Genomic DNA, 72,089 nt, shown 5'->3' with positions numbered 1-72,089 from the left:
TACGAAATAGCTAACACTGCATTATCTGTGAATGTTTTTCAAACTCATAGATACAACAAACTAGATACGCGCTAGTCATAATTTCTCTATCATGAGGACTCAAACTCTTCCAATGAATTTGAATGATCAGCTCTCCAATAACTAAGCATGTGACTGGCCTTTACATGAAACCCGGCACGGTACAAACAAACTTACCTGCAATCAGAACATGCATGTCAACCCGCTGAGTGTAGCATTGATTTGAACTTCGCTTTCCACCCGCGACGGATATGTAAATTGGCAATCTACAAAATGCATTATTACAAGGCGAGTCACTGTTGGCATATGAGTTGAATCCAAGCCCACAGACCCTTAGATGTTTATCATTTCGATTTTAACCAATGTTATACAACAAGAGAATTATTATTTATAACTTAATCATCGATTTGGTCATTTGTAATTTGTGTCGGTTCAATACCGTGGTTCTCACAGGACAAATTCACGACAAATTGATTGTAAGAGATTGCTCACACACAATTGATAGTTGACAGGAAGTAAAGGCGTAAGGGCAGGTTTATTGGGCCACAGTGACAGAAAGAACATGATCTTTGTCGGTGCTGAAAGGCACAAGTTTAGTCCCGAAAGAATTAGTCCAATTGAATACTTGCACGGCACATGTACTTTCAGACATCCTGCATGTCCAGCTAACAGTTCTCGTGAATCTTGGAAGCAAATATTTTATTCCAATATACATATAACAGTCAGGGTTTTTACATCCAAAATCTCTATTTCATATTTGTTGAAATGTACAGCGTAAATGACAGACAATAACAGCTGACTATTACCTTATTGCGTTAAGAGTTCCACCCTTACTTGGTCCGATGCTTTTTGTTCCCACAACACAAAAGCACAAAGCAAAACATATCCTTAATTTTTGGAGCGTGTTGACAAGAAACGCCCACCATATCATTTCTCATGCCGTAGGAGCTTGACAATTTTCATTTTGGCTTCTAAGCTTTCGCGATGACTGAGTGGAATTTTTTGATTCATTGTGTGCTGGCGATTAGGTGCCTTGACCTCGGTGATTGTGGTCTGAATCCCAGATGAGGGCTCGAGAAACTAACAAAAGTACTAAAGATCTGAGATTTTAATACCATCTTATAACTATATGTTACTGGATAAAAGTAGTTTTATTCCAGCATTATCTTAGTGATCGAAATTGTCATTGTTCTGATATAGAAAAGACAACAAACCTCTGAAATGTACTTTCTAGGTAAGTATGGAACCTTTAACAGCTAGATCGTCGTGAAGCATTGACATATCAGTGAGTGTAATTGATTCTGAGTCCGTTTTTCCGTCTTCGCTTCTTTGAATAATGAAGGAAATGGAGTTCTGTCACCATTGAGCTAGCGATATTGATGTCATCCAATGTTGATATGTCTCCCCACAACATATCTAGACGAAGAATGACGCTCCTGCAGCTGATGAAGGAACTAAAAATGGAAAATGGATGGCCGATTATATAATGATGATAAAGATTTATTGCTGACGACTTCCCGAAGTCTTAAGAATAGAAGATGAAAACAACTCCAGTTCTGTTAGCAGACCTCAGATATCACCAAACGTCATGGGCGTGTGTCAGTTGCTGATCAATACACTATTTAATCTGATATGGAAACGATATAAAGAGGGAGACACGGTCTTGTGACATATCACGCTTTTTCACGTCACTCCTGACAAAAATAAAAGTAGCATACTACTTCATGGATTGAAGGGCATCTTCTTTGTTTATTGCACAGAGAGACGTTTCCATGTAGATGCTCTCTTTAGCTTGATAACGGTGTAAAATCTTCATCGAAAAACATCAACATAATAAATGAGAAGTTGTTCACCCATAAAGTTTGCTTTCCATTTTGGACTCTCCACCAACTTCTAGAATGCCGATCAAACACCTCCTGACAAAGAAAAAATCGGAAGTAAATCATAAATAATATATTTCACGTGTCTATGAATGTGACATGACGACACGCCCCACTTTTTCAGTACAAGGTGCGCTGAATGACTCGACAATGAGCTTTCTTCGGCTGGAGGCTGGATAGATTTCGATTAGCCCATGTCTGCTGACCAAATGCATTTATTTATTTATTGTTTTACGTCCCCAGACATAGGACAGAAAACGGCAAAGTGATATTTTCAAGACGCAGACATCTCACTTTTCGAACTTAAGTGTATAATATAAACCGAAACTTGCTGTGGTGTTGTTGCAGTTATTGTCCATGACGTATTCCAGCCGTCTGATCAGCCAAATGAGCTCGAGTGTCGCCACGTCTTAGACCATGAAGTAATGTTACGTGAGTGAGTGAATTTAGCTTTTACGCCGCCCTGCTAACATTCCAGCTATGGCTGCCGTACCATAAATGATAATCGAGTCTGGACCAGACAATCCATTGATCAAGCAGCATGTATACCGATCTACTCAATTGGGAACCGATGACACATGTCAACCAAGCTGAATACGAAGACAACCCGATCCCAAGTAGTCGCCTCTTACGACCAAGGCGTAGATGGGCTACAATATCAATATTCTAAACCGGACCTTCACGGGTAAAGTAATGTTAAGGGAGGGACTATTTCATATTCGGGACGGGTTGATTATGCAAAAGCTGTAAGATGTTTTTTTTTTCAGAAAATAATAACCAGACTCATACTTTTAATTACATACGCTCTTGTAACTGTAGCTGCAGAAATGAGCTTACAAATTCCCATTTTCCCATTACCTCTGGCAAAACCTGCTTTTGTGAATTATGGAACCTCTCATGTTGATGGCTGTAAGTATTGATCAGCTCAAATTACAGCCATGGTGATTTATAAAATGTGCATATTTTGACAAACAAAGGGCAAATAAATTGGTTGATTCGCTCTTAGATATAATTAATAGAATGTTTTCAAAATAAGTTCGTCACATGACACTGTTGTGTTGATCATAGCAACTGCTCTCCCTAACTAGACTACAGTTACATTGGCCGCTCTACACAAGTCACATTAGGGATCTTGTAGACAATGCATCTTTTAGTCGACTCTGTCTTGATGGTGACCATGAACCTTCGATTGAGTTTAACCATCAATCGACAGATTCACCAACAGCTAAGGAGCAAACTACTCACCAACTTCATTCGCCTGAGAGATATTACTCACGGTTACTGATCCAGAGCTTCTCAACATATCTATGAGATTTCTACCATTTGTCGTTCTAGGACTAAACTTTGCTGACTCTGTTATAACATTTTCTGCAGTTTTTGAATCGAGCTGGATTGATTCTGATTTGGCATGGGATATCAACAGCTATGACAGCATTGAAATGATCATTCTCCCTCCCACCGATATCTGGACGCCACAACCTCTAATATTGAACAGTGTGGACTCAAAGTCGCTTCTTAAAGGTGATAATTCATTGGCAGTGTATCATGACGGCACGGTGTTTCAGGTAATTGTAAGTACCTATCAAACCACGTGTAAGGTTGACAGCACATTGTTTCCATTTGACAGTCAGACATGCCAGTTGATACTTTTATCTCCATTTATGTGCCATGTTATACCATCTGTAAAGGTGTCAATGCCTATTACAATAGATAACTCATCTGAGTGGAACATTGTTAACACATCATCAGAAACAATCTCTGGTGCAATATACTTCACGCTGCACATGAGACGTCAGTCAACGTTCTACGTGACCACCATTTTGTTTCCTCTATGTGTGCTGTTGTCTCTCCTGAACGCCTGTTCATTCCTACTGCCAATCGACGCAGGAGAAAGGATGTCGTACCTCATTTCCATATGCCTGTTTTATTCTGTGTTTCTTGTCTTCATCATCGATGTGATGCCCAAGTCAGGATCCCTGTCAAGAATGGCTGTATATCTGATCCTAGTTCTCACTCAGAGTTGTGCAACCATCATTATAACACTCGTCGTCAGCAACTTTGGCCGCTGTATGAAAAGAGGGACCTTGTTTTCGCCACATAGCACCCTCCTGTCCTGAGGACATCTCAGGACCAGAAATGACGTTACGATGACACATTCCTTTTAATAAGATCTTCTTCGTATTGTCTCTCGTATGGTGGGGTCTCAGCATTCTGGTTTTCTTTGTATAAGTTGAAAAATGCAAATTCATCATCTTTTGCATCCAATACTTCAGTTTCCAAGATAGTCTCACCTCATAGCAAAGCAAAACAACAGACTAGATTATGTGTTATATCCTGTCACCATATATATTATTGCAAGACTGAGATATTTCAGTTTGGAAAAGTAGTAGATAAATGGCTTCTTCGTAGTTTACCATACAAAGGCATTTTCTCAAAACACACACACACACGTCGGAACTCTTCACTTATTCCACATACTAATCATCAGTGTCTTTGATTCAACAACAGGTTCGATTTATTGTGATTATTTATAGGAATTTTATATCTCAAGCATTTATACATTACTCAACAATTTCAGTAGAATTGCTGGGATTTTAAAATCTTTTACAAAACTAGTGGACATGAATTCAAGGTCACCTTTCTGCAATATCAGAATACGGTGACCATCCCTTCCAAACAATTGGCCTCTTTCAGTCTTAGGCTGAAACCTAAAATATCTTCATCTAAAGTCAACTAATATAATATTCAGCATCACTGCCAAAGATATATAGGATTACATATTCTTTAGAAACCTGTAGTAACCATCGCAAACAGTGTAAACAACTGCTTCAAATTATGATCCAGTTTATATCAGTCGAATCGTCTTATATGCTCTACCCTATTTCATTAAAACAGCTTGTCACTTTGCCAATTAAGCCATGGAACAATATCTTGTTTTTTCTGATACATTAATAGTTGCAGGTCTGTGGTACTAAACCTTACGAAGGACGCATAGTTCTACATGTGTCCCGTGTTATACTGCTAAAATCAATGTATCTTTCCGACAAGTTTCAACCCGCTGTTCTAATACAATTAAACACATTTGAAATTTCGATTGGGCTATTGTTAATTTTCATTGACTCGTAAACAACAGCAGGTTTATTGCCCCCAAGTGGGATTTGTTCTTGAAATCCACGTTCGGTCTGTGTTCTTCTTGACAGGGTATCAGGAATATATTGTCCAAGTCAGAAATACTATTTCTCATCCAGGCGGGACACAAAGTGTTTCATGAAGATCAGAACATTCTGACATTTAATGAACAACTGAAATATTCGAAATTTTAAAAACTCACAAGTCTGTATGACAAAGCTACTATTGACAGGCGTAAGCTTTAGGCGTGTGCTTAGAGCTACTATTGTCAGATGTAAGCTGTAGGCGTGTGCTTAGAGCTACAATTGACAGGTGTAAGCTGTAGGCGTGTGCTTAGAGCTACTTTTGACAGGTGTAAGCTGGCAAGGCGTGTGCTGAGAACTACTAATGACAGGTGTAAGCTAAAGGCGCGTGCGCTTAGAGCAACTATAGAGAGATGTAAGCTTCATAGGCGTGTGTTGAGAGCTACTATTGAGAGATGTAAGCTACAGGCGTGTGTTGAGAGCTACTATTGAGAGATGTAAGCTATAGGCGTGTTGAGAGCTACTATTGATGGATGTAAGCTGTGGGCGTGTGTTGAGAGCTACTATGGAGAGCTGACCTACAGGAATGTGAGTTACAGTTGAGATGTGTAAGCTATGGGCGTGTGCTGAGAGCTACTACTCACAGGTGTAAGCTATAGCCCACTGTGCTTAGAGCTTCTATTGAGAGATGTAAGCTATAGGCGTGTGTTGAGAGCTACTATTGAGAGATGTAAGCTATAAGCGTGAGTTGAAAGAAGCTACTATTGAGAGATGTAAGCTATAGGCGTGTTGAAAGCTACTATTGAGAGTTGACCTTACTGGAATGTGAGTTACAGTTGAGATGTATAAGCTATGGGCGTGTGCTGAGAGCTACTACTGACAGGGTGTAAGCTATAGGCGTGTGCTTAGAGCTACTATTGAGAGATGTAAATCTATAGGCGTGTGTTGAGCTACTATTGAGAGATGTAAGCTATAAGCGTGTGTTGAGAGCTACTATTGAAGATGTAAGCTATAGGCGTGTGTTGAGAGCTACTATTGAGAGATGTAAGTTATAGGCGTGTTGAGCTGCTATTGAGAGATGTAAGCTCATAGGCGTGTGTTGAGAGCTATTATTGAAGATGAAAGCTATAGGCGTGTGTTGAGAGCTACTATTGAGATGTAAGCTATAGGCGTGTGTTGAGAGCTACTATTGAGATAGATGTGCTTTAGGCGTGTGTGGAAACAGTTTTATATTACACAGCTCTACCCACAATCACATCGCTGTCATAGTTGAAGCATACAAACAGCATTAACTTTTCTTTACAGTTAATATGAAGTGTGTTTGTGCATTCTGAAGAATTCTAAGCCTTTCCGTCCATGCAGGAAGCAAATTATTATTGTAAGTCCCCATGGTCTCTAGTCTGATGATTTCACCACCTTCAGCTGTTGGCGATCCATGGACCATTTTATATTGTGTCTTTATATTGTGGCTACTTACTAGTATTAAATCTAAATCTGTGATATTCTGGTTAATTCACTGTCCTTTATTGACAGGTTTTCATAGCGTTCAAGACTGTGTTTTATACGTACATAGCCATAGTCATATTCATGTTCATAGTCCATAGTCATGGCTTAAATACAGCCGAAATGAGTTTACATTTAAACTCACTAACTCATTCCAACCCTTACCAAATACGTATTTAAAAAATAGCATAATTCAAGAGCAATTACTGTACAACCAACTATGGCCAGAAGGAAGTGCAAGTGGTGATGCACTCTCAGAACATTCATAATTATCATATCAACATTGATTCACTCTGTTATATTTCCCATTTTTTCCATCGTAAATTTAAATATGAAGTTTCCCTATTTTGTTCAAGAGTATATTATATATCGTTGCGACGTATTCGGCAAGACAGCGCTCAGTGTTGTTCTCCATATTCAAAAGTTATCTTTGCGTTCTTATTACTTTTAAGAAATGTTCTGAATGGAGGAGTTTTAAAATGACCGTATATCACTTTAGCCGTATTTGCTGTTGTAATAAAAGTTAAATGATACTTGTTATGTTTGTTGTTGGTTTCTATGCATACATATTGCTCTCAATGTGGCCCGATTTTCTGTATTTTATATTCAACTGACGGTTAGGAATTTAGCATCAAGCATTCACGTAAGAGGACGACGAGCCTCGTTCAATTGACTCATAGGTATATGCCAGTGACTGAGGGCATGATATAAGCTAGGGCTGTGCAATATTACCGGATTATCGCGATATGGTTCAGATTCTGCAATATCATCCAGGGTTAACTCCCTTTAAATTATCTGCCCTTGATTTCCATACCACCAAAATGTGCCCTAAAAGTGCTAATAGATACCTTTGTCTGTTGCTTTCATGCGACATTTTACAAGTGGAAGCGTCTTTATAAGTGGCTCAAAAAAAAAGTGCCAGATATTCCAAATGCTTTAGGTTTTGTGGGTTTTGAATAGTTTCATATGTGACTTTTTGGAGAAATTAGTGGTCTCAAATGGACCAATGTTTTAAGAAAAGCAAGATTCATAGGTGTCAACTTCTTGTTATGAATAACACGTTTCGGAGTGTATGTTTCCTAATTCATCAGGTCATGAAGGGGCAAGCATACACTCCGATACGTCGTGCTATTCACAATAAAGAAGTTGACATCCATAACGCTTGCGTTTCTTATGCATTCCACTTATGAATGCCCTACAAAGATATAACCAATCTTTTCTTTGGACTCTGACTCTGAGTGACCATTTTGTTTGTTTTATAATGGGACATATGTTATCAATTTATCATAAAGGCCAAAGTCTTATAAATTTTGTAGGACTGTATAATGACATTCTAGTCAAGGATCTTAGTTATTGAAGGTCACTTGGGATTTTAAGCTCAAGTAGTTCACCTAAATCATGTTTTGGTTTCATTTTGCAATAGTTCATGTTAACACATGTTGATGTTGGAGTTGAATCTGAAAGAATCACTGACACACAGTAACACTATTTCCATACTGCATTTAAGTACATTCTGTTGAAGCAAACAACGCTGATTATGAAAATCATGTTATACTATTAACTTTATCATTATGTTCGCGAAACTTTGTCGGAATACAGTGCTTCAATTAAACATTCTACATTAAGACTCTATATCATTTCGTTTATCTGCAAACCATTTGCATACAGCCATACCCAATGGGGATGGTGAGCCTGAAAAGTATGGTGTAACAGGAACTAAAACGATGATGTCGCACACAGAGAGCTATTATAAATTTATGATGTACGCACTTGGACAGAAACCTTCCAGTCAATATATCCCAATATGTATTGCAATATCTCTTAAATTATTGCAGTATATCGCACTATGAGAATTAGGCAATATCCTGCCCTGATATAAACCCAGCCTCTGTCCATGCAGGTAGCAAAGCGTCCCCATGGTGATCGACCTTCAGTCCCTATATATACGAGTCAGGTGGCAGATACTTCACTCTGCCACGAATAAGGTCTCGAGGGGTCTCTCTGTTTTAAGGTGATAGTCAGTAATCATCTCTGCCAAGTTAATTACCCCCACTATCTTTTCGTCGTTGTGACATCATAAGCGGGACAAACGCCCAAACGAGCCAACGCTTAGTCTCTGAATATATATATATTTTGGTTGAAACAAATAATTCCTTTTCAGCTGAAAAGGAGACCCGTTGTGATGGGAGATTCGAATTCCTGAACCTGAGGAATCTAGATTTGTTGTACTTTAAGGTTTTAGTACAACAGAAAGGGCTGGTTAGAAAGGAACAAAATGAGGCTTCAGGGGACTGTAAGACAGCCTAGAAGTGATTCTAAAAGTAATTGTTATTAAAGACTCTTCCTGTACATTATTCTTCCAAGTCAATGCATAAATCGATGTTGATAAAATAAAATAAGCAGGGTATGGAAAACCACAGAACTGACTGTTTATATGTTGCAATTAAAAGCATGCTTGTTCGATATTCTCATTGTCAAGCAAACATAGCTTGTTCAAGTAAACAATTACAGAATGTCAGAAATGTTGTTTTATGACTGAACGGTATTGAATCAGCGTATCAATCTGGCTATGAAAATATACCTTGTTTTGTGTCGTAATAGTTATTAAATGTTTATGTTGTCGTTCCTGAATGTAGGGTAGCCTATTGGTTAAAGCATAGGAAAACAGTGGAAAAACCATTTCTGCTTGTACCCCGCCGTAGTATACCTGGAATACTGCTAAATGCGGCGTATGACTATACTACTGCCACTTTACTGAGTGCCTTTACTTTCCTTTGCCATGAGTGGGATAGAGCAGAACACTTCAATAAGTCGGGGTAAAGGGATCATTTACATGTGACTCATCACTAGTTGTATTACATTTTTGCACGAGAGAGTGCATATTTAAGTCCAAACGCTATATATGCTTGTTCAATCATGTGAAATCACATTTAGTCATTGAATTTTATACATCGATGTGATGAACAGCTTTTACACAGGTTAGACAGGTTCACTGACTTCGTGTGCGACTCACAACTGCTAACCAAGTTTCCGACCTGTCTCTTGGCAACGATGTAAACATTAACAACCAGTTGTTATGAATCGCAGGGGAGGTAACTCAAAATAACTCTGAAGGTGTTGACACAGTAAAGGATCACATGGATGAAGTGGATGATGGACCTCCCATCACACGTCACCAGAGACAAAACAGGAAACATATCCAGTCCAAATATGGCGATATATCAAGGTTGACATGGGAATCAATGAAGACATAATCAAAGAGGATATTTTGGGCTGGCAAAATAGCAAGGCGACCTTGAAATTAGATGGGTGTCAAAAGAAGGAACGCGTCACATCACTTAAGATCTTGATTATCTGGAGGGCGGTGGGGTAGCCTCGTGGTTAAAGCGTTGGCTCGTCACGCCGAACACCCGGGTTTGATTCCCCACATGGGTACAATGTGTGCAGCCCATTTCTGGTGTCCCCCGCCGTTATATTGCTGGAATATTGCTAAAAGCGGCGTAAAACTAAACTGTCTCACTCTCTTGATTACCTGGAAGTATACATATAGTCCATGGCATCCCCTCACAGAAATGGATCACATCCCAGAACTGGGGGATCTTGATAACCTCGAAGCACATAGTAGACGAGATAACCTTATATTACATTCTTTGTTACCCCATCACAAAACGGATCGCTTCACACAACTCGAGGAGGATCCTAATAAACTCGTTATTATCATTAAATCATTGATATTTTAAAACAGATACATTTGTTAAATGAATTTTGATATATGTTTTGTAAAAGATAAAGTTTTATAATTGGTAGTTCAGATTATCAACTAAGAGTGTTAGTGGTTGTATCAAAATCAATTCAAACTTACCAGGATTTTTAAACGTAGTATTCTTGTTATTTTAATTTTGGCTAACATTTCTTACAATCGCCAACAGCTGAAGGGATGGTGTAAATCCAACTAGGGTCCATGCAGGTAGCAAAGGTACTGTAAGTCCCCATGGTCCCTAGTATGGTGATCTACCTTCAGTTGTTGGCGATCTCTCGCCTGTTTTTATATTGTATTGTCCAAATAGTGCTATCAGTTTTAACTTTCCACACTAGTTTTAGTTGTAATCGTAATATTCTAGTTTTTACTGTCCTTTGATGACAGGTTTTATAATAATATACATATATTCCATTTCAATGTCACATATGTTCTCGTCACGATATGGCTGAAATATTGCCGATGACACGTTAAACAATAACTCACTCACTCACCCTAATAAACTCGAAGCACAAGATGACGACCCAGTGAGTGCGAAAGAGGAATGTTTGTTTGTTGTTTAACGTGCACTCAAAATTCGAGCTATATGGGGCGGTGGGTTAGCCTAGTGGTTAAAGCGTTCGCTTGTCAAGACCTGGGTTCGATTCCCCACATGGGTACAATGTGTGTAGCCCATTTCGGGTGTCCCCCGCGTGATATTGCTTGAATATTGCTGAAAGCGGCGTAGAACTAGACTCACTCACTCGAGTTGTATCGAGGCGGTCTGTAAATAATCGACTCTGGACCAGACAATCCAGTGATCAACATCATGAACATCGGTCTGCGGAATACGATGGCATGTGTCATTCAAGACTTACTATTTCGCACCCATGAAAGATCCGGATTCGAATTCATCTTCAGCAACCCATGCTGCTTGTCGTAAGAGGTGACTGACGGATCGGGCGGTCAGGCTCGCTGACTTTGGATTGACGGCGTCATCGTTTCATCGGATTAATGCTCATGCTGTTGAGCACTGGATTGTCTGGTTCCAGATGTGATTATTTATATACTGTTGTCATACAGCTGGACTATTGCTGAGTGTAGCGTTGAACAGCAAAACAAAAATAGACACGAGACTATATTGAAGTCCAGAAATTCGTATGATGCGAAGCCATGTGAACAGGGACGCTATCGTTCCTAAGTAAAGTTAGAAAAATCATCCAGATTACTTTCGTGGATTTTGGAACGTTGCAGGTCTTCGTTAGAGGAGGAGTTCGGGTCATTAAAACTATTTCTTGTTTTTTCATAAGATTTGTTTTGTTTGTTTGTTTGTTGTTTAACGCCACACTAAGCAATATTACAGCTATATGGCGGCGGTCCGTCAATAATCGTGTCTGACCAGACAATCCAGTAATCAACAGTATGAGCATCGATCTACGCTGACTGGGAACCGATGACATGTGTCAACCAAGTCGGCGAGTCTGACCACCCGATCCCGTTAGTCGCCTCTTACAAACAACAAGACTTACAAAGACAAATTCTAACCCGAATCTGACGGGTCCATTAGGAGCATTTTGTTTAACGGGTACATGATTATGATATAGATAAATATTTTACTTAAAGCACTAACTCCACAAAATGTTTTATAACGGTTTCATCAGATGGTATAACAAAGCCATAGTCCGTTTGGCTCAAAATCTGACCGATGAATTTGTAATCTAACTCGAAAACAACTAAACATAGAATACTCAATAAAACACTAATCATAATCATAACATCAGACCAACTCTGTGATTTTTTGCAGAATTTTTTACTTAAAAATAAAAAAGTTGTTCATCTATTTTTATTGTTCTCTAAAACAATAGTTTATAGTCACGATATGGCTGAAATATTGCCGATGTGACGATAAATATTAACTCACTTCACCACTTTAACCACCAGGCTACCCACCGTCCCAGTTTAATCAGATAATGTTTGACTATATGAGTAATTTATTGACTCTGTTTTGACAAGGTATTATCTTTCACGGTTATAGCTTTTGGAATTGCTTTACTTTTGTATCTTCTTTCGATAAAGTTGTTCTTCCGGTCTTACTTTACGGCTGTGAAATCTAGGGTTTTGAGAACACTAATTTAATTGAACGTGTACACGTGAAATTCCTAAAGCTTGCAGCAGATCTGGGAATGTCAACACCCAACTATATGGTTTACGGTGAATTTGGGAGGAACCGTTACGCATACAAGTGAATAAACGTGCTATAGCATGCTAGTGGTGCAGTTATCACGTCCTAATCATACCAGTAAAATTGCCTCATTTTATGCTAAATTACATGCTTAGTACACATGGCTATTCTTATCCTTGGTTAAATTACATCAAAGATGTTTTAAGAACTTGTGGTATCCTGCATTGTTTTGAATATCCACATCTTATTTCAAAAGAATGGTTAACTGCAAAAGTAGTTCTAACTTTAAAGGACTGGATTGCCCGAAAGGTTTCTACTATTCCATTATTAAAGATTCACCATGTTTTGAAAATCATTTTTTACTCACAGATACCATTTATAAACCGTTACTATATTTTAGAACAAGTAATCACAAATTGCCAATAGAAAAGGGTCGCTGCTCGAACATTCCTCGTGAAACTAGATTTTGTACATTGTGTAATTCTCAACAAAAAATAACTCTGGAGTTTACATGATTTATTAAATGAGACATTTGGCGAAAGCAGCTATACAACATGTAACATTAATACGGAACATGTGGTTTTATTTATTCTCAACTTAATATGATGAACAGAAAATGGACTTTCCTCCACCTTGACAATACTGAAACTTAAATAGAGACATTGGGGAAGAAGAAATAGATAAAGCCACAAAATAGCTGAACCTTGGAAAAACAGCCGAGAATGATCATGTAATAAATGATTTTAAAGGATGGAAATCAACTTGTATAGTAGAAACCTGTATGTTGGCCTTTAACTATACACGTAAGAGTGATAATTGTCTCACACTGAGGTCGCATTGAATCACACTAACTATAAATAAAAGAATTGACAAGACAAATTACATACATCAACCCCAAACCAACGGACTCGTCACGGAAAAAAGAATTCGTGAATTTAACATAAGCAGGTTTATGGGAAGGCTATTCTACAATAGAAAATATGTTTGTTCTATATACATCAAAAGAAACAGTTACCAAGGTGGTAGATTACATCTTACATTTACAGCGTTTTGGAAAGCATTTGTTTCGGTCGATATAAAACGAATATTATTAATAATATTCATTTTTCTGATCATACTTTCGACGCACTTCGACCAATATATTAACATGCACAAAAAGCAAACTTAAATATGCTTATGACGACTACTGCAGGGCTCTGTTCTTTGCTCGCTGCTTTTTTTGCTGTACATAAACTATATCAGTCACTGTGATATAGAACTTCTGGTTGTGTTAGATGTATGTTATTGTAATATAACGTGTACTAGATATGTCTTGACACTTGAATATATATCATAAAGAATGGAAGTTGGATGTTAACATAAACAAACTTCGACCTGTTCTTTGATATATTTGACAGTGATATTAGTCCTATTTTTTTGTACGGATCAGAACTATGGGGAACACATAATTTCGAAATTTAAGAATGAATGTCAACCTGTGAATCACTGATGTATATTCCAGAGCATCTGTATCTGCTGTTTAAGGATGGGGCCTGAATCTTAATTGTATTCAAAGTTTGCTAAGGATCACCACTTTAAAAGGTAATACACCAAACTCGCATTTGTTGAGATAGCAAACCAACAGTGTTCAATGGACAAAACTATGTCAGCATTTGAAGCAAAATAAAAAAAGAATCAGCAGGTTTTGCGTCTAATTCGGTATTCCTTAACCTCATTTGCATGCCGCTGTTTGCAATCATTCTTTTTTTTCTTCCATTTTTGACATTTGACTGAGTATAGGTCACCTGTATGAACTCTATAATTACATTATATAATTACAAATAACTGGCTCCCACAAAATGCCTACACTGTTATCAAATGAAGTAGGCATGCCACACACTCACGTTGTCGGTCACCTGTGCGAGTAGAATATGCGATTTCTGGCCTTACAAAGCGCCACAATCTTTGGTTCAAAATTCAGTTTTGCGTCATTAAATCTAGAGGAAACCTCCAGTGTACTTCATATCACAGTTTACAAGGAACAGTTAACGCTTTAAGGTCCGAAGACCAGAAATGAAATAATTTTAGCTCTCAGGCATATTAATTACCAGTTGCTTATTCCTAGCATTCTCTTGTATCATTGTTTCCACGACCCGGGGCCTCGTTCTGAGCAAGAGCTATGCCACTATCTGTATTTTGCAACCGTATGTCTGTGGCTGAACTTTGAGATGCAGTTATTTTTTTCTTCATTTCCCCTTCATGTTCCCCTTCAGCCTCAGCCTCTGCCTCCGCTTCGGCCTCAGGTTCTGCTTCTACATCTACCTCTGCCTCTGGTTCTGCCTCAGCATCAGCCTCAGCCTCAGCCTCAGGTTCTGTCTCAATGTCAGCATCCTTTTGAGTAGAGTCATTGCCACTATCGCTATTTCCCAAATGAGTTTCGACGGCGGGACTGTCAGATCGCTCGTTCGAATGTATGAATGTCTTTTGGAAGAGGGACAAATCCTCTGATTGAAAGATAATGCCTTCTTTAATGTCTAATATTTCAAGTAGTTTATCATGGCACTCTTTATTGGGACCTGAAACGAATTCAAATGTTTTACTTCTGTGAGATTACAGACCGTCACGAAAAGAAATAAAAACAAATACACATAAAAGGTTTGTCATTCACTGACGACATAGTGTCAACATTTATAGTCCAATTTTTGGACAGGTGGTTCAGATTCTTACCATTTTATAATCCAACTAAAATAGAGTGGTTATGTGTTCAACTAATTTTTCATGTTCGAAACTTAAATCATTGTTTGAAGTGTTTATCCTCATATTGTCCATATAACTACAGAAATGGTTCAAAATTGGTCTTCAGCAACCCATGCTCGAGGCGACTAACGGGATTGGGTTGATGGATTGTCAGGCTCGCAGACTTAATTAATGCATGTCATCTTATCTCAACTGCGTTAATCCAGTTTGTATCACGGCCTCGACTAACGGGATCGAGTGGTCAGACTCGCTGACTTGGTTGACACATGTCATCGTTCCCAATTGCGTAGATCGATGCTGTTGCTGTTAATCGCTGAATTGTCTGGTCCAGACTCGATTATTTACAGACCGCCGCCATATAGCTGTAATATTGCTGAGGGTGGTGTTAAACATCAAACAGACAAAAATCATATACCAGTAAAAATGCTGGCTGCCATTCTGGTATTCAACAAATAGGAATTCTTTGTATCCCAAAGCCAAACACTGTACCGGATGGTGGAGTCCAATAAATCACAGATTGCTAAAGGTATTTCAGGAATGGATTGGTTTGTAATATTTACCCCCTCACTCACTCACTGAATATGGTGTCAGCAGCTGTTAATATCAATGTGTATATGTGGTTATGTATGCCGGTATAATTGTAAGTGCCAGTCCACCAAAACACGTGTTTTGTATGGTAACACCATTCTATAATTCCCAGCTTCCTATGTTACTATCATCACGTATCAGGATACCCGAGTATTAATCACGATATGTATTTACCAACTTTTCCTTCGCTTTTAAACTGGTACAATAGGTCCATGGTCTCCCACTGTGACAGGCCGATGCTGTACTTGTCTTCCACCCATTTGCCTCGTAGTGTTGTGAACTTGTAGGTAGCTGCAAGATTCACCCCTGTCTTCCATATCCTATAACTGTAAATTTGTAGCGAAAAAAACCAAAAAACAATACTTCCGAAATATGAGCTGTAAGTATGTGGCGTATTAGTTAGTTAGTTAACGGCGCTCTAATCAAAATGGCAGCGGTCTGTAAATTATCGAGACTTGACCAGACAATCTAGTGATCAACAGCATGAGCATCGATCTACGCAATTGGGATACGATGACATGTGTCAACCAAGTCAGCGACTGTGACCACCTGATCCCGTTAGTCGAGGCCGTGATAGAAATGGTTTTACGCTAGGTCATTGCTGCAAATACAATAACAGGACCAGTTAACCCATCAATCATTTGACCACCCCACCGCTGCCGTAGACAGACCACCAGGAAACATGAAGTCACTTTACATTATATTGAATTATGTTTCAACATAAAAACAAAATATATGAGGATTTATGCATAGAAGAAAACTTTTCAAATATCTTTATAGTTTTTTACTTGGTGACAGCAATATCCTTCATTTCAGAAAACAATTCCACTTTTCACAATATCTTAATAGTGTAATGTTAATGGAACATTTTCTTTGTGGCAAGAAGAAAATTGAAAACAAACAGGAAAATAACAATAGATAACAGTTAGTAAATTAAAATGATGGACATTTCTACATGATGGACGTGTCGTCAGTTAAAACATGACGTATAAGAGAACACACCTGAGTTTTCGTATCGTTGTCTTATACAGATTGAAAACCTTGGCCAACTCAGCCTTTGAAGGTGAAGTCTTCATACACGACGAGGACAACGAAAATATGCGGTTCGCTGAAATAGGAATCACATGGGTGTTTAATTTAAATGTCAAAATGTCTTTCCCCAAACTTAAAGGAAACTTTAGTTATATATTTGTTAAATAAACTTGAACGTTGATACTAGGTATGATGGCTACATTACATGTCTAAACAGGCTGATCGTTGTTCTGTGAACACAAAAACACTTGCCAGATTTGAGATAATGTCACGTGGCACAACTTTTAACTGTTATTGATCTAAAATAGTAATGAAAGTAACCAAAGCTTGGATATGATATAAGTAAATGAGACCGACATACCAATACACAGGCGTTATTTGGAGGATCAAAACCGACTCCGAGGTTTTATTTGAAAAAGTAAGCCCGCAGTAAAGGGAAGTTGAGAAGGGCCGAAAGGTCAGACCCAATTTCCCGAAGCCAAATGCTTACTTTTTCAAACAAAACCGATGAGGTGGTTTTGATCCAGCTTATGAACCGAACGAAGATATACCTTAGATATAATTTTAATATTTGGTATTTACTGTTAAATCAACTGGGATGCGACTGGCAGCCGATACGTTGCCTTGCACGCGCAATACGCTACCCGTTTTGTGAGGAACACATGGTTCATACTGAAAAACAATCTCATTCTTCACAGCCTTCGTAGCCGAGCGGGGAAAAGCTAGTAAGCGAAGGGTTGCAGGCTCCAAACCAGGCATCGGCACAATAGATTGGAAGTTTTCTATTGTGTGATATTTTACGATCGTATTCAAAGCTTGTAGAAGTAAATAATTCAAAGTCAAAGTCAAATACAATATAATGACGTCACTGGAAGTTTCTAATTTAGATACAAACCTTAATTAGTAAGGAATAAGGAAGCGCGCTTACCAAGGATGTCAAATAGGGCACTTTTACTGGATAGATTGTGCATTCTTTGGTGTCTAAACAGGAGGGCTCTGAGGTAGCCTAGTAGTGAAACTGTGTGAAGCTGTCACGTGCCTTGATATTGCTGGAATGTTGCTAAATGCGGCATAAATCCATATTCATTTATCTTAATATACTCTTCAAAAATGTAGGGGATCTGAATTTTCAATTTGGATAGGAGGCATAAGCGTTAATAAACCTTTTTTTTAAAAAAGACATCTTATGAATGCGTCACCATTCCTCTTTAATACCCTCCCTGAACACAGCGCATGGGATGCACGTGCACAACGCAGTAGCCCCATATACGTGCATGGGGTGTCATTCTTATGTTGACGGGTTTCACGAAGGGCGATAAATCACTGCAGACCATTAATTTTCACCATCATCTTGCATCACACAATTGTTAGTGTTTGATTCTAGCCGGTGTTTTTTTTTTTTTTTTTTTTGTTATTGTTTTTGTTTGTTTGCTGTTGTCGTTTGTGGGGGGGGGTGGGGTGGGGGAATGGGGTCTTTATTTTGTTTACGTCACACCAATCATCGTTATAGAATGATAACTGTACAAAGATCTATGGTCATAAATACTAAGGAAGTGCAGATGGTCATACACTCTCAAAACAATCATTATTATCATATCAACATTGATTGACTCCGATATATCTCCCAATTTTTTCAACCGCAAATTAGAAATGAAGTTCTCCTACTTTTTTAAGAGTATAGTTTGTGATACCTTTATTGATATGTTATACCATGTCATGCTTTTCAAGTATCTACACTTCAGCGAAGAAAGAACGTTCCAGCAAGATAACCAGAACTATGTTTTAAAATCGATATCAGTCTGTCTCCAGGCAAACTGGGGTTTATGGGTTGCCCATTATCTTCATTAATATTTTTGTTTAGTTTGGATGTATACAATTTGAAATCACAAGTCAGTTTTCTATTCAGTGATGTTAGCTGACCGCTAACATTACAAACATGTATTTAGATCTGTTGAATATATTATTGGTTTCAGTGCTCACATCTTCCTCGAGGTATATATTCGTTCATTGTTCTGTTAACTAGCATGCTATTGCTGCTATTTCATCTGGAGAATGATATCCTAAAGTCACACCTTCTCTGAACTTTTCGGACATCACTGCCACAACGGCGTCACATGTTTTCATCAACTTTAGATCAGCGACCCCTGGTGTCTTGTTGAACCAATCAGTTGCCACCTCGACAGATGGGAACTTCAAAATGGCAACTGACGTTCGTGCTGGCCACATGTCAGGGTCGTGTATGGCCTATAAGCAGAAAATGGGTACCCGGTGGGATAAGTCATGTGACTATTAACCTTCTAGCGCCTCCCTGGCAGCTTGAGTTATCGCGGGTAATAACAATAATCAGATTACGATTTCAGCGTCCAGCGAGCAACTAGACACATGTATGCTAGGCGATATATAAATCAAGTATGTTTTACAGATTAAAAATGATATGCAGCAGAGAGTGTTCGGGGGATCCTGGCAGTCAGGCATTAGCTCAGGGTCCTTGCCCCCTCTACACGCAGCCCAGACAGCGAAAAGGACTTCTCTCAGGAAGTGTTGCCTTGTCAACCCACCAAGAACTTTCCGGAGCAGCCTTCTACATCACCTAGAGTGTCAGAAGGGCTGTGCTCCCGTTGGAGAACCCGGGTACCCTCCTGATCTGTGCCAAGAGATAAGGAGGTGCCAAACCAAGGGCACCGAGAACAATGGGGAGTCTGAGTGTACTTGGGATGCAAGCGAGACATTTCAAAGGCGAGGTCCGCATATTTAGCATGCTTTTCCTGAATCTTGCCAATCACGTTGCTGTCAGAAGGACAGAAAATTCAATAATATAAATAAATGCATCGGCTTTACCAACATTCTTCTGAGCGCTGTATATGGGCCTGTTCAGCGTCGTATCATGGATGGATGGTAGTAGAAGCAACGAGCCATGCCATCATGTCGTTTAATATATTCCGTTTGTGACAAACATGTATTTTGCCGTTATTAGTCTTTTAGATAATAGTCACACAATTACCCAATGTGTTTCTTTGTTTTTTGTTGTGTAACGCCGCACTCTGCAATATTCCAGCTATATTGCGGCGAGCTGTTAAAAAACGAGTCTTGGCCAGACAATCCAGTGATCACCAACATTGATCTACGCAATTGGGATACGATGTCAACAAAGTCAGCGAGCCTGATAAGATGATCCCGTTAGTCGCCCCTTACGACAACTGGGCTGCTGAAAACCAGTTCTAACCCGCACCAGGTGATTAATCAATTTGACAATTTCACCTTAAATCATTAAATAGTATGTTTCATTTTGAAACACCAAGCTTTTTTACCCATCGGATCCAGGATATGTATACCGGATAATAATTTTCATTTGAGATCTGCCCCTTACTTGTCGTGCAACATTAATTGTGTTTCATTTGAAAACATATACGAACCTTATATACTGTAAGGCATAACAACAGACTTACGGACCACTGACAATTTGGTTAAAATTATGTCCTACTTTTTTACCTTCACTATTTTGACTTTGCCATATGTTCCCGACATTTTCAGGCGAACACCTGCATGTGTCTGTGACGGTTCCACCGATGGGGTAGATAAAATCACGTTTTCGCGAACAACAGTCGACTTACTTTTGACTGAGATTTCATTTGGACATGATAAGGGGTTTTGTTGCTTTTACTTAAAATTATAAAGAAAGACGGCTTTTAAGTCACCTGTTGTGCAAATGCAATGATTTCTCCCTCACTCGCTGCTAGGCTCTTCTGTTGTCTCCAAATAAGATCTCTGAACTCTGTGACGTGGCCGTCTGGGAAGCGAATCAGTAGTAAGCCATACGGCTTGTCGACCTTCTCTGCCTGGAAATTGAAGGACATATACAATGTGAGTGACAATGGCTGTAAAGATTGTAAAATTCTACACAAAGTACTTGATATTCGATTCAGTTTAAGTCCAGTCAACCTCCATTCAAGCAGTGCATCTTCGTAAGCACCATCCATAAGACGTTGATGAAGTTGGAATGTATCTATACCTTCCTTGTCCTTGTCATTTGGTTATACAACGAAAGACACAAATGAATACCTTGTTTTCATCGTTATATGACAGTAATATTGCCGACGCTATGTAAACTTTTACCTCACTCACGATAGAAACCAATACAAGGACAGTTATGTGTAGGATATAACATGACCCGCAAGCATTATTGAAAAGAGGGCTTACTTTTCAATAATGCCCACGGGTCATGTTATATCCAACTTATAAACCGACCGAAGATATACTTTAGATATAATTTCAGTATTTGGTATTTACTGTTGAAATCAACTGGGATGAGACTGGCAGCCGACGCCTCGCAATGCACGTGCTCCGCACGTGATACCCGTGCCCTGCACGTGCGCTGCCCGCACTACCCGTCTTGCGAGGAACACACGGTTCATACCGACAAACAATCTAATTCTTCACAGCGATCCTTCGTAGCCTAGTGGATAAAACCGCCAAGTTAGTGAGCGAAGTGTTGGGGGTTCGAAACCGGGTGTCGGCTGTACATGTTGAAAATTGTCAATAATGTCATATTTTAGATCGCATTCAGTGATGGCAAAACAAGGTCGTATCAATCTAAAAAAACAAGTAATAATTCGAAGTCAAGGGTTATTCCTCAGTAAATCCCCGGGCAGAAGGACTTTATTAAGATAATTGTCCGGGGCACATAGACGTTATTAAGATTATTGACCGGGACAGAGGGACATTATTTAGATAATTGACCGAGGAAGCCCGATTGTATCAGATTTGAGGGATATTACGAGAAAAAGTGTCCCCTAAAAGCAATAGAGTGACGTCACTGTCGGTTTATAAGCAAAGGTTGAAACTGATGACCAGGGCCTTCATTTCCGAAGCTCTCTTAGCGCTAAGATAGTCGTAAGTTAATGTTAATGTATGGCACTTACGACAGTCTTAGCGCTAGGAGAGCTTCGAAAATCTAGGCCCAGTGTACCGTTGAACAAAGCAATCTTAGCGATCGTAACTTCCACAGCACAACATAGACTTACCACTGGCGTAGCGCTAAGGTTGTTTTTGTACAATGGCACCCTGATATATGCTGGTACAGAATAATACTGATTTCTAGATTTGTTGACATGTTGATCCAGTCAATGCAAAACATGTGTTTTAATGACTAAACAATTCATGGCGAGTGCACTGTTTGAAAATACATTTTCTATAACACTATTATTTCATGAGTCTTACTTACGGTGGGAGCTGGATTGTCCATCCTCAGCACATCGTCATAGGACGGAGGCATCAGAGGAGCAGAAGGATTGAGTGGGGCCTTAGCTGCAGTCTTTGCCTGTGCCTTTGCGGCGGTATTAGCAGCAGCGCGTGGTTGTGCAGCCGCAGTTGCGGCCGGTCGAGGAGGTGAGAAGGTGTAATTGACGACAAAGGGACACATTGGTGTGTAGAGAAAGCTGACAAAATTCCCATCTGATTCTTCAAAAATGTCGACTCCGCGGTCGCATTTGGTGTAGCGTAAAGCCGTGGAAGCAGCAGCCTCTGAAATGAATCCACAATATGAAATATGTAATCTGGGTTGATGGAACGTCATATAATCTACAATTTTATACAGAATGCCTGATACCTCCAGATGCCTTGATAAAATAAACCCGTGGAAGCATCAGCCACTGAAATGAATCCACAATAAGAAACGTCCGGGTGTAATCTGAGTCAATGACACGTCATATAAACTACAATTTTAAACAGAAAACCTGATACCTCCAGATGCCTTGACAAGCAAAATAGCATGAATTCTAAATCACATCACCTGAGCTGGTCTTCAGTAAATCTATGCTTGCCTTAGGGAGGAGACTAACGGGATCGGGCGCTCAGATTCGATAATTTGGTTCATACATGTCATCGTTTTCCATTCGTGTAAATCCGTGAAGGTCCGGGTTAGAATATTGATCTTTAGTAACTCATGCTTGTCGTAAGATGCGACTAACGGGATCGAGTGGTCAGGCTCGCTGACTTGGTTGACACAATGCCATGTCATCGGTTCCCAATTGCGCAGGTCGATGCTCATGCTGTTGATCACTGGATTGTCTGGTCCAGACGCGATTATTCACAGACATATTGCTATAATATTGCTGAGTGCGGCGTAAAATTAAACTCACTCACTCCCATTCGTGTACAGGAACGTTCACAGTGACAATCACTCGATTGTCTTGTCGAGACTCATTTTACAAGCCACTGTCATGAAGTTGTAATGTTGATATATGTGGTGGTAAACTATGAACAAACAAACCGCATTTGAGCTATTTCATTATCTTATTTGGCAAATATTTACAAGAATGCGTTTTTGTAACCCTGACTAGATCCTTCTTTCAAAATAACATCTCTTGTGGTCATGGTCTTGGCCAGAAATCCGTTATTTCCTCTTTATCAAGCTCTAGAAATGATGTAATTTTGATTCAAATTGATTAATTCTCTAGTTACAATGGTATCACGGGTCGGCGATGCCAGGAATGACCTTGACCGTCAGATTTAATCAAACTGATGACAATGCATTAATTTTGTTCCAGATTAAACAGACTATTCTGAAGTTAACGTTGCGATTAGTATTGTGACCTCCAAAGACACTGACCTGAGGTCATCCAAATGTTTATGAGCTTCCAATCCAGCCTACAGAACATGGGTGCTAACAAAAGTGGCAAATTTCTGATATATGTAGAAATAATTGTGCCGTTCCAACTATGTATATATTAGCATCAAACAATGATGATACCAGGTGTTGCCAACATTGTGGCCCTCAGAGCAAATAACTGCTCTTATTCTGCTGACAAAGCAGTTCATTTGAAAAGAGTCCATTATTAAACATGCTTGCATACACGTTAAATAATCTTCACAGTCAGTCAGACTTACGAGTGGCACCGCCAGCTGCAGCCCACTCGCTGGGGTGTGGCCGTATGGTATGGTGCCGATAGTGACGGGCATGGTGGTCTCAAGGTTTAATCCGAAAGGCACCTCAACCAGTACCTGGTGAAGGGAGAAGCAATCTGTTTTCTTGGCTTCGCAACCTCTCCGGAGTGAGTGAGTAAATATTGCTTTACAGCAATTCGCAAAAATGATTGAGTGAATACTATTTATGCTAGGAAGCGCAGCAAGTGCTGACAGTGTATTTTATTAACATATTCCAGCTAACACACAACGTTTTCGCAACGTTGTGGGAAGGTTGTAGATTGGTAACGTCATGATACAACGTTGTTACAACGTTAGTGTTACGTCATTATATAACGTTATGCCACAACGTAATAACAATGTTGCAAATTGACGAATAAACATTGAAGTGAATTTCTGTGTTGTAGGTGTGTGTGTGTGTGTGTGTGTGTGTGTTGAAGCCCAAGTCCGCCATTTTCTTTCTTGACGTTACATAGGTGTGACCTTTGTGTGACCTAATCGATTGTTGAACCCCACCCTCCTTTTCCAGCCCAGGTGTGTGTGTGTGACCTTCCGGTTCACCTTAGTGGTATTATTTTATGAGTTTGCCGACTCGAGTGCTCACACAGCAAACATTAGACTAATGCTTAGTCTCTGAATATATATAATTTTGATAGTAACAAACAAGCCCGTTTAAATTGAAAAGTAGCCCTAAGGACACCAGAGATTCAGAACCTGAGGAAATCTAGACTTGCTTTATTTGTGAATCGCATTTGCCGGAATTTGCCTTATGTTAAACCTATGGGAGCTCAGCCGGCGGTGTCAACTTTGATCTTTCTTTCCTTTCTTTGATGTAGCTTATCTCGTTGACTTAAGATAGCGCTCGCCGGCGCTCGCCGGAAAAGGCAAACAAACCCCTCCTTCGGGAGTCCCATACTGGTGTGACTGTGACCGTCAGGTTGACTTTATTTCACAATGAGCTGACAGTGGTACTTTCCCAGAGGTATATTGAGATATAAGGCAATATAAGGCCCCTTGAGGACTGATGGTCACTGAATATCTCAAGTAGTTTGATTGTACAGTGATGAAATGATTACTGAATAAGAAAACAAACCTACATGTGTTCTCCTGTAAAACTTTCCAATACTGTTACTCAAAATTTTAAAACTTTACTCTCAAATTGCAAACAAAAAAACCCATCTTATGTCCATGTTTATGACACTTATTTGACATCATGTGACATAGGTTACTCACATGCCGTTAGCCGCTCTTATTCCACAGACAGTACAATGAAATACTGGTGTAAGCTTCTTGTGACTGTATTGTGTGGGGTATGAAGAGGTTATGACCTCCTGGTATTAAGAATTGTATTGTAGCTTAAATGTATTCAGTGACATAGGGAGGATTATTTATCAGTTGTAAAACAAAGATTTGTACAACGAACAGTTGTCTAATCCTCCAGCAATGCATTAAGTGAGTGAGTGAGTTTAGTTTTATCTTGCACTCAGTAATATTCCAGCCATATGGTCTATAAATAATCGAGTCTGGACCAGACAATCCAGTGATCAACAGCATGAGCATCGATCTACCCAATTGGGATATGATGATGAGATGTGTCAATCATGCCAGCGAGCCTCACCACCCGATCCCATTAGTCGCCTCTTACGACAAGTAGGGGTTACTGAAGGTTGATTATAACCCGCACCTTCACGGGTACAATTCTTTAAGAAACAAGAAAGATATACAGATTTCATTGTTTATTAGCTCCGTTTCAAATGAGTAGGCTTTAGGATAGGAGCTCTCCCAAATGTCAACTTTTACATGTTGTGCTAATTGTATTATTGCCCTCCCTCATCGTCCTGTCTTCACTCTCTACATCAGATGTCATGTCTTCATAACCATCATCAATTTAGTCTTCTACCCAAGATTTATATTGGTACAGTTTGGAAAACACGTCATGATACAGATTATTCGTGTCTTGTACTCGTTTCAGTATTCCTTGTGTCTTTGGACCAAACTGCATATGATACAGATAAGTAATAAATCGGGCATACGTCTCTTTAAACGTGCTCCAGATGAATTTCTTCAGTTTGGCTTGTATCATGTCTTCGTGTAACCCTCTTTTCATGTACAGCTGTCGTTTCTCATCCAACAAGTCTTTATTCAGCTCACGCGTACGTGAGTACATTTGTCTTATACCTTGCTCCTCGAGATCAGCTATGTTATTTGTCCTGTTGCCGTGTGTGACAGCACTTAACGATACAGCATCATCATCATCAGTTTCCATTTCAGGACATTGTTTATCGCGTAAATGTCTTTGTAAATTGTGGTTATTGGGAAACACTTGACCACAATAGTCACAATCTGACAGAGGACGTGGTCTCTTCACAGCAGAGAAGTTCCTCCCACTTCCTTTTAACTTGGGGTATTCCAGGTGGACCCACTGAAGTCTTTTCAGGACACCAGTTTCTTCTGTGTTTTTGCAAATCATGCACGTCTTGAAACACGAGTCCACAGTCATCACAAGATGGCATTGTTGGGAGGTTTTCTTCACACCTGTCTCACTCTGAACGTCTAACTCGGACTGAATTGTCCTAGCTTGGAGGCCTCCTTTTAAACTGAATGCGTTGGGACAAAGTCGCAAATGGGGAGGTGTTTGGGGTTTTAGATCAACCAACAAGTATCCATAAGGTTTCTTGGTAGCCCTCTGAAATGGCTCCATGAAATGGTCTGTGTTACCTGGAAACATTTGCCTCGCCAAAGTCATGATGGGTTGTTGGTCAATAGGGTTGTTGAACAGAAGCAGATAATGACAGTTTCTTCGCTGTGTGGGATCCTTACTGTAATACAAATTCTGGTTCAAGGCTATCACTGAGAGATTATGATGATGACTTCCTTCGGTATAAAGATCTGTAATGCGTGGATCTTTGCTGGCAGTAGACATTAAGTCAATTGAGGATAACCACGTTCACAACACTGGGGTCCAGAAACGCATCCTTTTCGAGGTGAGAAGGAATGCCTTGATGAAATTCAATGTAAGGATAAACACAAGCTTGAATGGTGTTATACATTGGCTGCCATCGTTTGTAGAGCCATATAATATGTTCAGGATGGTTTAATGTTCATCCTTTCCAGAAGTTGCTTTAATAAGTAGGTTTTCCGACAGAAGGTGGGCCCTGAGACGATCATGGTAAATGGATGTAGGAGCCTAAATTCTTCCCATGACTGGGTAGTACTTTTGGATGAATGTGGTTGCACTGGTTGCATCATAGGTGATGGTACTTGTGGTGGTGGTGCTTGTGGTGGTGGTGGTGGTGGTGGTGGTGCTTGTGGTGCTTGTGGTGGTGGTGGTGGTGGTAGTGGTGCTTGTGGTCACTGCGTTGCTCGTCTGTGTTGATTCCTGAAATGTCTAAGCATGGCATCCCTTCGGAAAAAATCTGATTGCACACGGGGCACGTTGTTGACTGCATGGTGGTCCGAGTCTAAATGGTAGGGAACCATGTCTACCGGCTGCTTTTATCTAAAACGTCGTCTTCCATTTCTTCATGGGAATCTGGGAGGAACTTCCAGCTTTAGATCCCCCTTTCTTCTGCATCTGAATAAGAGCCTTGGCCTGTTCGACCACTTGTTGAGTAGGGGTAACAAAGTTAATCTTAGGCTGCTCTGTGGTTTCTTTTGGTTTATCTTTCTTCCACTCTGGGTCATACAGTTCCAAATATCGATCGACAGACATAATGGCAGATTTGTTTCCTCCACGCATTATAGAATGATAAGGATCTCCTTTCCCTTCAGCCCGGAGCATGTAAAACCATTTATCAGCATCGGGTACGAAGAGTTTGTATTTTGGATTATTCATGATGAAAACGGGTGCGACTTGAGGCGATGTGTCACTGTCACTGGTCCACGGCTAAATGAAGCTAGATAGCCCTCGTGGCCTGTTATATATAGATATCCACGGTTTGAATTGACCTTTCATGGCTTGGTGTAGCTTTCAACATCGCTGCCAGGATGGTCATACATGCTCTTTCCCCGGATTGACAAACTAAACCTAAGCCGGGTGTACTAAGCCAATGCTCTATCAAACAACCAGGCATTTTGAATGGCCTCATCTCTAAGTGCATTGACAAAATGTGGTTTCAAAACAAATGCGACCATAGGCATGTATCTGGCAAAAAGACTCTTCCACATACTGTCTGTCGTTCAAAGGGGTGAACTAATCTTCGTAACACAGCTAGGTAGTTATTTCTATCATTTTCCCTCAGGAAACGACGCCTTTCATATCGAGTCACTGGTAATCTTCCCTTTAATAACCTATTGATAATACCATTGACGGCAAGAATCTGTTCTCTGTTCATTTCTAAGATGTCTTGTCGAATCTCCTCAATGTCTTGAAACATTAACATGAACCTTAAAAATTCGTAATGTTTCAACACGTACCTAGCCATAATAATTCTAGCAAACAAACTCTTATCGTGGTTGGGATCTCAATGAGATTAGTATTTGAGTCAACCTCTATTTATACATCAACAAAAGACTATACATAGACAACCAATGCATATGTACTCTTAACATTGATTTTTCTAATATTCACACATTTTACATCACACTCTTGGTTGCAAATCCACATGACTACCCCAGCAGGTCATATTTTTCTGAGGTACTCCCACCAGGGCCAAATACGGACAGTCTGGAGACCATTTTTCATGTTCGACCCCGGGATCGTCATCTACTTCCCAGTTCTTGAGAACGAGACCACATTGAAAACACTTGCAAGTGTCCCCTCTGATTAAGTACACAAATCCGGCCTGGGCCATGCGACTAGGACTCTATTTCATCTGCACTGGCCAGTCCTTAAACGAATCGAGTCTTTTCTGGAATGAAGTCCATTCAGTACTGATTGCACAGCAATCGAGTGTCTTGTCGAGTGGGTAATGTCCACACACATCGACGATATCCCAGAGCAGTGGTAACACGTCCGCACAGTACAGTGTCTAAACCAAGAATGGCTTTACACCCAGTGACTAGTCACTAGGGTTACAGAAGGAACACATGAGGTACCCTATCTGGTTTTGATGATCCTCTTGTCCCATACAAGGAACCATCTCTTTCAGTTCTGGCACGAAATCTGTCATCACATCACAACAGTCTCTCGGTTTCTGCCATTGTTGTTTGGATAACAAGATACCCTTAGCCGTAGGTACCACTCTTCCCAGGTGTTCATATTTCTCCCACTGTCGTAGATCCACACCACCATTTGGATCCAAAGTAGCATACATATTGGCTCCAACATGAGCATAATCATGGGTCCTTCCTTGATCGATGGCCTCCTGAAGCTTGAAATGGACTCCACTAAGTTCCAGCCAATGTTTCAAACTCAGGACAATACCACGTTTGGTAGGATAACTTCTCCCACTAGGATAAACATCGTACTTCCTTACATGAATGTTCAGTACATCATTCCACATCTTGGCCGTCACAAATATGTCATTGCCTAAGTCTATATGACAACGAGGATCCTGTAGCTCTGTCTTGTCTGTCTCTAATTCCTACAATGTCATGGCCTGTATCTCTCCGCATTCCTCCAAAGCTTTACAGAAGAGGGTGTAGGCTTCTGGTCCCCACCGGGGAAGGGTATCTAATAAAGCTCTGACCCGGTCAAAGGAGGTTTGTGGTTTCTCGATAATCTCGGCTTTCATGAGGCAAGTGAGAACTTTAAACTGTAACAGTTTGTCGACCACCTCTTGTACTGGCTGTATAGCTTGCACTAGGCCGGAGTAATTCTTCCTCAGGATATCACGGTGAGCGGCTTCCATCTTCGAGGTAAACGGCTACCAGAATCAGTAGAGTCAAGAGGATGCGTGCCTTGTCTCTTGCGACTGAATGACATGGGGACTGTTCGGAGGCCTTGTATTGCCCACACACGAGTCTAAAAATACCTCTGGGAAAGTACCACGGTCAGCTCAATGTGAAATGAGGTCAACCTGAAGGTCACACACTCACCGGAAGGGGACTCCCAGAGGAGGATGGGTCACACAAAGGTCACACCTATGTTACGTCATAAAAACAATATGGCGCATTTGGGCTTCAACACGCACAACAAACCCCCCCCCAACATTTCTGATTTGGTTTACTGTTCACTACTGGGAAAACTATTCAACTATTAACGTTAAACAGAACGTTAAGACCACGTAATATACGTCAGCATTAAATACCTTAACCTTCTGGCGACGTTTTGGATTTGTTTCCTCCACGCATTATAGAATGATAAGGATCTCCTTTCCCTTCAGCCCGGAGCATGTAAAACCATTTATCAGCATCGGGTACGAAGAGTTTGTATTTTGGATTATTCATGATGAAAACGGGTGCGACTTGAGGCGATGTGTCACTGTCACTGGTCCACGGCTAAATGAAGCTAGATAGCCCTCGTGGCCTGTTATATATAGATATCCACGGTTTGAATTGACCTTTCATGGCTTGGTGTAGCTTTCAACATCGCTGCCAGGATGGTCATACATGCTCTTTCCCCGGATTGACAAACTAAACCTAAGCCGGGTGTACTAAGCCAATGCTCTATCAAACAACCAGGCATTTTGAATGGCCTCATCTCTAAGTGCATTGACAAAATGTGGTTTCAAAACAAATGCGACCATAGGCATGTAACTGGCACAAAGACTCTTCCACATACTGTCTGTCGTCCAAAGTGGGTGAACTAATCTTCGTAACACAGCTAGGTAGTTATTTCTATCATTTTTTCCTCAGGAAACGACGCCTTTTCATATATGAAGTCACTGGTAATCTTCCCTTTAATAACCTATTGATAATACCATTGACGGCAAGAATATGTTCTCTGTTCATTTCTAAGATGTCTTGTCGAATCTCCTCAATGTCTTGAAACATTAACATGAACCTTAACAATTCGTAATGTTTCAACACGTACCTAGCCATAATAATTCTAGCAAACAAGCTCTTATCGTGGATGGGATCTCAATGACCTCTATTTATACATCGACAAAAGACTATACATAGACAACCAATGCAGATGTACTCTTAACATTGATTTATTTCTAATATTAACACATTTTACATCACACTCTTTGTTGCAAATCCACATGACTACCCCAGCGGGCCACCTCTTTCTGAGGTACTCCCCACCAGGGCCAAATACGGACAGTCTGGAGACATTTTTCATGTTCGACCCAGCGATCGTCATCTACTTCCCAGTTCTTGAGAACGAGATCACATTGGAAACACTTGCAAGTGTCCCCTCTGATTAAGTATGCGAATCCTGCCTGGGCCATGCGACTAGGACTCTGTTTCATCTGCACTGGCGAGTCCTTAAACGAATCGAGTCTTTTCTGGAATGAAGTCCATTCAGTACTGATTGCACAGCAATTGAGTGTCTCGTCGAGTGGGTAATGTCCACACACATCCATGATATCCCAGAGCAGTGGTAACACGTCCGCACAGTACAGTGTCTAAACCAAGAATGGCTTTACACCCAGTGACTGTAGTCACTAGGGTTACAGAAGGAACACATGAGGTACCCCATCTGGTTTTGATGATCCTCTTGTCCCATACAAGGAACCATCTCTTTCAGTTCTGGCACGAAATCTGTCATCACATCACAACAGTCTCTCAGTTTCTGCCATTGTTGTTTGGACAACAAGATACCCTTAGCCATAGGTACCACTCTTCCCAGTTGTTCATTTTTCTCCCACTGTCGTAGATCCACACCACCATTTGGATCCAAAGTAGCATACATATTGGCTCCCACATGAGCATAATCATGGGTCCTTCCTTGATCGATGGCCTCCTGAAGCTTGAAATGGACTCCACTAAGTTCCAGCCAATGTTTCAAACTCAGGACAATACCACGTTTGGTAGGATAACTTCTCCCACTAGGATAAACATCGTACTTCCTTACATGAATGTTCAGTACATCATTCCACATCTTGGCCGTCACAAATATGTCATTGCCTAAGTCTATATGACAACGAGGATCCTGTAGCTCTGTCTTGTCTGTCTCTAATCCCATCAATGTCATGGCCTGTGTCTCTCCACATTCCTCCAAAGCTTTACAGAAGAGGGAGTAGGCTTCTGGTCCCCGCCGGGGAAGGGTATCTAATAAAGCTCTGACCGGTCAAAGGAGGTTTGTGGTTTCTCGATAATCTCTGCCTTCATGAAGATGGTAAGGACTTCAAACTGTAACAGTTTGTCAACCACCTCTTGTACACGCTGTATAGCTTGCACTAGGCCGGAGTAATTCTTCCTCAGGATATCACGGTGAGCGGCTTCCATCTTCGAGGTAAACGGCTAAGAGGATCGTAGTAGAGTCAAGAGCATGCGTGCGTTGTCTCTGGCGACTGAATGACATGGGGACTGTTTAGGGCCTTATATTGCCCGCACACGAGTCGAAAAATACCTCTGGGAAAGTACCACGGGCAGCTCATTTGTGAAATGAGGACAACCTGAAGGTCACACACACACCGGAAGGGACTCCCAAAGGAGGATGGGTCACACAAAGGTCACACCTATGTTACATCATAAAACAATATGGCGCATTTGGGCTTCAACACGCACAACAAACCCCCTCCCCCAACATTTCTGATTTGGTTTACTGTTCACTACTGGGAAAACTATTCAACTATTAGCGTTAAACAGAGCGTTAAGACCACGTAATATACGTCAGCATTAAATACCTTAACCTTCTGGCGGCGTTTTGGATTTGTTTCCTCGCATTATAGAATGATAAGGATCTCCTTTTCCCTTCAGCCAGACATGTAAAACCATTTATCAGCATCGGGTACGAAAGAGTTTGTATTTTGGATTATTCATGATGAAAACGGGTGCGACTTGAGGCGATGTGTCACTGTCACTGGTCCACGGCTAAATGAAGCTAGATAGCCCTCGTGGCCTGTTATATATAGATATCCACGGTTTGAATTGACCTTTCATGGCTTGGTGTAGCTTTCAACATCGCTGCCAGGATGGTCATACATGCTCTTTCCCCGGATTGACAAACTAAACCTAAGCCGGGTGTACTAAGCCAATGCTCTATCAAACAACCAGGCATTTTGAATGGCCTCATCTCTAAGTGCATTGACAAAATGTGGTTTCAAAACAAATGCGACCATAGGCATGTAACTGGCACAAAGGCTCTTCCACATACTGTCTGTCGTCCAAAGTGGGTGAACTAATCTTCGTAACACAGCTAGGTAGTTATTTCTATCATTTTTCCTCAGGAAACGACGCCTTTCATATCAAGTCACTGGTAATCTTCCCTTTAATAACCTATTGATAATACCATTGACGGCAAGAATCTGTTCTCTGTTCATTTCTAAGATGTCTTGTCGAATCTCCTCAATGTCTTGAAACATTAACATGAACCTTAACAATTCGTAATGTTTCAACACGTACCTAGCCATAATAATTCTAGCAAACAAGCTCTTATCGTGGATGGGATCTCAATGACCTCTATTTATACATCGACAAAAGACTATACATAGACAACCAATGCAGATGTACTCTTAACATTGATTTATTTCTAATATTAACACATTTTACATCACACTCTTTGTTGCAAATCCACATGACTACCCCAGCGGGCCACCTCTTTCTGAGGTACTCCCCACCAGGGCCAAATACGGACAGTCTGGAGACATTTTTCATGTTCGACCCAGCGATCGTCATCTACTTCCCCAGTTCTTGAGAACGAGATCACATTGGAAACACTTGCAAGTGTCCCTCTGATTAAGTATGCGAATCCTGCCTGGGCCATGCGACTAGGACTCTGTTTCATCTGCACTGGCGAGTCCTTAAACGAATCGAGTCTTTTCTGGAATGAAGTCCATTCAGTACTGATTGCACAGCAATTGAGTGTCTCGTCGAGTGGGTAATGTCCACACATCCATGATATCCCAGAGCAGTGGTAACACGTCCGCACAGTACAGTGTCTAAACCAAGAATGGCTTTACACCTAGTGACTGTAGTCACTAGGGTTACAGAAGGAACACATGAGGTACCCCATCTGGTTTTGATGATCCTCTTTGTCCCATACAAGGAACCATCTCTTTCAGTTCTGGCACGAAATCTGTCATCACATCACAACAGTCTCTCAGTTTCTGCCATTGTTGTTTTGGACAACAAGATACCCTTAGCCATAGGTACCACTCTTCCCAGTTGTTCATTTTTTCTCCCACTGTCGTAGATCCACACCACCATTTGGATCCAAAGTAGCATACATATTGGCTCCCACATGAGCATAATCATGGGTCCTTCCTTGATCGATGGCCTCCTGAAGCTTGAAATGGACTCCACTAAGTTCCAGCCAATGTTTCAAACTCAGGACAATACCACGTTTGGTAGGATAACTTCTCCCACTAGGATAAACATCGTACTTCCTTACATGAATGTTCAGTACATCATTCCACATCTTGGCCGTCACAAATATGTCATTGCCTAAGTCTATATGACAACGAGGATCCTGTAGCTCTGTCTTGTCTGTCTCTAATCCCATCAATGTCATGGCCTGTGTCTCTCCACATTCCTCCAAAGCTTTACAGAAGAGGGAGTAGGCTTCTGGTCCCCGCCGGGGAAGGGTATCTAATAAAGCTCTGACCCGGTCAAAGGAGGTTTGTGGTTTCTCGATAATCTCTGCCTTCATGAAGATGGTAAGGACTTCAAACTGTAACAGTTTGTCAACCACCTCTTGTACACGCTGTATAGCTTGCACTAGGCCGGAGTAATTCTTCCTCAGGATATCACGGTGAACGGCTTCCATCTTCGAGGTAAACGGCTAAGAGGATCAGTAGAGTCAAGAGCATGCGTGCGTTGTCTCTGGCGACTGAATGACATGGGGACTGTTTGGGGGCCTTATATTGCCCGCACACGAGTCGAAAAATACCTCTGGGAAAGTACCACGGGCAGCTCATTGTGAAATGAGGACAACCTGAAGGTCACACACACACCGGAAGGGGACTCCCAAAGGAGGATGGGTCACACAAAGGTCACACCTATGTTACATCATAAAAACAATATGGCGCATTTGGGCTTCAACACGCACAACAAACCCCCCCCCCAACATTTCTGATTTGGTTTACTGTTCACTACTGGGAAAACTATTCAACTATTAACGTTAAACAGAACGTTAAGACCACGTAATATACGTCAGCATTAAATACCTTAACCTTCTGGCGACGTTTTGGATTTGTTTCCTCCACGCATTATAGAATGATAAGGATCTCCTTTCCCTTCAGCCCGGAGCATGTAAAACCATTTATCAGCATCGGGTACGAAGAGTTTGTATTTTGGATTATTCATGATGAAAACGGGTGCGACTTGAGGCGATGTGTCACTGTCACTGGTCCACGGCTAAATGAAGCTAGATAGCCTCGTGGCCTGTTATATATAGATATCCACGGTTTGAATTTTCACTCTTTCATGGCTTGGTGTAGCTTTCAACATCGCTGCCAGGATGGTCATACATGCTCTTTCCCCCGGATTGACAAACTAAACCTAAGCCGGGTACTAAGCCAATGCTCTATCAAACAACCAGGCATTTTGAATGGCCTCATCTCTAAGTGCATTGACAAAATGTGGTTTCAAAACAAATGCGACCATAGGCATGTAACTGGCACAAAGACTCTTCCACATACTGTCTGTCGTCCAAAGTGGGTGAACTAATCTTCGTAACACAGCTAGGTAGTTATTTCTATCATTTTTCCTCAGGAAACGACGCCTTTCATATCAAGTCACTGGTAATCTTCCCTTTAATAACCTATTGATAATACCATTGACGGCAAGAATCTGTTCTCTGTTCATTTCTAAGATGTCTTGTCGAATCTCCTCAATGTCTTGAAACATTAACATGAACCTTAACAATTCGTAATGTTTCAACACGTACCTAGCCATAATAATTCTAGCAAACAAGCTCTTATCGTGGATGGGATCTCAATGACCTCTATTTATACATCGACAAAAGACTATACATAGACAACCAATGCAGATGTACTCTTAACATTGATTTATTTCTAATATTAACACATTTTACATCACACTCTTTGTTGCAAATCCACATGACTACCCCAGCGGGCCACCTCTTTCTGAGGTACTCCCACCAGGGCCAAATACGGACAGTCTGGAGACATTTTTCATGTTCGACCCAGCGATCGTCATCTACTTCCCAGTTCTTGAGAACGAGATCACATTGGAAACACTTGCAAGTGTCCCCTCTGATTAAGTATGCGAATCCTGCCTGGGCCATGCGACTAGGACTCTGTTTCATCTGCACTGGCGAGTCCTTAAACGAATCGAGTCTTTTCTGGAATGAAGTCCATTCAGTACTGATTGCACAGCAATTGAGTGTCTCGTCGAGTGGGTAATGTCCACACACATCCATGATATCCCAGAGCAGTGGTAACACGTCCGCACAGTACAGTGTCTAAACCAAGAATGAAAAGCTTACACCCAGTGACTGTAGTCACTAGGGTTACAGAAGGAACACATGAGGTACCCCATCTGGTTTTGATGATCCTCTTGTCCCATACAAGGGAACCATCTCTTTCAGTTCTGGCACGAAATCTGTCATCACATCACAACAGTCTCTCAGTTTCTGCCATTGTTGTTTGGACAACAAGATACCCTTAGCCATAAGGGTACCACTCTTCCCAGTTGTTCATTTTTCTCCCACAGTCGTAGATCCACACCACCATTTGGATCCAGTAGCATACATATTGGCTCCCACATGAGCATAATCATGGGTCCTTCCTTGATCGATGGCCTCCTGAAGCTTGAAATGGACTCCACTAAGTTCCAGCCAATGTTTCAAACTCAGGACAATACCACGTTTGGTAGGATAACTTCTCCCACTAGGATAAACATCGTACTTCCTTACATGAATGTTCAGTACATCATTCCACATCTTGGCCGTCACAAATATGTCATTGCCTAAGTCTATATGACAACGAGGATCCTGTAGCTCTGTCTTGTCTGTCTCTAATCCCATCAATGTCATGGCCTGTGTCTCTCCACATTCCTCCAAAGCTTTACAGAAGAGGGAGTAGGCTTCTGGTCCCCGCCGGGGAAGGGTATCTAATAAAGCTCTGACCCGGTCAAAGGAGGTTTGTGGTTTCTCGATAATCTCTGCCTTCATGAAGATGGTAAGGACTTCAAACTGTAACAGTTTGTCAACCACCTCTTGTACACGCTGTATAGCTTGCACTAGGCCGGAGTAATTCTTCCTCAGGATATCACGGTGAACGGCTTCCATCTTCGAGGTAAACGGCTAAGAGGATCAGTAGAGTCAAGAGCATGCGTGCGTTGACTCTGGCGACTGAATGACATGGGGACTGTTTGGGGGCCTTATATTGCCCGCACACGAGTCGAAAAATACCTCTGGGAAAGTACCACGGGCAGCTCATTGTGAAATGAGGACAACCTGAAGGTCACACACACACCGGAAGGGGACTCCCAAAGGAGGATGGGTCACACAAAGGTCACACCTATGTTACATCATAAAAACAATATGGCGCATTTGGGCTTCAACACGCACAACAAACACCCCCCCTCCCCAACATTTCTGATTTGGTTTACTGTTCACTACTGGGAAAACTATTCAACTATTAACGTTAAACAGAACGTTAAGACCACGTAATATACGTCAGCATTAAATACCTTAACCTTCTGGCGACGTTTTGGATTTGTTTCCTCCACGCATTATAGAATGATAAGGATCTCCTTTCCCTTCAGCCCGGAGCATGTAAAACCATTTATCAGCATCGGGATCTGAAGAGTTTGTATTTTGGATTATTCATGATGAAAACGGGTGCGACTTGAGGCGATGTGTCACTGTCACTGGTCCACGGCTAAATGAAGCTAGATAGCCCTCGTGGCCTGTTATATATAGATATCCACGGTTTGAATTGACCTTTCATGGCTTGGTGTAGCTTTCAACATCGCTGCCAGGATGGTCATACATGCTCTTTCCCCGGATTGACAAACTAAACCTAAGCCGGGTGTACTAAGCCAATGCTCTATCAAACAACCAGGCATTTTGAATGGCCTCATCTCTAAGTGCATTGACAAAATGTGGTTTCAAAACAAATGCGACCATAGGCATGTAACTGGCACAAAGACTCTTCCACATACTGTCTGTCGTCCAAAGTGGGTGAACTAATCTTCGTAACACAGCTAGGTAGTTATTTCTATCATTTTTCCTCAGGAAACGACGCCTTTCATATCAAGTCACTTCACTGGTAATCTTCCCTTTAATAACCTATTGATAATACCATTGACGGCAAGAATCTGTTCTCTGTTCATTTCTAAGATGTCTTGTCGAATCTCCTCAATGTCTTGAAACATTAACATGAACCTTAACAATTCGTAATGTTTCAACACGTACCTAGCCATAATAATTCTAGCAAACAAGCTCTTATCGTGGATGGGATCTCAATGACCTCTATTTATACATCGACAAAAGACTATACATAGACAACCAATGCAGATGTACTCTTAACATTGATTTATTTCTAATATTAACACATTTTACATCACACTCTTTGTTGCAAATCCACATGACTACCCCAGCGGGCCACCTCTTTCTGAGGTACTCCCACCAGGGCCAAATACGGACAGTCTGGAGACATTTTTCATGTTCGACCCAGCGATCGTCATCTACTTCCCAGTTCTTGAGAACGAGATCACATTGGAAACACTTGCAAGTGTCCCCTCTGATTAAGTATGCGAATCCTGCCTGGGCCATGCGACTAGGACTCTGTTTCATCTGCACTGGCGAGTCCTTAAACGAATCGAGTCTTTTCTGGAATGAAGTCCATTCAGTACTGATTGCACAGCAATTGAGTGTCTCGTCGAGTGGGTAATGTCCACACACATCCATGATATCCCAGAGCAGTGGTAACACGTCCGCACAGTACAGTGTCTAAACCAAGAATGGCTTTACACCCAGTGACTGTAGTCACTAGGGTTACAGAAGGAACACATGAGGTACCCCATCTGGTTTTGATGATCCTCTTGTCCCATACAAGGAACCATCTCTTTCAGTTCTGGCACGAAATCTGTCATCACATCACAACAGTCTCTCAGTTTCTGCCATTGTTGTTTGGACAACAAGATACCCTTAGCCATAGGTACCACTCTTCCCAGTTGTTCATTTTTCTCCCACTGTCGTAGATCCACACCACCATTTGGATCCAAAGTAGCATACATATTGGCTCCCACATGAGCATAATCATGGGTCCTTCCTTGATCGATGGCCTCCTGAAGCTTGAAATGGACTCCACTAAGTTCCAGCCAATGTTTCAAACTCAGGACAATACCACGTTTGGTAGGATAACTTCTCCCACTAGGATAAACATCGTACTTCCTTACATGAATGTTCAGTACATCATTCCACATCTTGGCCGTCACAAATATGTCATTGCCTAAGTCTATATGACAACGAGGATCCTGTAGCTGTGTCTTGTCTGTCTCTAATCCCATCAATGTCATGGCCTGTGTCTCTCCACATTCCTCCAAAGCTTTACAGAAGAGGGAGTAGGCTTCTGGTCCCCGCCGGGGAAGGGTATCTAATAAAGCTCTGACCCGGTCAAAGGAGGTTTGTGGTTTCTCGATAATCTCTGCCTTCATGAAGATGGTAAGGACTTCAAACTGTAACAGTTTGTCAACCACCTCTTGTACACGCTGTATAGCTTGCACTAGGCCGGAGTAATTCTTCCTCAGGATATCACGGTGAACGGCTTCCATCTTCGAGGTAAACGGCTAAGAGGATCAGTAGAGTCAAGAGCATGCGTGCGTTGACTCTGGCGACTGAATGACATGGGGACTGTTTGGGGGCCTTATATTGCCCGCACACAAGTCGAAAAATACCTCTGGGAAAGTACCACGGGCAGCTCATTGTGAAATGAGGACAACCTGAAGGTCACACACACACCGGAAGGGGACTCCCAAAGGAGGATGGGTCACACAAAGGTCACACCTATGTTACATCATAAAAACAATATGGCGCATTTGGGCTTCAACACGCACAACAAACACCCCCAACATTTCTGATTTGGTTTACTGTTCACTACTGGGAAAACTATTCAACTATTAACGTTAAACAGAACGTTAAGACCACGTAATATACGTCAGCATTAAATACCTTAACCTTCTGGCGACGTAAAAATGACGTATCAAAACGCCAGGCCACAACGTTGTGACATCGTAAATGGGAGGCCAGAGAATAACGTTGTGACAACGTGAAATTGTTAGCTGGGATGTTGGATTTCAGAACAATATTGCCCTACGCTTCCCTCCACTCTGTTTTTCTAGTGCTCAATGTGACCTACCCTGATGAAGTATCTGACTTCGATGACATGGCAGGACCTCATCTTCGTCGACGCTGGAATTGAGTCTACATCCAGCAGCTGGTTATTCCACACTCGCTCCTCTCCCTGGAGAACAGAACAGATATTTTCAAGGATCAATAGTAGAAAGTGAGTGAGTTTTAGCAATATTACAGCAATGTCATGGCGGAGGATACCAATGTACCCATGTGGGGAATCGAACCCGGGTCTTCAATGCAATGAGCAAATGTATTAACCACTAGACTAGCCCACCACCCCTATGTGGCAGGTAAGTCATAAGGCGTTCAGCACTTTGGTGAAAGCTACAGCCATATGTATGCTACTGACAAATCAAGAAACATAATCGAAGGAGAACAGGGATCCGAATCCACGATCGTGGTGTAGAGGGTCCAAGCAATGCAACCGTGCACTTCGAACTGCGGAGCCTCATATGACTGGGCTCCTCGTCGTTGGGCCTTCTTTTGACGTTACAAACTTAGGCAATGCTCATTCATTTCAACATCCTTAATAACTTAATTTGCTGACAAATCAAAAAGCATTATCGGGGCAAACAAGGACCCGAACCCACGGTCTTAGTGTGATGTGCTCAATGAACTGTGCACTGCGAATTGCGGTGACTTATATGACCTGGCAATCCGTCACCGCTCATTGTTAGTACTTCTTGTGAAGTTACACAATCAGGCAATGTGCATTCCTTTTAGTCCACTTCTTTTAGTCCACTTGAAGGATTTTTAGAAAGGTTCAATATTATGCATTTTTATTACATAATTCCAGATTCTTGAGAAGCATTTAGAAGTTGATGAATATATAAGACGAGTATATGGATGTCAACTTCTTTCTTGTATAACACGACGTTTCTGGGCTACTTCTTGCCCCTTCTTCAGGTGATATAAAGTGATACTATATACAAAACATACTATATATACCATCACATCACAAAAGCCGCCTCTATTGTCATTTAATTAGCTGTATATCACTCTGTTGTGTACACATCTCCTTATCATCATTGTTTGTATAACTTCTAATTGATCTGTCGTCATTGATTGTTTGTATATAAATGTACATCTCTGGCTTCCTGTAAATCATATTATCACTTCATTAGCTGTATTCACATCTCCTTATCCTCATTGTTTGTGTCAACTGGCTTTACTTTATCCCTATTATCATTGATTTTATACTGCTTTTCATCGGTCCTCTCTGATTCATTGTATATACATGTACTTCTCGGCTTCCTGTAAGTTCTGGTATATATAGTATGTTTTGTATATAGTATGTCTTTATAGTACAGCTATAACTCTATCTCTCTTTCATTAACAATCACAATTTTTTTCGCCTCTTTTCTCTTCATAACATCGGCTTTTTATTTACTTTCCTTTCATATTTCTTAACGCTTTTATTCCAAATTCCACATAGGTTAACGCCCCATCATTTATATTTTTGGGGGTATGGTGGTTTATCCCTTATTATAAACTTCATAATTATTCATCTAGCTCCCACCTACCCCGTCAGCGACATTGGCAACAGCCAGAAGCTCTAAATCATCATCATAGTATGTCTTTATATCACCTGACGAAGGGGCAAGAAGTAGCCCAGAAACGTCGTGTTATACAATAAAGAAGAAGTTGTCATCAATATACTCGTCTTATACATAATTCCATTCAAACACGAATATATATGATATCTGGACAATCCAATTATGAAAAACAATCGTCAAAATTATAAATATGCACCAAAACTAAAAACACTTTAGCCCCGCCCACACATATGCATGTTTTTATTTTTAGCGGTCGGACGTCTGTGGCTGTGACGTCAAAGCAGAGAGTCCGCTTCTTTATAAGCATTTATCAGAAGTCCACATCCGACGATTCACTCTGGTAGATGATTCCGTCCGATTGTGCCTTCTAAACAGCTTACTACATTATCTTGGCCCCGCTTCGCTATCGTAGCGCTACGACTGTCGTAACTCTATGTTACAGTATAGGATGTACGACAGTCGTATAGCTTTGTGAAACGGGGCCCAGTTGGGGGGCGCGATACGGTAACCACAGATATGCTTTGGGTAATGACCAACCTTCTTGATAGGAAATGATTCCAAGATCCTGATGATGTTGTGTATATTTTTGGTCTCGTTGTGTGCTGTGAAGACGATTTTCTGCTCCAACTGAGCCTTCAGTTTCCCCAGGTCCTTCGTAGACTCGTTCTTCACCACAACTGTCACACAAGTTTAATTATATTCAACAGGTTTGGAACACAATGTTCATCAAACGGATCGGTCATGATACTAATCGGAGAAATAGAACGTGAAATAAAATGTACCTTTCAGAGCGACCTTTTCGCCTGCACAGTAAGCTCCCCTGTCAATTTCGACGTTCAAGCTCAGGGAACCAGCATTTCCGAATCCCAGAGCCTTGGACACTTGTTTTACCACCGCTCGTCCGATTGTTGCCTGTGACAAGAAACACACAGTTTTAGGTTGACTATCCCGAATGGTTTGGGGATGAAGTTAAGAGCAATCACAAGAACCAATTGAAAGCGAGTGTTATTTTAGCCATCTTACCAATGTAGCACTTACATGATAACAAAATGACTTGCCATTCACATAACATTCAAATGGAGAATCGAGACCTTACCCGCGCTGCTACCCATCATACTTATTCGACAGAAGGGGTGATGGGTAGGCTGTCGTTAAACTGTTCATTTGCCTGAATTCCTTACATGGGTAATTATGTAGTACATTTCTTGTTGTCCCCGTTGTTATACGGCTGGTACATTGCTAAAACTGTACAGAACCCGGCATTCACTGGACAGAAATCAGAAGTAGCTTAAGTGGAATTGTAGGTTTCATGAACTCAAGTATTTCTGAGACATCATTTACTGAGTGATCGATGCAGTACCAGAATTGTATCACTTTTATCGTGTTGAGCACTGCTATACCTTATAGTCGTTGACGTTGATGTCGTCCAAGACGGTGATACCGGTGTACCAGCACTTGTCGAAATTGGGGAAAGGCCTTTCAACCTCAACCTTGACCCAGTATCTGGTGGCACCAAACTCGCCCTCGAAGGATGACGGTAGCCCTTCCTTTGGGAGGGTGAACTTGTACCTGTAGTTGTGTTGCCCCGTTGTCAGGGTGTGGTTTGGTCCAGAAACGTTTTCTGGGAGACAGAGAGAGCGAGAGCAGTAAGTATTACAAATCACTATCGGTTCTGATGAGGCAGTCAGTAATGTTTTCCCCGTGAAGATCCGGGTTAGAATTGGTCTTCAGGAACCAATGCTTGTCGTAAGAGACGACTAACAGGATCGGATGGTCAGACTCTGTGTTGGTTGACACATATCATCGTATCCCAAATGCGTACATTCTCATACTGTCGATAACTGGATTGTCTGGTCCAGACTCGATTATTTACAGACCGTTACCTTAAAGCGTGAATATTGCTGAGTGCGGCGTTAAACAACAAAGAAGGCAATGTTTTTCACGGAGTTGGCTAACTATCTAGATGGGAAACGTCGGGAACGTTGAGTTTATCCCATACTCCTGTTAACTGATTCTACGGCAGTTGTGCTAAGGAGGATTATTTTTGATGAGCTGGTTAATATGATGACGATATGTGAAAGGGGCTACAATTTTAATATTCTTAAGTATTCGGTATTGGAGCGGGGCCACTCATGTGAGTACCACCCAGTCGTAAAGGTAATGTTGCCATGTAATGTACTTACAATGACTATGTCAAAAGCATTAAAGAATCCTAATGACCATAAGTATCACATGCCCTTAATATTCATGTCAAAGTATTCGAGTCTCGAAAGGATCGCGTTCTAAGATTCAAATTCTTTTCACGGTCATCACATAAGCATCAGGTACTCCTATTGTTTATATCGTACAATTCAGACTTTTAATGTACGAAGCAAGAGAAAATCTTAATGATCATGTCGTAAGTATATGCTATTCTTCTAGTGGTCATGTGGTAGGTATCAGGGACTCTCAATGATCGTGTCGTAAGTACCAGATACTCTTGATGTTTCGTCTTAGTGTAACATTGAACATTTTGAACATATCGGGTACGTTTAATTATTATAGATTCTTAATGATATGTCGCAAGTACGAATTACTCTAAGGATCACGTGGCATGTATCATATACGAATGCCCGTGTCTTTATGATCTTGCCGTTAGTATTAGTGACTCGTAATGATCATGTCGTAAGTTTCGGATACACGTTGTGACTTTCTGTAAGTATCTACAACTTCCTATTGCCATGCCGTCAGTATCAGATACACCCCATTATATACCAAAAGCAGCAAATATTCCTAATGGTCATGTCGTAAGTTAAGATACGCGAAGTTATGTCGTAAGTATCTGATACTCTTATGGTATGTCGTCAGTATCAGATACACCCAATTATATACCAAAAGTAGCAAATATTCCTAATGGTCATGTCGTAAGTTAAGATACGTGAAGTTATGTCATAAGTATCTGATACTCTTATGGTTATGTCGTAAGTATCAGATACACCCAATTATATACCAAAAGTAGCAAATATTCCTAATGGTCATGTCGTAAGTTAAGATACGCGAAGTTATGTCGTAAGTATCTGATACTCTTATGGTTATGTCGTAAGTATCAGATACGTTTCATGATCATCACATAAGCATGTGATTCAGACTCCTAAGGATATGTCCCAAATATACTACAAACAAAAAATATGGGAACACCCTAAAATTTGATAGTCATATGTAAAGTGAAACGTTGTGAGGTCATTTATACTCTAAGGTAAACTTTTAGTGTGCTTAATAGGCACTTTAAACGACATGTTGGAACATGCAGTGAAGCAACTGATTCAATATTCGTTGAGTTTGAGTGAAATGAAACATTGTTAAAAACAGCGAAAAACAAAGATGCTGAAACACACCAGCACCATGTTTGATTCAAACGCCCAAACACAACAGCCTAGTGCATGTGGAAGACAGACTTCCCATGCAGCTTGTGGGCGTTTGAATCAAACTCAACGAATATTGAATCAGTTGCTTCACTGCATGTTCCAACATGTCGTTTAAAGTGTCTGTTAAGCACACTAAAAGTTGCATTTACCTTAGAGTATAAATGACCTCACCACCTTTCTTTTTATATATGACTATTAAATTTTAGGGTGTTCCCATATTTTTTGTTTGTAGTATAATAGATACTCTAAACGATCATGGCGTAAGTATCAAATGCCCTCAATAATGATGTCATAGTGAGAGAGTATGGTTTTACGCCGCTCTTAGCAATATTCCAGCAATATCACAGCGTGGAACTCCAGAATGGGCTTCAAACATGATTGTATTCATGTGAGGAATCGAACCTTGGTCTCCGGCGTGACGAGCGAACGCTTTGACCATCCGGCTACCCCACCGCCCCTAATCATGTCATAGTTGTCAGACACTCGTAATGATGAATCGTTAGTATGAGATACTTCTAACAACCATCGGGTAATTATCAGATAATCTTGATAACCATAGCGTTAATATCAGGTACCCGTGAATATCCGAGTTAGAATTGGCCGTCAGTAACCCATGCTTGTCGTAAGAGGCGACTAACAGGATCGGGTGGTCAGGCTCACTGGTTTGGTTGACACGTGTCATCGGTTACCAATTGAGCAGATCGATTCCCATGCTGTTGATCACTGGATTGTCTGGTCCACACTCGAATATTAACAGACCGCCGCCATATAGCTGGAATACTGCTGAGTGCGGCTTAAAACTAAACTCAGTCAGTCATTCAGTCAGTTAATATAAGGGATTCTCAATTATCATTTCGTAAGTGCCAGCTACGATTAATGATCATGGTGCAAGTATCAGATTCTCCCAGTTGTAGTTGCTGAAGTATCAGAAACTCCTAACTGTCATGGCGTAATGATCCATGTGCTTCAGCCTTACATGTCGTTATTTATCCTTCACACATTTATCTGCCATGTTCATCACTTTCATAAACTGAAGAGAGATCATCTCGAATAGAAGCGACAAAACCCTTTCCACGTCCAGAAGAAGTCTCTGCTAAAAGCAGTCGTGTACATTTTCCATCTACAGAGAGTGGCATCTTCATCAAAATGTTTCTTCGGTAATATTACTCTACCTATTAATAACGTTAAACTTTCCTTTACAGACACATGATTTAAAGTCCATGTCTACAGATCGCGTCCTATACAATACGTGTTGTTCTAGTTACTTATTATAAGATATTATCTTTACACTGAAATAGCTTGATATCAGCTCAAAGATCACCTGTTATCCGATTACAGGTTGTACATTTTAAGGTAAGGTCAAAAACTTGACTCAAAACACTGAGAGAGTGAGTGAGTTTAGTTTTTCGCTGTTTTTAGCACTATTCAAGCAAGCCTTGGGACACCAGAAATGGGCTTCTCACACTGTACCCATGTTGGGAATCGAACCCAGATCTTCGGCGTGACAAGCGAACGCCTTAACCACTTGGGTACCCTACCGCCCCTCGAAACACTGAGTGTCACATTGACACATGTAGCTATAATAAATAAGTTATCAATTTCTCTGTGTCGTGATTTGAGTACATATCCTCCAAGGAAAAATGTCCGGATCTGTCCACATGAAATACGTTTAGTGTTGGCTCTACAGATTCACAGACAATTTAGTAACTGTGTAGTGTTGGGGGGTAGTCATTCTTGTAAACAATCTTCCAATAGTAATTACGTGGTATTGTTAACATGTTATATCTAAACTGAATCTCAGTGAGTGCTATCGGTTGTTGACACAAATATAATACAACAATAAGTGTTTGAAGTCAAACTATTCGATTACGTCTCTTGCCAGGTTCTTTAAAAAGGGGGCGGCGGGGTAGCCCTGTGGTGAAAGCCTTCTCTCGTCACGCCGAAGACCCGTGTTCGATTCCCCACATGGGTACAATGTGTGAGCCCATTTCTGGTGTCCCCCGCCGTGATACTGCTGTAATATTGCTAAAAGCTGCGTAAAACCCTACTTACTCACTCATTAAAAAAAATTAAACTTCACGAAACTCTCTTTTTCTACACTTGTAAAATTTCTTGAACTTACGTCCCTTGCCAAATACTGTAAAGACACGTCCAAAATATTTCTCCCTGGCGACATAGTCCTTAGTTCCTCCAACGGTACTGGACGAATACTCGTCCCACTTGACCAGCGTCTGTCCATACAGGTAAACTCGGACCCCCTTCACTGTGACATTTTCTGTGACGTCCAAAACCAATTCCCCCGTCACTGGCTCCCCAGGTCGGTACACTTCCTTCCCGCCATCTAGAAGCACTGCGCATGTCTGGAATGTCGACATCGTTCAGGTCTTGAGGATAAGACTTGTTACACTTTATGAACTGGCGGTGACCACGAACAGGATACGGAATACGTTCTACTGGCCGGTACTGCGTTATATAGGTGGCGTACTACACAAAGGAGACAATGAAGTGAGTGTTTTTGATCGCTGGTCTTATATACAACACCCTGAGTCATATATATGTCTGAAGACCAGGTGACTGTAGCGATGCCTCAAGCTGTGCTGGAGATAGAGTTATCACAACGGTATCTCATTACTATGAGATACGCCCCCAACACTGAAGCGTATTTCACCTGAACGTTTTTTTATCACACCTGAATACTGATTGACGACATCAACATGATTGACAGGGATATTACGACATTATTCATGAACTTGCGAAACCACTCGCCGGAAGGAGATAAGGGTCTCTCTTGCACTATTGCATTCTTTTGCCAAGTCTGTATACCCACCCTCAGTAATGTCTACATACTCTCAACACAAGCTGTGAGTGTTAAAGTAATTCGTTAATTTTGTAATTTTAATGTTATTATATTCATTAATGGCTTACTTGTTCATCCTCATTGTTATCATTATTGTTATTATATATTTATTTATTTATTATTTTATTTATCATAATTTTATTCTATTTTATTTTATTTTATTTATTATTATTTTTATTTTATTTTTTGTGAGGGGTGGGGGGCACGGTGCTAATTTGTTTTCTTGCTCTCATTGGAAGTGCTAATCTTTGGGGCTTTGGGAATCATTTTTACGTTTTATGTTTAGGCTGTTTGCTTGGAAACGTTCAATAATGTTAATTATACAGAAACAAAACAAATATCATTTGAACCTTAATAATGCTAGACTACCAGCAGTGTCAAATGTGGGGATAAAGTATTGAGACATGCACGCACGTAGCAAGCCAATATTTTCGTGTAAGCCCCATAGGTTGCAAAGCTTTATATTTACATAGTACTGAGGGCTTGTCCAACTTTCATGGTGATCTTAAGCAAATATCATGTGTAAGCCCGGCCTTTTTCATAATGGTAGCTACGCCCCTGACACGGAATAGGCACCCCTTGGGCACAACTGTTTTCCCTCCTTGTAGATGTCTCTTTTAGCACATGAATCGGACTTTCTGCTAGGATTTGCAAAACAGGCTTTAACTTCACATTCAGGTGTATCGATGACCTGATATCATATACAAACATAAAATATACAATTTCCGTCCGTCTAAAGTTTATCCAAACCGACCTATACTCATAGATGCGTTATTGTTTCATTGGCTATATTGTGCATGACTATTTTATTTGAACTAGAGATAGAGTGTGTTAAAATGGTCGAAGAAACGCAACCAAGCAGTTGTTTCTCGACTTGCACGAAATTTGCAAGAAGCGTGGCATATTCAAGAAAAATGGTCAGCATGTTCAGATTTAAAGGCCACTTTGCACTCTTTGCACTCAAAGCAGTCTTAAGAAGTTCAAACATTTGGGAAAACACCTCCAGTCATCTTTAAGGAACAAGTTTGATGTCTCGTGAAAAATGACAAATGTAGGGCCCGGGCTTAAATACGGAAAATCACTGTTCTAGTGATGAAATATTTTAACCATATTTAAGCCGAGGGCTTAAATTCGAAAATGCGCAACATTTTGATAAAATAAAAAGAATCGGGTTGTCTTAAAACTCTTTTATCTGGAAACTGGTCTATGAATTCAAAATTGAATGCAACTGCAACTGCATGCACACCATGGGGGTTGAGAGGATCAATTTCTGTACCAAATAACTGCCCTGTAAACGGTGTCCAAAATGTTCTGTAAACGTGATAAAAGTTAAAAACGTCGAGGTTCGCCATGCGTTTGGAAAGGACGTCACTCTAAACACCCAAGAATTAAATCCAAATTTAAGCCCATGGGCTTAAATACGGAGAAAAATCCCGTATTTTAGCCCATGGGCTAAATTTCGCGTTGGCCTAAATACGGAAATTCCCGGTATGTTTTATACAAGTACCTCGCAGAGTGGCCTTGCTTGTCGATTCAACACCACAGACACAGCTTTGTTCACTTATGGCGACGTTTTCAGCAAAACAATCGTGAATACACAATTTGGAATACACTCATTGGAAAACAGTTCCCCACGCCTTCACTCTGCCATCGACTGTCGAAACGCAATGTCGGCTTTCATGAGAAAAAAGCACACTTCTCCATTATCGATAACGCCAATTTCGATGCCGAGTTGCCCACTGCAGTTGGTTTTGGCGGTGATGAGCGATGAGGACAGGACTACGACATGGCCTGTGACAGCAGAGGTTTCTTCCGCGCAAACGTCGACGCACTGTATCGGCACTGATGGGTCTGTTGTGAGTCCTAATGGTCTGGCGTGCTGTTTCAGTCGCTCTGGGGAAGCGACCATGCAGATGGTGGCGCACAACTGTCGGTCTTGACGGTCTCTAACATGAACATTAAAATGATTGACTACCTCCGTGCAGTCTGGCCAAATTGCAGTCGTCCCAAGACTTGGTTCCTCTGATCTCTCGTAAGTCGTGAAATGCACGTGCATTTTCATTTTCATGAATGTCATGCGGAACCTTTAACCACGTTTGCCTTTTTAGGTGCGTTTGGTCGATATGCTTTTTCATCAGAAAACACACTGATGTTGGTAATAACTGTCAATTTGGATTAAAAAACATGTCAATAAAACGATACAATCATAATAAAAACACCATTTTGTAAGAACAACATTTTGCATTTAGTTTTGAAAAGCGACGTTTCTTTTGTGGTTCAGTATAGATAGTGGGCGCCGACCAGCTCGACCTACTTTTTCACAGGATTTCTTATCTAAGCTGAATAGAGGGTGCATGTGTTGAAAGCATATGAATACCAGGATAGAGACTGGCTGTGTCAACACGGTTTGGGAGATATAGGGTGGGAGGCGACACCCCTTTTGGTTCAGGGAGGTTTAGGGAATAATTTGTGCAGAATGACTAACTAATATCCAAATGTAGGCATGACGTCACATGTCACAAAGGTTAATGTTTGTTTTTTATGCACTCACGTAATTAATGACCCAAGTCTTGTTTAGCGGATAATAATTAATCTTAGCAGTTCATGTACGTTGACAAATGAACAGCGAAGCTATGAGTTCTTGGAAATTCAGGTATCTCAAGGTCATATGACGATTCTTCGATACGCCCCGATGCTTGGGCCGCCGATACAGAGAATCGATACAAAGTTTTACATTGTCATATCAATGTGTGTGTGTGTGTGTGTGTGTGTGAGAGAGAGAGAGAGAGAGAGAGAGAGAGAGAGAGAGAGAGAGAGAGAGAGAGAGAGAGAGAGAGAGAGAGAGAGAGAGAGAGAGAGAGAGAGAGAGAGAGAGAGAAAGAGAGAAATATAGAGAGAGAGTGTGTGTTTGTGTGTGATCTATTAAACAATCATGTAAATAAAGTAATAAGTGATAGAGTACCATTTGTATAGAAGACATGAAGGAGATGTTAAGATTTATGGTGTCAGTGTAGATTATGAGCAAACAGTTTCTCACTAAAGTTGAGAGTAAATTAATATGCCATTGTGAATTGATTGTGATTTATCATCTATTAATTACTGCAACATTTGTTGAGGTGTACTGCTCCTTTTACACAATTTTAAGGTGTCGTAGGACTCTTGAAGTTGTTTGATCAAGAATACAACATTCAAGGCGTCACTAAAGCTTTTTGTTTATTTGAGGCATGTAGCGGTCTATTCCAAATTTTCATAAAATTATGTCTGATGCCATTCTTTTTATTGACTTGTCTACATGTCCCGTATTTATTCGATTCAACATCCACAGGAGATACGCCTTGGCATTTATGTGAGTTTAACATAGTTATATTTCAAATGGGATTGTGAACAGACAAATCTATTGAACACCGTTCCGATAAAATAATACATTTTGATAACTGTACGCAATACATGCATATACATCTACACATCTACACATGTATCATCTCTATGTACTAACTTATGACACAAAGAGGTAAATATGCTTTCACAATAAACAATAGAACAGGTTGTGTAACAACGAGGTTGATACAAGAAGACTAATAGTATTTCCCTATAATCCGGAATCCAAGTCATACCTTTCTTGTAGTGGTATATACACACATCCGTGGAGATCCGGGTTAGAATTGGTCTTCAGCAACCCATGCTTGTCGTAAGAGGCGACTAACGGATCAGGTGGTCAGACTCGCTGACTTGGTTGACACATGTCATCGTATCCCAGTTGCGTAGATCGATGCTCATGCTGTTAATCACTGGATTGTCTGGTCCCAGTCTAAGTAAACTTACGCTCAGTATTATTCGTTACTCTTCTATCCACCCATCATTGACTCAGATTTTGTTTGGGTGCTTTTCGAACATCCCCCACGACGATATATTGCCAAAGTATTGTGCACTTAAGCTGCGATACGATACGAATCCACGTATCATGATTCTAAAACCTTAAATTCTAACGCCAACTATAAAACACCTTCAGATCACAGCAAAAACAATGTTTAAATGAAAGAAACGTAAATTTGAAAAAAAGTCACATTGGGCATTTGTGTAAAAACAAGCGCAAAATATATAAAATACTGTTATAAACAGAAATCATAGATTAAAATATCTTTAATATCTGCATGTTGCTGGATGCTGTCACCGCAGTCACAGAATAGAATGAAATTTGTGCTGATTTTAAAACGGTAAAACATGGTCCTTAATCCCTATACTTGTTTTCCTAATAACAAAAGGTCACTCTCATATGTCATGAGCAACTGAAAATACCCACATGTCAGTGACAAAAAATCAAGTACAGTGTACCATTGTACAAGGGTTTCATATTCAAGCCTTTTACTTATTCATCATCTAAATATTTGATAATGAAAACAAACTTTTGGGAATTCACAACAGGAATAAACATGAACAATATTGGAGATTAACATGAAAATGGATGTAACTGTTTCTGACCAAATAGGAATTATAATTAACATCAGTAAGTGTTTTCAACTATTTCGTCAAATTCCGCCAACGTTGTTCAATGTTCATTCGGAAACGAGATAATTAACTTTACACACGGACGTTGTAAATGTTAATAACATGCGAGTGCTATGTCTGCCACAGTTCTTCGCGCAAGAATTTCCAAGAAAACGTTTCCTTTTGAAGGGAAAATAAGTGTGCATATATTTTAATCATCCGAAAAACAACAACTTATCTTGACAGATAACGCGATTCGGCAATATTCAAAGTTAAACATCGATGTATCGTGACCCATTTGAAGTATCGCATCGGGATATGACAATGTAAAACACACGTAAAACACACCATCAGCATCAACTTCAGCACCACCATCAGCATCAACATCAGCACCACCATCAGCATCAACATCAGCACCACCAGTTGTGCTTGTCTCAACAGCATCATTGGTTCGATTCGATTCAGTTTATTCAGTAATTCTGGCCTTAAGGCCTACATTACAATTATTGTTGTTCCAGAATACTTTGCAGGTCACGTGAACATATGGTTTCATACATGGTTACATTTATGGCTACGCACAGTAAAAACATGTTTGAGATACATTGCTACAGACTTAATGGTCATAATATTCTTAGAATTTAACAAATACAGTGTGTGAAAGAAATGGCATATACTTTTTTCGCAAACTTAGATACTGGGTGCATACAAACATGACATGGAACTCATCCTCTGTAGCGCCTGTATTACAATTAGAACAGATCAAATCACTTTTACTTTCTGTAGAAATACCATGTTTACGTGCCCTATTTACACAGAAATCATGAAAACCAATTCTTAATTTACATAAGGCTCTTATCAAAGATTTATCATGAAAATTTAAAATATACAATTCTGGTTCTAGCAAAGACTTATGAGAGGCATAATATTCTAAATATCTAGAAGTACTAATGGACATAGACCACTCTTGAATGAAAATATCACATAGGCGCTGTTTGAAAAGAGATATAAAACAGTCTTCATTGCCAACCCCTTGGGCAAGCCATACAGAGGAAAATCCAGTAGAAAAGAGTAATAATCTAACGTTAGACACCCAATTAACTTTACCAATATCATCATTGGGAACTAAGAGGAGGGGTGAAAGTGTTGTTCACAACGTGGGCACACATGGGGACATATTTGAAGTTCGAAAACTCATCTTCATTCGTCCAGACATGATGGAATCCCCGGTTGCATTTGGTGTAGGCTGTGGCGCTGGAAGCATCAACCTCTGAAAATAATCCACAGTAATTGACAACCAGATGCTTCAGTCACTAAGTTGACACCAGGAAGAGTGAGTGAGTGAGTATGGTTTTACGCCGCGTTTAGCAATATTCCAGCAATATCACGACGGGGGACACCAGAAATGGGCTTCACACGACACCAGGAAGAAACACGTACAAATTGATATTACTCTGCGAGGCTTATGACCAAACAGGGGATACACCTGAGGGGAGGTTAAGGGAGGATGTGTGTGTGTGCCCATTATTTTCACGAGAGTTTCATCGTTTATATTATTATTCCTACAAAATCAGGTTACTTGGATAGCAACCGAAGGTGTATGTGTACATTGTTGGAATATTGGTTACAGGTAGTTTAGGTAATCGTTCATATTTGATGTCATCTATCACTAACCTGTATCAATCATTGGGCAGGACTACCTTTTACAGACTTCTTTAGATTTCAGAAACAAATGGTGTATAAGTAGCGTAATTGTTATATACTCTACCCAAAAAGAAACGCATAGGTGTAAGGTGAGATAACACATGTAATTCTGGATCAGTTGCAGCCAAAGTTCACAATAACAAAGATTAAATGTATTTTATCATGTATAGCTTATAGAAGGTTCAATAAGTGAATGCGTCCGTTCGCAGTTGGGCGTTGTCTTCAACATCTGTTATGGGGACCTTTTGGAATTTCGGCCCATTACTCTTCCAATGCTTGCGCCGGTTGACGTTCACATACGCGTCGACTAAGGTCATCCCACAAACGATGTCGATGTCGATGTAATCGTCGCAGCACAGGGCCAAAATAGGGGTCTTCTGGCTTCGTAAACAATTACGAATGGTTTGGGGCGACACTTTTATCAAACCAGGCACCGCACTTGCAGTTGTAGTTGCAGTGTTATTTCAGTGTTTATTTCGGTTGACGTTCACATACGCGTCGACTGAGGTCATCCAACAAGTGTTCATTGAGGCTGAGGTTGGGCAATTTGGAAGGCCATGGAAGCACTGTAATGTTCTCATTCTGAAGATGGTGAATAGTGGCATGTGTTGTGTGAGCCCTGAAATTATCTTGCTAGGAGAACTCCCCTAGCTGTCGATGATCGGAACCATGGTGACTCCTTAAGATTTCGTCTCTCTACCGCATAGCAGTTAAATTGATCTGAAGGCGCACAAGGTTACATTTCTGCGTGTAAAATATGATACCCTACATCGTGACACTCTAGAGCTGTGTATTGGCAAATAAATTGTATTACAATATATAGCGATTCAGGTACCCGTATTGCAATACGTATTGCGATATATTGGGAACTTAAGTGTTTGACAGGAAAACATTTGTTGTGGATGAAAGTGTGTAGCTTTTAACTTAAACCATAAAGATAATCACGAAAAACTTCATATATGTTCTATGCCGAATATACTGATTCCCAGAAAAATCATTGCAATACATATCGTTTAAAAAGCGCATTGCGATATACCGGTATACCGGTAATAACGTGCAGTCCTGTGACACTCCCACCACCATATCAGTGAACCTGGGCGAAACGTTCATTTCAACGTCGATAGACACATAGTCACGGCACTGAAACAATAAACGTGATGCGTCACTGACCCATACATGTCGCCAGTTTTGTAGATTCCAGAATCGAACGTTATTGCACCACTGAACCCGTGGACGTAGTCGTCACAGCACAGGGCCAAAATAGGGTATTTTGGCTTCGCAAACGATTACGAATGGTTTGGGGCGACGCCCTCCTCAAACCAGGCACCGCACCTGCAGTAGTAGGTGCGGTTGCTGTTGCAGTGGTATTTCAATTCCTCAAATGAAGTACCCGGATGTACCCATCCTGCGCTGAAGTAGTAATTCGTGGTCTACCACATCGAGGCCGATCTTGCATAGACTTGGCTTGTTGATATCGATCCCATAAACGACTGGTGGTACTCTGTGTGAACATGGAGGTGACGTGCAACGGCAGATTGAGACGCCGCAATGGAAATGTTTCGATATACAGCAGTGAGTTGCGTCATATATTCTTTCATTTAGCTAAAAAAATCCAATGACCGTTTAAAAGCAAAAAATGCGGACTTGTGTAGCCAATGCCCTGCTCACATTTCTTCAGAGCTGCTCATGCATATTGCGAACCACTTTTTCTCCATGACATTGTCATGCAAGTTGACAAGATGCAAGATGCGTTTATGAGCTGTGTATTCGTTTCATGTCCACAAACGAGCATTACAATGGCGAAATTATAACAATCAAACACCAATTTTGAAAAATATTTGAAATTTAATATATCAATATCACCTTTGCGGTTCTTTTTGGGGGGAGAGTATATGTTCAGTTTCATGCATAGTTGTTCAAGAAATAACTGCCCGTTTGACGACTGAATATTCATTGGGTGGGGCTTTTTATGAACGGCCCAGTCGTATGAGGCGAAGCAATCCGTTGTGGAAAGCTTCGCCCCGTTGGACCTATTAGAAACCATTAATTGTGAGTTCGAATCCCGGTTCGCCCTAAACAATATTCTATGCTTGTCGGCGCTATTAGCTATATAGTCCAGTCAGTCGCCTCTAACGATAATAATTAGTTGCTGAAGACAAATTCTAAACTGAATCTTCCAGGGTCGTAAACATATTCATGGAGACTTGGTCAGACCTACCCGTGCTGGTGCCAGCAGTAGCTCCCCCTACCGTTGCCCCAGGAGCAAGGGCGTGGCCGTACGGAAAGGTGCCAATAGTGATAGGTAATTCGATCTCAATGTTATGACCTAAAAGCACCTCAACCAGTACCTGTTGAAGAAAGTAAAATGTGTAAACTGCATCGCTGAGACAAAGTTCATGAATTCGTATCTAGATTGTTTGGAATAGTTACGGCAGAGTTTATCAGCACTGAGAAGACAAAAATAGCACATGTCAAAAATAAGCAGGTCGCTGACCTTAAATCCAAGAATATCGTCGATGAAAATCTAGCATTTGAATCTCATACATCCTAGCACGGACCAGAGACACACAGTATTGTGGCACAATAGATCCTTGTGCTGTTTGAGTGGATGCATTGAGTCATTTGTATATATAACCACGGTTATGTCCTGCCTTTGTCACATAATGTATCTCGTAGTACAATATACCAATATGTTCATGATGCAAAAACAGTTGAGACAGTTCATGAATCATAAACCAAACGTGCTGATTTATTTTCTAGCAAAGAGTATTTTCATTTTTCAATAATTAAGAATAAACAGAAAATTTGATATGAAATAGAAACCTTAAGCTTGATGAAAGTTATTTTGACCTACCTTGATGAAGTACCTGACGACAAGGATGCGACAGGATCTGGCCTTGGTCGACGGTGGAATGAAGTCGACCAAAGGTAGTTGGTCTTTCCACACCCTATCCTCTCCCTGGACAGAAGTAACGCTTCGATTTTATTAAGGATTAGTGGATTTTCAAATGTGCAGGATGATAAAGCACCTTCTATGCTTAGAATAATCAAAGCAAAAAAAACCCGTATCTCGAATATCTGTCCAACCTGAGTTCGTTGAGCGGAAATGGCAAGGTTTGGAGAATGCATCATCAGCAATACATTGACATCAGCCGTGTACAAAACACTACCCTTAAAACCCCCCAAAACCTTGACCGTAAAATGGATGTTATTTCAAAATATACTTCCTTTCAAAAGTTTAAACTCACTAGTGTAAATATAGCCACTTACTTAAGGCAACTGTTCTAAACTGTTCCATACTGTTGAAAGGTACTGTTTACACATGAACTGGTATATTGTAAACAAATTCGTGGCGTTGAAGAGATTATTGTCGTGAGTTCAATACATGATAAAATCAGTGAAAATTGGTGAATTCTTAACAAAACTTTACACCAAAACACATGCACGATATTTCAGCAATTTGATGCATGATCCTCGTTCAATTCATCTGCGTCAGGTTTGCAGTTGGTTCCCCCAAATTAGTGGAGAAATCAATATTCCATGTAACCACATATGTATACATCACATATAGTGAGTGTTTCAAGTGAGTCTAAACTTTTGAAAGGAAGTATATATTTTTGTGAAGTGATATTTAAGGGACCGTTCATAATTTATGGCTAGAGGGTGATGATGATTTTAAGGGGGATCACACATTTTGTTCTGGGGAGGTAGAGGCATCATCAAATTTGTACACATGTTTCTAGGGGTGGGGGTGGGTGGGTGTGTCAGCAATTTTGAACATAAACAAATTTAAAATTATGCTTTAAAACTATTGGAAGGAGGGGGTCATTGAGTTTGTACATGACATGCAGGGGGGTCATTTACTTTGTACATACATTTTAGGGGAAGGGGGGGGTGTCATTCACATTGTACATGCTTCTCCATAAAAATCATCATCACCCCCCTGGCCATAAATTATGTACGGTCCCTAAGTCAGAAAGGACGCGGTATTTTGCACAAAGCATCAAGCTGCCCAACCTTCATGACTGGTGTTCCTTCTACGATCCTAATAACGTTGTCCTCTGTCCTCGTTTTACGTTCGGCTGTGTAGACAACTTTCTGCTCCAGTTGAGCCTTCAGTTTCCCCAGGTTCCTCGTTGACTCGTTCTTCACAACAACTGCAACACAAGATTGATTATTTACTATGGCTTTAAAAACATAACTTATCAACATAGTTCCTCCAGCTTGGACGTGTAAGAACAAAGTGTACCTTTCAGTGCGACCTTTTCTCCTGCGCAGTAAGCGCCCCTGTCAGTTTCAGCAGTCAAAGTCAAAGAACCAGCATCTCCAAAACTAAAAGCCTTAGAAACCTGTTTCTGTGCCTGGCATTGCACAGGTGCCTGTAAATAAAAACAATAACATGTAGGTTAAATGTGGCAGGTTTAAATGAATGAACAGAATTACTACAAACGTAGTTTGTTGGGCTGGTTGGTTGGTTTGTTGTTTAACGCCGCACTCAGCAATATTCCAGGTATATGCTGGCGATCTGTATATAAAGGAGTCAGGACCAGACATACCGGTGATCAACAGCAAGAGCATCAATCTACGCAATTGGGAGATGATGACGTGCGAGTGGACCGGAGTTGTTGGACGTCTGCGGCAATTGTGCAGCCATTTCAGAAACAGCATGACGGTGAACACAAAACAGACTCCACACACGGGGTTAGATGGTGTACTTATTATACAGAAGTGTATTGTAGGGCAATATTCAGTGAATGAGTGAGTATGTTTTGCGTCGGTTTTTATCAATATACCAGCAATGTCACGGTGGTGGTCACCAGAAGTGGGCTTCACACATTGTACCCATGTGGGGAATCGAACCCGGGCCTTCGGCGTGACGAACGAATGCTTTAACCATAGGCTAGCTACCGAACCGCCCCTCTGATATCACAACTGGATGTAAAGTGTCATCACCCGTTATCAGAATATGCTCAGTGTTACCATGTGAAGAATTGACACCATTAATGGAAACACCAACATAGGGCCCGTAGGTAGGTCACGGAACTGCGCGAAACTTTAGTACTCACGGTGACAAACAATGTTTCATACCTTTTCGAATAGTTGTCAGTTGATAGTAAGGAACCGATAATCCTTGCAGGAATAATAAATTTCCGATCTAACCATCCCCAAATTAGCCATCTATTACGATTGTCAACAGCTGTGACAGCCATGAATGGTTGTACACTTGCTTTGGTCAGGTAAAGTTGCGGTCGCGAAATTTGGAACTAAAACTGGTTCTTGAATATACGCTTGTGACCGGAAATCTGGGGCTCCTTTCACGAAGCAACCTTTACTAAGGTTGACCTTGACTCCCATTCTTTAACATTGCACTAAGGTTACCTTAGTGACTTACGATCACCTTAGTGCTTTGTGAAAGTAGGCCCTGGTAAAGGAAGTAAGCTGGCCCCCGTCTCGCATAACGCAAGGGGGCCGGGAAGCAGCTGAGTACCGGAAGTAGCCCCTCCCAAAACTTACAGGACCTACTAGTTTCGCACGTGGTCTTCAGCGCGACTTAGATACCGCTTTAATGACGAGTCTTCTTCACTATCGCTGACATAAATTTGTTATATATTTTCAGCGGTGTGCTGTTAGCTGATAACCATACAATCGACACCTCAAAAAGTATAAACTTCAAAAGGCACATAGTTATACTGTGTTTAGCATTCATAAACTATTACCTTATACGGAGAGTCGTTGACGTTGATGTCGTCCAGTATGGTGATGCCGTGGTACCACCACTGGTTGAAGAAGGGGAACGTCATCACCACCTCAACCTGGATCCAGTATCTGATGGCGCCATGTTTGCCCTCGAAAGATGACGGAAGGCTTTTCTTCGGGATTTTGAATTTGAACCTGTAATTGTGCTGTCCGGCTGTCAGTGTGTGGTTTGATCCAGTTGCGTTTCCTAGGAGATAGAGGTAACAATGTTGTTGTTTTTGTTATTAATATGGACAGATACAAGGAATGAGGAAGTGAGTGATGTCTAATGCCGCAATCAACAATAGACTAGCCTATTGAGGCATATAGTCAGCAACAAGAGATTTATGATGATTATGGTGAAACATAACCAGTGTCATATACATCATATGTGCACATGTGAACATATCACCTTTGTCAAACAGCCATTGTTTCTGTATTTCGTCGCCTGTGACGTCATTAAACATCTGAACGTGACGTCAAGGGAGAGGACTGTCACACTTGCTAATCGTGTTTTACTGCACAAATGTACATACCTTATGTACACTAGAGCAAGCGTGTCATAATATACGAAACTCGTGCAAATTTACGTATTGTCGTCGCTCTCGTTCGGGCAATACTAACTTCACACTCGTTTTGTATAAGTCGTATGACACACATGCTCGTGTAATAATCTCTGTGTAAGACGCCCAATCAGAGTGACCATCGACATTCGGTTTAGTCGCCTCTTACGACAAGCATGGGCAGGCATCTGTGGACCACATGGAAATGTGATTTAGTGTCATGAACAAACTATGTGTGAGTGAATGAGTTTACTTTTACGCCGCTTTTAGCAATATTCCAGCAGAATCCCCCAAGGACGACACCAGAAATGGGCTTCACACATTGTACCCATGTGTGGAATCAAACCCGGATCTTCGGCTTGACGAGCTGACGCTTTAACCACTAGGCTACCCCAGCGTACCGAACAAATTCTGAAGTCAATGAATTAGTGTTTTGGAGTGTATTAACTTTCAGCATCGTTGTATATTTTATCAAATGGCATATTTTATGGCATCACCAAATTACACACAAAGGTTCGATGATGAAAACATCACAATCTGAAATGTGTATATATATATACGTTCACTATAATTTCACTACCGCACAATAACTGAAATGTTCGCACAAAGGCTAAGGGTCAGTCTGATACAATTCGTGCAGGGCAGTCAACGGTTTAAAGTTCCTGGTTTTGACTCTTGGCTCAGAATCAATTCCATATATTTACAGATATAATTTACGTTGACCTACTTCATACGAGGGATTTGGTTTCAAGGGAGGTCGTCGATACTGGCCGTAACATCACTAGTTATCTGTGGAGTCAGTGGACATCCCATTACCTTGCCTTACAGCTGGAATATTGGGAGTGGGCATTAAACTTAACTCACTCACTCCATTAACAAAGTCAGCCAGCCTGAATATCCGATCCCGTTAGTCGCTCCTTACGACAAGGTGAAGGGATGCTGAAGACCAATTCTAACCCGTATCTTCAAAAGTAATGAGTGAGTGAGTTTAGCTTAACGCCGTACTCAGCAATATTCCAGCTATATGGCGGTGGTCTGTAAATAATCGAGTCTGGACCAGACAATCCAGTGATCAACAGCAAGAGCATCGATCTGCGCAATTGGGAACCGATGACATATGGCAACCAAGTCAGCGAGCCTGACCACCCGATCGCGTTAGTCGCCTCTTACGACAAGCATGGGTTACTGAAGATCAATATTCTAACCCGGACCTTCATAGGTCTTCAAAAGTATAGAGAACATATTGATGCATATTTTGTGTGAGGCCGAGTCGGGATTCTTAAAACCTAATACTGACAGCAGTTTTTACATGGAAACCTCAAGGAACCACATATCTAAAAATGCAAATTCAAAGACACATGGGCAATATTTGAAAATCGGCCACTCGGCCTTCGTGAACTGATAAATTTTGTCCGCAGGAAATTTGTTTCTCCAGATTTGATTTTTTTGCATGTTTGTGAAGTTTCATAAACTTACCTTCAACGGTACAAAAGTATTCGAAATATTTTTCTGAGTCCTTTACTCGATTGGTGGACCCGCCCCACAAGACCAGCGTCTGCCCACATAGGTAAACTCGGACCCATTTCACTGTGACGTTACGTCTGAGGTCCAGTTCTAACGATCCCGTCACTGTATCGCCCTTCCGGTACACTTCCTTCTTGCCGTCTAAAAGCACTGCGCATGTCTTGAATAGCGCCATCGTTCAGCCCCAGAGAAAACGAACTGTGACAACTGATAAGTTTCTGCAGACGAATGGCAAAGTACGAAGTCCGAGGTATGGATTGATAACGTATTATGTAGGTAGTTCTTGTTACTGCACTGAGCACAGCGTTGTGTGCGGTGTAGTATGCGATAAGGTGGTGTTATAGCCCCCTGTTTTATATACAGTACAATGCAACATGCGCATGACCGGTAGATCAGGTGACTGCTGCGATGCTCTGAATGTACACCATCATGATAACACTGTAATTTACGCCCCTAGTATGTTTCGCAATGAGCGTTTATTGATAAACATTTTCAAAACGAGTGTGAAGTTAGTATTGCCCGAACGAGAGCGACGACAATACGTAAATTTGCACGAGTTTCGTATATTATGACACGCTTGCTCTAGTGTACATAAGGTATGTACATTTGTGCAGTAAAACACGATTAGCAAGTGTGACAGTCCTCTCCCTTGATAATATATGTTACACAAATATTTGCGTCGTAATTGTCAACGGAAATTACCAGATAATCGAACCTTGCATGATAAATGTATACGTGAATATACCTTGCCCCATGGGATAACGTTATCACATATATATGTACATATATGTATATATATTTAAGCAACACCATTTCATAACATCAGGATGCGGTGGGATATCCTAGTGGGAAAAGGACCCGTGAAAGTCCGGGTTAGAATTGGCCGTCAGTAACCCATGCTTGTCGTAAGAAGCGACTAACGGGATCGTGTGGTCGGGCTCGCTGGCTTGGTTGACACATGTCATCGGTTCCCAATTGCGCAGATCGATGCTCATACTGTTGATCACTGGATTGTCTGGTCCAGACTCGATTATTTACCGACCACCGTCATATGGCTGGAGTGTTGCTGAGTGCGGCGTAAAACTAAACTCACCACGTCACGCACCAGTGGGGCTTCGCCCTATATCAGGGAACCTACTCCTAAACTGTGTCTCCACATGCGCAGATCTTTGTCTTGTGTTTATTAGGCTCTCTGTAAGAATTGTTGTCTATAAAGTTTATCTTTATGTTCGTTTCATTTGTCAACTCATATATCTATCTCCTGTCTGTATGCAAGCTGTTTGTCCGTTGAAAGTGTTTTTGTAACTCCGATTTTCACACAATGGTTGTTGGTTGGTTTGTTGTTTAACGCCACACTCAGCAATACTGCGATGTTCTAGCGGCCATAAATAATCGAGTCTGGGCCAGACAATTGAGTGATTAACAGCAAAAGCATCGATATACGCAAGTGGGATACGATGACAAGTGACAACCAAGTCAGCGAGTCTGACCACCCGATCCCGTTTGTCGCCTCTAACGACAAGCATGAGTTACTTAAGACAATTCTAACCCGGATCTTCAAGGGTTTTTCACACAATGGCGATATTATCTTGTACCATGTAGACCTTTCTCATGCACCTATAGTCATGTTTGCCACAAATGATGTCATTCATTCTGATTATTTTATTATACCATCTTTATTTCCACAGTGCAATGTATGTAGAATACATTCACAATATACATACACTCAATATACTTTTCACAAATCACCATCATTTGTAACAATGAATATATATCTTTGAATATGTTTCCATACTTTATCTCTGTGTATTCAATAGTGGTAATAGTGAATGAATAAACTTACACTATGTTTTTTCCCCTAATATTCTCAGTAAATAGATTGTGGAAGGATGACCAGAAGGTAAAGAACTCGCTGTTACTGCATGTAGAGTAAGCATTATATTTTGTAATTGCATAGTATTTTGATATCCCCCCTACTACATGCTTGAAATTTGGAACTTGTTGTTTTAATTTTTGTGTACATATTACCTGTTTCACAACGAGACATATTGCATTCAAAGAATTATTATTTTTCCCTGTAGATCCAAGTAAAAAGTTTTCTGATGTAAAGTCGATGTTGCCCTAAGTTACAGTCATTAGCCATCTGGTCAAACTCTCCCAAATCTTTTTAACATGATAACAATTGCAGAGTAGATGGACAATTGTTTCTTATTCTTTTGAACGGAATGTGTATATAGGAGTGTCTTTTATACTGATTTTATTTAGGGAAATATTTGTAGGTATGATATCGTATGATATCTTCATCTGTAACCATTTGAAATTACTACATTTTGTACATCGATTTGGCATCATATATACGTTTCGTAGCATTGTGTTATCGTACTGTGTTTCAAAGACTCTTTCCCACTTTTTATGGGCATATGATTTATTGTAATTAGGTCAAGTAAAGAAAAATAAAAGGTTTTGGAGCCTTTAACCCTTAGACTAAGTTTGGATGGTACTGAATGGTAGTATTGGGAAAATGGTAAGTGTTTTGGGAAGAATTATTTGTCTTCTCTTTAAGCAGGCAATTATGGAAGATTTGATGCTATGATATCATAGGATATTTGTTTTGAGTTGATATACTTCATAAGTATAGAATTCCCCAGTAGTAGGATTCATTAGATCATAAATAAAGTGTATACCTGCATTGTACCAATTGTTTATAAAATTGTCTCGTTAACTCTGTTAAACATATAATTAAGCCAAATACATTGGTTTAACATGTCATATGAGTTTAATGTCTTATATTGTTTTTGTAAATATGATCCCCATGCAGAGATTACATCTCTCCAAAAAAGATTTCTTTTGTAAGGTTTTAGGTGTTTTTCCATATATTCAGGATCAGCTAACCATAGTCTTCCGTAGATATACAATTTCAACTAATGCTTTCCATTTGCAGCTACTGGAATACAATCTCTTTATCCATGATATTGTATGTGCATAAATAATATTCTTAATGAGTGGGACACTAATTCCTCCATATTCTGGTGGCATAGCAAATACTTCTCTTTTAATTTTATCAGGTTAGTCTTTCAATATTAATTTGAAGCAGGCTTTATCTATTATCTCATCTGGGGCTGATGGAATTGAGGAAAATAAATGGTATAATTAAGAGAGTAATAGTGATTTCAAAATAACATTTTTACCGATTGGGGTAAGTGTTCTTATTGATCATAACTTCATTTCATTCTCTATCTTTTTAACCTTATTATCGTAATTCAATTTCACCATTTTGTCAAGGTCAATATCACACATCATACCCAGTAGCTTAAACTTACTTTGAGTCCAATCTAAATTAGTCGATCGCCTCCGTGGTGTAGTGGTTAGAGCGTCCGTATAATGTGTCTGAGTGGGGTATTCATGCTTCACTGCAGCATGGTATCTCAGTGGGCTAGCACTATAAAACCAGCTAGTCTGGGCTAGTACAAGCAGCCGCACATACACATACACAAGCATACACGTCGTCATATGAGCGAAATATTCTCAAGCACGACGCTAAACCCACTTCCACCTCGCCTGTAAGTTATTCATTCTGATGTTATTCAAAGTTATTACCTATACGGGCAAGGATACACAGGTGATTATTTTTGTGATAATCGCACATGTGCTTTTCGGTGGTTCTCAGCGTTGATTGGTCAGCTTAGCAGAGAAGAAGTATGATTGGTGGACAGAACTACTTTTCATGATCCAAGTTCAGTGACAACTTTTACCGTTTCATTGATAATTAGAACGTGCTGTACTCACACATTCCGAGATTTAAAAAAGAAAAGATAAAGGTTAAAGCATATGAATACTCTTTTTATTAGACATTATTATTTTGCAATACAATTGCGTCATAAATAGAAGTCTTTATGAAATAAATAACTTATAAAAAACTCAAAACAATCGTTTGCATTGTTTGCAAAAAAACATGGCCGCCATTAGTCTAACCCCGATCAACGTCAATGACCTAGTTAAAGTTGACGGTGACCAAATAGGAAGACTGATAAGGATTTTACAGCCCTTGATTTCCTACAACCTGTTTGTTGTTAAAACGGAATTCGGGGAAATAGAAGCAGCAAGATACTGACTAAAGGCGTTACCTTAAAGTGTGACAAGTGAGTCGATCTGCCACGGCGTCCATGCCATCAGCTTCTTTCTTATCGGAATCAGTGCTTAATGAGTTTTTTATCCATGCATTTCTAATCAATACGAAAGGTTTGTCCCAGTATCCGATGCAGAGATTGACACATTTCATTGACTCGGATTCCGACTAGAGTTATCCTTCTTGGAACTGCTGTACTTTCTTGGGACCAATGACGTGACTGTAACACGCCTTCCACAAAACAAAATGTTGTTTAATTTTCCAACCTGTTGGGTTTCTTGACACAATTGTTTTCTAAATGTATTCGTGGGATGGTTGGCTTTTAGATTTCCCAAATTTTAATCGACGACTTTCCCCGAGAATTGACAGGTTTTTACCAAAGTTTGTTTATGAACAAATGTTAATATTTTATTCCATAAACACTTTTTTGTTGTATTTTAAAGCGATTTAACGAGGTACTATTGTCCATAGCGTAGTTATGGTATTACCACTGGACAAGTTAGGTTTAATACGTGCATGAATACGAATCAGCTGTTTGCGATCACAAGTCCTGTCTCCGGGTGTTTTTAATTTTGTGGTTCTTCTGTTAAAATTACATTATGGGTAATAAATAGAATAACCAACGAGGTACGAGTGATTACGAGAAATGTGCCCTCGTTAAAATAATGTGCAGTGCCTCGGCACTGTGAACATTATTTCAACTCGGGCATATTTCCCGTAATCACTCGTACCTCGTTGGTTATTCTCTAAATATCAAACAAATATCACCTCCTCTAAGGGGAAAGGCATGTTAAGCATGGAGGTTCAGGGGTGTTCGGAGGGGGTCATTTTCACGGCCTGTCTGTGAAAAACGTGAAACATGAAACCCTGAATGAAACTTTTCCTCAACTAGAAGACTTGTTCCTTTGGAACGCACCTACTCTAGCCACCTGACTAATGCAGTGGAAAATTTAAATCTGGATTTCAAAAACAGAAATATGTTTTCAAAATGTATGTTTTGTAGACTGTCTGCATCAATACGTCTGATTCCACTGCTGCCGTCACCAATGTTGATGAATTTGCGCCCATCTCTGTCTTTCGTTTAAATGACGTTGTGTCAACGGCACGCCAACTACTGGTCGTTGCGCATGTAACTCGCTGATTGAAGGCGATTTCGGATGCATGCGCCCGTTGCTTGTCGTAGCTCGTTGGCTAGACGTGCTGCTCTCATCGTCCTGTGACGTCTCGATGACGTCACCAGATGACGATCCTTGTTGCATGAGGCCTTCCAGACCTGGGTCGATCCCAAACATCCCCAGCCTGTTGCACCCGTTGTCGACGACGCCGAATTGTACTTTCATGTCGATGTCCCTTACACTCTATCCCGCATGTAATAGCCCCATGGCTTCTTGGCGTTGATTTTCATTAAAACCTGGCTGACGCTCCATTGTCAGCTGCTTTTATCACTGTTCGCTTTCTTGCAACAGTGATGTCAGTGTGCAACATCTACCCTTTTATGTTCCACAGGACGCAAGGAACTGTCGTCGTGCAACATCCGGGTTGTCAAAACGTCTCAACTACCGTCCAACCATTGACCGGATTTGGTTGTTAACATAGAGTTAACATTTTCTCATTGTTTGACATCAAGCTTGACTTTTGGCACCAGCAAATCTTCATTGAAAATTTACAAAAAGATAACATGCTAAACTTTTTTGGTTCAGTATATGTGTGTTATTCTAAATAAACGCTCATAGAATATACAGTCATCTGGCAAATTCCGTTGACTTTTACGACTGACTGAGTGACTGAGTTTGGTTTACGCCGCTTTTAGCAATATTCCAGCAACATCACGGCGGGGGGGCACCAGAAATGGGCTTCACACATTGTACCCATGTGGGGATTCGAACCCGGGTCTTCGGCGTGACGAGCCAACGCTTTAACCACTAGGCTACCCCACCGCCCCGTTGACATTTACGACGTCATAACATGTGTAACTATACTATCTATGCTCGTTTGAATGCTCGTTTAAGATAGCCTCGCGTTATGGCGTCATATATTGCAGCGTTATCGTGATAGTATATCTTGTATCCGTCTCGGGTGTACACTCAAAACATCGCTGCAATCACCTGATCTACTGTCATATGTATTGCATATAATACTCGGAGCTGTAACATCCCTACATAAGACGCTATCAACCTGTACATCCGACTCGGTAATTTCTCATCCATCACCACAAAGACATTAGTGTCAGGAGTCTTTTTCTTTTGGTCTGAACGATGCCGATATTCCAGACATGCGCAGTGCTTCTAGACGACAAGAAGGAAGTGTACCGGAAGGGGGAGACAGTGACGGGATCGTTAGTGTTGGACGTCACAGAGGATGTCACAGTGAAGGGGGTCCGAGTTTACCTGTATGGGGAGACGCTGGTCAAGTGGGACGAGTTGTCACCTGGGAGTCTTGGAGGGACCAAGGATTACATCGCCAAAGAAAAATACTTCGGATTAGTGTTTACAGTATTTGGCAAGACACGTATGTAAACATACTCCATAATATTCAGGAATGCCGACAAAATGTTTGCAAATATGGAATAGAATTATCGTTTTTATTCCTTCTGACCCAATTTCCGAATTTTGCGCAGAAATACCGGACGCGCGGAATTGCCGGACTCGCTTGTAGTATTTATAGTTAAAGAGTTCTCCAGATTGCGTCCAATCTGTCATAGGCCATTAGAATCTATAAGGGGCCGTTCATAATGATGATTGAAATTTGTTTTGCGTGTTGTAAGAGTCAACTGAAGTTGCTTCTATGCTCATTTCCATCCGACGTCGGTGATCATTTCATATCCTATCAACAACTGATTCAACTGACCCTGAGATGAACCTTACCAGTGTGACTGTGCCAGAATCACCCGAACCCTCTCTGCTTCATTTTCATCTTAATCTGTATAAACATAATAACAAATATAATATATAGATAATACTGACTTCGGCCTTAGATAAGCCTAACTTCCTCGTTTGTCATGCACGCAACCACTGGTTCACCCGTTGATCACACGCCGCCGTGATCAGTCTAGATTGTCGCTGACCGTGGCGTTAAACAATACTCACTTTCTCATTGGTTTTTTCTTTCTATATTAACAACAACAATATCTCACATCTGTCTCCTAGTAGACGCCACTGGACCAAACCACACCCTGACAGCGGGACGCCACAATTACAGTTACAAGCTCAAACTTCCAAATAAAGACCTTCCGTCCTCCTTCGAGGGAGAGTTTAGCGCCATCAGATTCTGCGTCAAGGTTGAGGTGGACAGACCGACCTCCAACTTAAACCAGTGTTGGTACCGCGGTATCACCATACTGGACAACATCAACGTCAACGACTCTCAGTATAAGGTAACAGTATATCGGTAGTCAGCATGATATAACTTTGTACCTTTCGAGGTTTACACTTTGTACGTTTAGCGGTTTACACTTTGTACCTTTCGAGGTTTACACTTTGTACCTTTTGAGGTTTACACTTTGTACCTTTCGAGGTTTACACTTTGTACGTTTAGCGGTTTACACTTTGTACCTTTCAAAGTTTACACTTTGTACGTTTAGCGGTTTACTTTTTGTACCTTTCGAGGTTTACACTTTGTACCTTTCGAAGTTTACACTTTGTACCTTAGCGGTTTACACTTTGTACCTTTCGAGGTTTACACTTTGTACCTTTCGAGGTTTACACTTTGCACGTTTAGCGGTTTACACTTTGCACCTTTGCGGTTTACACTTTGCACGTTTAGCGCTTTACACTTTGTACCTTTCGAGGTTTACACTTTGTACGTTTAGCGGTTTACACTTTGTACCTTTTACAGTTTACACTTTGTACCTTTTGAGGTTTACACTTTGTACGTTTAGCGGTTTACACTTTGTACCTTTCGAGGTTTACACTTTGTACATTTAGCAGTTTACACTTTGTACCTTTCGAGGTTTACACTTTGTACCTTTCGAGGTTTACACTTTGTACATTTAGCGTTTTCACTTTGTACCTTTTGCGGTTTACACTTTGTACCTTTCGAGGTTTACACTTTGTACCTTTTGAGGTTTACACTTTGTACGTTTAGCCGTTTACACTTTGTGCCTTTTGAGGTTTACACTTTGTACTTTTCGCGGTTTACACTTTGTACCTTTGAGGTTTACACTTTGTACGTTTAGCGGTTTACACTTTGTACGTTTAGCGGTTTACACTTTGTACCTTTCGAGGTTTACACTTTGTACCTTTTGAGGTTTACACTTTGTACGTTTAGCGGTTTACACTTTGTACCTTTTGCAGTTTACACTTTGTACCTTTTGCGGTTTACACTTTGTACGTTTAGCGGTTTACGCTTTGTACCTTTTGAGGTTTACATTTTGTACCTTTCGAGGTTTACACTTTGTACGTTTAGCGGTTTACACTTTGTACCTTTCGAGGTTTACACTTTGCACCTTTTACGGTTTACACTTTGTACCTTTCGAAGTTTACACTTTGTACGTTTAGCGGTTTACACTTTGTACCTTTCGCGGTTTCCACTATGTACCTTACGAGGTTTACACTTTGCACGTTTAGCGGTTTACACTTTGTACCTTTCGAGGTTTACACTTTGTACCTTTCGAAGTTTACACTTTTTACCTTAGCGGTTTACACTTTGTACCTTTCGAGGTTTACACTTTGTACCTTTCGAAGTTTACACTTTGCACCTTTTAGGTTTACACTTTGTACCGTTTAGCGGTTTACACTTTGTACCTTTCGAGGTTTACACTTTGTACCTTTCGAAGTTTACACTTTGCACCTTTTGCGGTTTACACTTTGTACCTTTCGAGGTTTACACTTTGTATGTTTAGCGGTTTACACTTTGGACCTTTCGCGGTTGACACTTTGTACCTTCCGAAGTTTACACTTTGCGCCTTTTGCGGTTTACACTTTGCACCTTTTGAGGTTTACACTTTGTACCTTTCAAGGTTTACACTTTGTACTTTAAGCGGTTTACACTTTGTACGTTTAGCGGATTACACTTTGTACCTTTCGAGGTTCACACTTTGCACGTTTAGAGGTATACACTTTGTACCTTTCGAAGTTAACACTTTGTACGTTTAGCGGTTTACACTTTGTGCCTTTTGAGGTTTACACTTTGTACTTTTTGCGGTTTACACTTTGTACATTTTGAGGTTTACACTTTGTTCATTTAGCGGTTTACACTTTGTACCTTTCGAGGTTTACACTTTGTACGTTTAGCGGTTTACACTTTGTACCTTTCGAGGTTTACACTTTGTATCTTTCGAGGTTTACACTTTGTACGTTTAGCGGTTTACACTTTGTACCTTTCGAAGTGTACACTTTGTACCTTTCGAACTTTACACTTTGTACCTTAGCGGTTTACACTTTGTACCTTTCGAGGTTTACACTTTGTACCTTTCGACGTTTACACGTTGCACCTTTTGCGGTTTACACTTTGTAAGTTTATCGGTTTACACTTTGTACCTTTCGAAGTTTACACTTTGTACGTTTAGCGGTTTACACTTTGTACCTTTCGAGGTTGACACTTTGTACTTTTTGCGGCTTACACTTTGTACCTTTTGCGGCTTACACTTTGTACCTTTTGAGGTTTACACTTTGTACGTTTAGCGGTTTACACTTTGTACCTTTTGAGGTTTCCACTATGTACCTTTCGAGGTTTACACTTTGCACGTTTAGCGGTTTACACTTTGTACCTTTCGAAGTGTACACTTTGTACCTTTCGAACTTTACACTTTGTACCTTAGCGGTTTACACTTTGTACCTTTCGAGGTTTACACTTTGTACCTTTCGAAGTTGACACTTTGCACCTTTTGCGGTTTACACTTTGTAAGTTTAGCGGTTTACACTTTGTACCTTTTGCGGCTTACACTTTGTACCTTTCGAAGTTTACACTTTGTACCTTTCGAGGTTTACACTTTGTACGTTTAGCGGTTTACACTTTGTACCTTTCGAGGTTTACACTTTGTATGTTTAGCGGTTTACACTTTGTACCTTTTGCGGCTTACACTTTGTACCTTTGGAGGTTTACACTTTGTACGTTTAGCGGTTTACACTTTG

General features: G+C 40.7%; 2 protein-coding genes across 4 annotated transcripts in view; one reads left to right on the top strand and one right to left on the bottom strand.

Annotated features, from left to right (window-relative positions):
* Window positions 1–14,279: 14,279 nt before the first annotated feature.
* Window positions 14,280–47,602, bottom strand: LOC124280225 (arrestin domain-containing protein 3-like). Of its 3 annotated transcripts, none has more exons than XM_046716145.1 (8): window positions 23,713–23,823; window positions 22,049–22,347; window positions 20,523–20,663; window positions 18,900–19,071; window positions 16,798–16,903; window positions 15,970–16,115; window positions 14,773–15,026; window positions 14,280–14,736 (listed from the first exon to the last, which is right to left on the bottom strand). In XM_046716145.1, exons 2-8 carry the CDS (start codon window positions 22,244–22,246, stop codon window positions 14,572–14,574), a joined length of 1,182 nt encoding a protein of 393 aa, XP_046572101.1. In that variant the 5' UTR covers window positions 22,247–22,347; window positions 23,713–23,823; the 3' UTR covers window positions 14,280–14,571. The 3 variants fall into 3 exon arrangements, with proteins under 3 accessions (XP_046572101.1, XP_046572087.1, XP_046572095.1); XM_046716139.1 differs by lacking the exons at window positions 14,280–14,736; window positions 14,773–15,026; window positions 15,970–16,115; window positions 16,798–16,903; window positions 18,900–19,071 and adding exons at window positions 40,071–40,175; window positions 42,160–42,299; window positions 42,405–42,534; window positions 43,023–43,243; window positions 47,149–47,602 and having other exon boundaries at window positions 20,525–20,663; window positions 23,713–23,826; XM_046716131.1 differs by having other exon boundaries at window positions 14,280–15,026.
* A 20,671-nt stretch (window positions 47,603–68,273) lies between these two features.
* Window positions 68,274–72,089, top strand: part of LOC124280285 (arrestin domain-containing protein 3-like) — a 17,500-nt gene continuing 13,684 nt past the window's right edge. The window contains exons 1-2 of the mRNA XM_046716184.1: window positions 68,274–68,526; window positions 69,165–69,391. Of these exons, the coding sequence (XP_046572140.1) occupies window positions 68,274–68,526; window positions 69,165–69,391 (480 nt within the window). The remainder of the gene's footprint in view (window positions 68,527–69,164; window positions 69,392–72,089) is intronic.

The sequence above is a fragment of the Haliotis rubra genome, unplaced genomic scaffold (assembly GCF_003918875.1).
Source record: "Haliotis rubra isolate DU_JTF1 unplaced genomic scaffold, ASM391887v1 Scf1075, whole genome shotgun sequence".
Lineage (NCBI taxonomy): Eukaryota > Metazoa > Mollusca > Gastropoda > Lepetellida > Haliotidae > Haliotis > Haliotis rubra.
The sequence above is the reverse complement of the archived record's forward strand: the minus strand, read 5'-3'. Positions and strand labels throughout refer to the sequence as shown.

Excerpts from the sequence above, each read along its gene's own strand:
- LOC124280225 (XM_046716131.1), bottom strand. The coding sequence starts at position 22,246 with ATGTGTCCCTTTGTCGTCAATTACACCTTCTCACCTCCTCGACCGGCC. Across the intron at positions 20,664-22,048 it reads TGGACAATCCAGCTCCCACC|GCAGAGAAGGTCGACAAGCC; the intron begins GTAAGTAAGACT and ends TTCAATTTCCAG. Across the intron at positions 16,116-16,797 it reads ACAACGATACGAAAACTCAG|GATATGGAAGACAGGGGTGA; the intron begins GTGTGTTCTCTT and ends TTACAGTTATAG.